The sequence below is a fragment of the Salvelinus alpinus genome, chromosome 9 (assembly GCF_045679555.1).
Source record: "Salvelinus alpinus chromosome 9, SLU_Salpinus.1, whole genome shotgun sequence".
Classification (NCBI taxonomy): domain Eukaryota; kingdom Metazoa; phylum Chordata; class Actinopteri; order Salmoniformes; family Salmonidae; genus Salvelinus; species Salvelinus alpinus.
Genome location: NC_092094.1, coordinates 12,714,928 through 12,775,875, shown reverse-complemented (window position 1 = coordinate 12,775,875; position 60,948 = coordinate 12,714,928). Strand labels below are relative to the sequence as shown.

General features: G+C 42.5%; 2 protein-coding genes across 4 annotated transcripts; both read right to left on the bottom strand.

Moving 5' to 3' along the window:
- Positions 1-3,782: 3,782 nt before the first annotated feature.
- LOC139584481 (C-Jun-amino-terminal kinase-interacting protein 1-like) lies at positions 3,783-22,455 on the bottom strand. The gene is made up of 12 exons (XM_071416397.1): positions 22,376-22,455; positions 20,725-20,836; positions 19,338-19,715; positions 12,748-12,841; positions 11,103-12,128; positions 10,696-10,771; positions 8,038-8,204; positions 7,450-7,553; positions 7,166-7,276; positions 5,722-5,792; positions 5,397-5,495; positions 3,783-5,241 (listed from the first exon to the last, which is right to left on the bottom strand). Exons 1-12 carry the CDS (start codon positions 22,453-22,455, stop codon positions 5,169-5,171), a joined length of 2,391 nt encoding a protein of 796 aa, XP_071272498.1. The 3' UTR covers positions 3,783-5,168.
- A 1,962-nt stretch (positions 22,456-24,417) lies between these two features.
- Positions 24,418-58,392, bottom strand: cry2 (cryptochrome circadian regulator 2). 3 transcript variants are annotated; one of them, XM_071416025.1, is made up of 12 exons: positions 58,071-58,392; positions 45,336-45,444; positions 40,461-40,603; positions 38,474-38,521; positions 38,014-38,198; positions 34,605-34,834; positions 34,072-34,383; positions 32,873-33,024; positions 29,071-29,273; positions 27,892-27,975; positions 27,396-27,589; positions 24,418-26,294 (listed from the first exon to the last, which is right to left on the bottom strand). In XM_071416025.1, exons 1-11 carry the CDS (start codon positions 58,226-58,228, stop codon positions 27,402-27,404), a joined length of 1,812 nt encoding a protein of 603 aa, XP_071272126.1. In that variant the 5' UTR covers positions 58,229-58,392; the 3' UTR covers positions 24,418-26,294; positions 27,396-27,401. The 3 variants fall into 3 exon arrangements, with proteins under 3 accessions (XP_071272126.1, XP_071272129.1, XP_071272128.1); XM_071416028.1 differs by lacking the exon at positions 58,071-58,392 and adding an exon at positions 54,927-55,034; XM_071416027.1 differs by lacking the exon at positions 38,474-38,521 and having other exon boundaries at positions 58,071-58,391.
- Between the last annotated feature and the right edge of the window lie 2,556 nt (positions 58,393-60,948).

Genomic DNA, 60,948 nt, shown 5'->3' with positions numbered 1-60,948 from the left:
ATAGTGCATCTAAATCTTTTAAGGGGGGGGGGGGCAGAAGGATTGCTTTATCCTAGGTATTCCTTGAAGAGGTGGGGTTTCAGGTGTCTCCGGAAGGTGGTGATTGACTCCGCTGTCCTGGCGTCGTGAGGGAGTTTGTTCCACCATTGGGGTGCCAGAGCAGCGAACAGTTTTGACTGGGCTGAGCGGGAACTGTACTTCCTCAGTGGTAGGGAGGCGAGCAGGCCAGAGGTGGATGAACGCAGAGCCCTTGTTTGGGTGTAGGGCCTGATCAGAGCCTGAAGGTACTGAGGTGCCGTTCCCCTCACAGCTCCGTAGGCAAGCACCATGGTCTTGTAGCGGATGCGAGCTTCAACTGGAAGCCAGTGGAGAGAGCGGAGGAGCGGGGTGACGTGAGAGAACTTGGGAAGGTTGAACACCAGACGGGCTGCGGCGTTCTGGATGAGTTGTAGGGGTTTGATGGCACAGGCAGGGAGCCCAGCCAACAGCGAGTTGCAGTAATCCAGACGGGAGATGACAAGTGCCTGGATTAGGACCTGCGCCGCTTCCTGTGTGAGGCAGGGTCGTACTCTGCGGATGTTGTAGAGCATGAACCTACAGGAACGGGCCACCGCCTTGATGTTAGTTGAGAACGACAGGGTGTTGTCCAGGATCACGCCAAGGTTCTTAGCGCTCTGGGAGGAGGACACAATGGAGTTGTCAACCGTGATGGCGAGATCATGGAACGGGCAGTCCTTCCCCGGGAGGAAGAGCAGCTCCGTCTTGCCGAGGTTCAGCTTGAGGTGGTGATCCGTCATCCACACTGATATGTCTGCCAGACATGCAGAGATGCGATTCGCCACCTGGTTCGCTACTTATCTAATAACATAAATTATTTTAAATTTATCATAAATTCCTTACAAAGCCATAAACCCAGCCTACTTCTACAAATTATCTTCTTAAAAAGTTAACCACACTGCTAACTTTATGCCTAAACTTAAATTAAGACCAAAAATCTAATTTTGCTTTTCATGAATGTTTACGATATATAGCCAATTTTTACTTTGTGGCTGGGGTAACTAATGGAAACCTATATTTGGTCCTCACTCATGTTGTATTTGATTTCCTTTGTGATTGGTTGACAGCTTCAGCAGTGTGAAGAATGGCAACCATGTCCTGTTCAGAGAGTTTAGCTACATCAAGGTCAGAGCTCATAACAGGGCCTCCTTTATCCACATTCTCTGGAGGTGCTTCAGACATATTGGAAAGAACTTAGGTAGGCCTAATGCGTCTGTGTGATATGGTAACACTGTCTTTGACCATATGAGAAATGTGAATATAATTTAGTTAAAAAGTTATGAAATTCTACTGTATTATAACAAGGACCTCCTGTGTGTGCCGTTGAGTTATATACAGTAGATAGAATGAATATCCCTGGTGTTTGCCACTGTTATAGGTTATGTGCTCTGCTTGGTACAGACTTCCTGGCCATGTTGGAGTACAACTCTCTTCTGCAGCTCCTCGGTCCAGACAGTTTAGTGGAGTTGGTACAACATGCAGCAAGGTGTGTGACTTGGCATTATTCATTGATATTGTACAGTATTACATTACACTAAGTAACATTAAGTTCAGGGTGTTTGTCGTCTCTGAAATGGATTCAAGACATGATTGTGAACATTTCAAGTACACACTATGACCATATCCAACTCAAATCTCTTTCAACATAGGATAGTGCTGATGAACGATGCCATGGACTGCCTCGGGTCCTCTCACAACGACCAGAGAACTTGATTTATTACTGCATACCTGACATGATCCAGGTCTCTATTGAAAACGTATCTGGTTTAAATATCCCAGCCTCTGACTGGGGTGACTCTAGACTGCACAGTGTCACCTGAAATCCTGTTTCCTTTTACTTTCCACTCACAGAGAGTTCCTGGATATCATTGCTGTGATGTGATCTACTAGGACCTGCTGTCAGGGAAGAGTCCCAACACTGTAATCATCCCCACCTCTGCTGAGGCTCAGGAAGGAGTGGGTTCATCAGTGTTTGGAGAATGCTTTGAGGGGCTTTGTGAGAGGTTCAAATGCAAGTAGGGAACAGTTTCATTACAATACATTGCTCTAAATAAATCTGAAGATTACAATGATTACAATTACAATTACAATACAAATAATGAATGATTTTTCAGTCAACAGTAGTACTCACAAGATGATACTTCTTTGTGAGGCTCTTCCTGGGATTAGTAATTGCCTTAAGGGGACAAATAATTGAATTGTACTAAGATGCATAATGCTTGATTAAGTTAGAGTGATTTATTGATATTGAGTGACTCTCCATAGCCATCCTTCTGCACCTGCCATAACCTATGGCTTTGCGATGGCTCTGGTTAGACACGAGGACATCAACCAGGACAGTGGTAAGAACACAAGTGTTGTTTTCTGTTCATAACAAAGACTATTGTTCCCATAATGCAATACAAATGCAAGCCATACATTACTACAATTAACCTTGGCAGGCTTTTCATTTGAACATATTACCATTGCAATGGGTGTGGGCTGCTCATCTAGTGTTAATAACCGAGTGTTGTCGCTGCTAGGTGGCCTGCCAAACAAGTCCGAGCTGCTCATTGACCCTGAGATATGGACCAGGAGGTGGATAAACTAGGTAAACTGAGGCACAGAACCTACTTCATTTAGTTTCATTCTGACCAATATTGAAACCTTACATTCACCCATGTTTCTAATGCTGTTGAAAATATTTATAGCTAGAATCTTTAATTGGTGAAACTGTCACGTCCGGTTTGGATATTACAACAAAGAAGTTACTTCAAACAACTAACACTGCCCCCCCCCCCCTCCTGTTAACACACATCCTTCCAATGACAGACAAAACCTCTTATTGACCCTGTTATGTCCATCTATAACCCCCCTCCTGTTAACACACATCCTCCCACTGACAGACTAAACCTCTTATTGACCCCATCTATAACCCCCCTCCTGTTAACACACATCCTCCCAATGACAGACTAAACCTCTTATTGACCCTGTTATGTCCATCTATAACCCCCCTCCTGTTAACACACATCCTCCCAATGACAGACTAAACCTCTTATTGACCCCATCTATAACCCCCCTCCTGTTAACACACATCCTCCCAATGACAGACTAAACCTCTTATTGACCCTGTCATGTCCATCTATAACCACCCTCCTGTTAACACACATCCTCCCAATGACAGACTAAATCTATTATTGACCTTGTAATATCTATCTATAACCCCCCTCCTGTTAACACACATCCTCCCAATGACAGACTAAATCTATTATTGACCTTGTAATATCTATCTATAACCCCCCTCCTGTTAACACACATCCTCCCAATGACAGACTAAATCTATTATTGACCTTGTAATATCTATCTATAACCCCCACCCCTTGATAGCGAAGAAAAAAGTTTGAGCTATATTCCTGCATTTCTACTCATTTGTCCATGGGGCGGAGAGAAATGTTTGCAGTTTTTAATATGATATCCGAGTGACAGTGACTAAGAAAATCAATGGGGGCACCCCGGTCGGTAATTCGACCATGATTACTACAAGTTTAGATAGTTGGTCGCTAGATTATTATTTACCAATCAAACCTTTTTTAGCTGACATGAGCTAATTGAGTGACTGACATAGCAAGAGGAAAACTGCTGATGTGCAACCAAATTTCAAAACGGCACCTTGTGTATTCTACTAGTCTAACTCTCAACAGTAAGTTGAGACCCCGACTGAGTTTCAGAGAAGTTCAGAGAGGATGTAAACACCTTCAGATTTAATGACAAGAATTGACCTCCTGTGTCTTTCTCTACATTGTTTTGTTTGACATTGATATCATGCAATACACACTGGGTTTGATCAAACCTACTGTAGGACATTTCATTGACAAACAGCATATTTCTATTGTACAGGTAAATACATCTGTCCCACAGTGCCAGGAGAACCATCTCAAATAAAAAGGAAATACATACTGTAAACAGTAATCACAATCATTAGAAAATAGGCACTACTTGTGGTTTTGATTTAAGAACAAGTGCCTTCTGGATGACTTTTAAAGTGGTAATACCACAGTGATGCCAAGATCATACTTGTTGAAATATTTTCCTTATACAGTAATTCCACCTTACAATTTTGGCCAAACATTGTTTCCAAGTTACATTCGGAGTAAGTATTAATACGTAGGGCTTTTTTTGTCTATAGATTGTCATTTTCAAGGGTCACCCGGATAGATTTCCACAAATATAATGTGATAGAGCATGATTGAATTATGTAGGAAACAATGTTATTAGGATACCATCCTTACCTTACACCTGCTTACCCACCAATATACATTGATTCTTCAATAACAGACTACTATTTTATATTTCTTAATTGAAATTACATTCCTTTCAATACAGTAAAAAAAACAAGAGTTAATTGACCTTTTTGGTATTGGCAGATAGATGACAAGCCCTAGTCAGAGGTCATTTTCACATAGATAATTGGTGAGAATGCACTGACGGACTGCATTTAATTTAAAGCCTGTTATGATGTGATGGACAATTAATCCATAAATAAACTTTCCAACATACATACTAACTGAATCTGAAATCAAACAGTGTGACACTAAAAACAGTCCAGGGACACGTAGACAGATTGAAATCACTGCCACTGTCTTCCTCCGTACAGAGACGAGGTTTCCAGGTGACTTGATAGTGATCTCATATAATTTGGAATAGCTCATAAAGCCACATAAACATATTCTATCTTGATATTGAGTGTGATCTGTAACTACTTGTTGGTTTCTCTGTACTGTAGTACCCGTCCTCACATTTGGCTGCACACTTTACAGTTAACAGTACTGTACTTTTGGCCAATAACCTTTGTGAGGAAGATACATGTAGGCTCTTTTGGATGGGACTGGTAATGCTTTAGCTTGGGTATTTCTGTAGACATGTTTGTTCTGTAGAAACATGGCAGTGAGTAGAAAGCTGCACCAAGTAGATTGTGTTGCAGATCAGTATTACTAAATGGTTATTTACTGGCATATTGTAAAGATTTATTTTAGGAGGCGGCCAAAGCGTTACCATTCAATGCAGTTTAAAATCCACCATGCAAGTTGTTTCATCATGACACGATATTGGAGAAATATACTATTGAGAGAACGCTATTCAATGAAGATGTCCTCTGTTGGGCAGGAGTAGCCCACAGTTTCCTTGTAGTACAGTTGGAAGGCTTTCCTATATGTACAGGAACAACAAAGAGGAGTTAGGTACAAATACTCAGTAGTAATTTTTTTATAGAAAAATGTGTTATATAAACAGTGTGATGTACATGTTCATTAGCATATGTGGATAGTAAGAAGGGGTGGCAGAGAGAAAGGACGAGAGATTACCCAACAGACTCAGCTAGTGGCATCATGGAGTCATCTGACATGAAGACATGACAAGCAAACCGCTGATGATCAGGATGTTTAGTGATGAATCCAAAATACCTGGATGGGAGAGAGCAATGGGAGAGACATGATGCAATATGCTCCAGATACAGTGTCTAGAGTTGAGAAGCAACTCTCAGTTGCTAGTCTTTGTATCCTTGAGTTACAGCTTTTTAAACACCCATATTTCTTTATGCAATGAATCTGCTTTCATTCAGTATTCGTAAAGCTTTAAGTTGAATTACTTCCTTAGTTTAGCATGTGTCATGATAGTTAATTTACTCACTTGTTATGTTTTGGGTGACAGCCGCAAAAGGAGATGTTCTTAAGCTGAAAAAAGTGAAAGCACTTATCCCCCTGTGAAAATATACATCGAGATTAGAGATAGTCACGGTCAGTTCCTGCACTAGCGTGTGATGTCAGAGACAGTACAGTTCTAGAATTAGAACAAGTACTCATAGAATGTAGCCTACTCATTCTATTTCTATGGGTACAGTGGCTATGGGCCTGAGTGAATGCATCATACTAGCATGGAAGCCCATCTGTTTCTGCTCATGTTTGGCATGGCAATTCAATCATCAGAAACAGACTGACACGCAGGCCATACCAGTAAAAACATAACCTAATATTAGGCTGAGACTCTATGGTCTGTGTCTGAGAGCTTGTTCATACAGTAAGCCAGTCCAAAAGGGCACACTGCTGGTGCACCACGAGTGAGGAGGATTAAAAAGTCTTAAAACTGAGTGGTCATTATGCAAGAGTGTGGTTATGTCACCAGCTACCACAGTATCCCAAACATCCTCACGAGGGCAGTGTCCACCCTGCTAACAGACTGCTGCTTCCACTAAAGACTGAAAGTGTCCATCCTGCTAACAGACTGGAAGTCTCCACCATGCTAACAGACTGGCAGTGTCCACCCTGCTAACAGACTGGAAGTCTCCACCATGCTAACAGACTGGCAGTGTCCACCCTGCTAACAGACTGCTGCTTCCACTAAAGACTGAAAGTGTCCATCCTGCTAACAGACTGGAAGTCTCCACCATGCTAACAGACTGGCAGTGTCCACCCTGCTAACAGACTGCTGCTTCCACTAAAGACTGAAAGTGTCCATCCTGCTAACAGACTGGAAGTCTCCACCATGCTAACAGACTGGCAGTGTCCACCCTTCTAACAGACTGCTGCTTCCACTAAAGACTGAAAGTGTCCATCCTGCTAACAGACTGGAAGTCTCCACCATGCTAACAGACTGGCAGTGTCCACCCTTCTAACAGACTGCTGCTTCCACTAAAGACTGTTTTGAAAAGGTCTAGTTACACCGTAGCTTCCACAGCTACAGAAACACTCCAGAATTGTATTTTGCAATATGACTAATATATGTATGACTCGTGGGATTGATTAACTATGGTCTGACTACAACATTCCATACCACAACATGTAGGGGTGGCAGGTAGCCTAGTGGTTAGAGCGTTGGGTCAGTAACCGAAAGGTTGCAAGATCGAATCCCCGAGCTGAACCCACTGTTCCTAGGCGGTCATTGTAAATAAAAATGTGTTCTTAACTCACTTGCCTAGTTAAATAAAAGTGAAATAAAAATGTTTATCTAGCTAATCCAAATGAAACTTGGGTCTTGAACACTGTTGCATAAACTAATAACAGTGAAGCATTGTGAACACATATTGTTGTTAGCAGTCATGGAATAAGGGCATTTTAGGGTATAAGAGAAGACATACTCTTTCCGAGGTCCTGCATTCATCTTGCACTATGATTTTCACCCCCTTCATGTTGATCTCCAGAACACATGTAGAGGGAGGCTGCATGGTCATCCGCCGGTTGGTAGCAATCTGTTGACAGAAACAGGACCAACATAGTCAGATTCAAATACCGTGTTTACTTGGCTGTAAATACACTTAGCTTCCAGATCACATTCCTTCTGTATTATTCCAAATAAGGACTGTGAAAGGATGGGTTTAGATTAGAAACTCCAGCCCACCACTAGGGGGGGCTAATACTCTACCTTTTGCATAGCAGCACAAAGCACATCGTTGCCTTTGTGGTACGGTACGTTAACAGAGCCTAGGAACTTTACACGGAATCTGTCAACCCAGTCATCTTTGTCATCTAATTGATATAAGAGGAGAGAACGGTTTGATTTACAGTTAGGAGCATTACATACTGCTATTAATAGCAGTGAAAAGCTGAATTATTTGGGTAAGACGAGGGCAAAGACAAAGTTCAATAACATTCAATGCTGGTCTACACAGATTTAATTTCATCAGCACAGTACACAGTAGAGGTTCATTCAAAGCCAAGTAATGCTATTTAAAGATCCTATCCTGTTCGTGCACTCGTGCCAAAACTCCAACTGGCAAACATGTTTGGCATGACAGTGAGTGGCAAGGAGTTGGCAAGAGAGCATGAACAGACTGGCACTCAGGCTAATTAATTTCAGGCATTTCTTAGAATAACCTTATTGATCCTATAACCAAACATTGATGCCCAAAGTGTATCGATGGCATTACCTTTGCTATGTTCAGAGCCCTTTTAATGGATTAAATAAACAATAATAAACCGTGTAATGGATGAAATAAACCATTTTTGATACCTTTGCTGTGTTCCTGTGTGACCTTGGCAGCGTAGTAGGCAGGGAAGATGCCGCAGGCCCCAGTCCTCATGTTGTAGGCCTTACACCACAGGTCATCAGCCTGAGCCTCCATCAGCAGGGGGTCATCCACCTCTAGCTCCAGCTCATCGTCATGGCGAGGGACAAACCTGTCAATCGCACAGACAGCATGGTTAATCAATAAATCAATCAAATGTATTTAGAAAGTCATTTTTACCAGTTGTCACAAAGTGCTTTACAGTAACCCAGCCTACACCCAAAGAGCAAGCAGGAGCACAGTGGGAAGGAAAACCACTCCAAAGTGGAGGCAAATGAAACACTGCGAGAATGGAATATCTTACTAACGAGGTGGTGATTACATGAGGACACTAACTAAATGTGAGACCATTATGATGTTGTGTTTGATGTTTATCCACGTAATGAATCTTTAATGCGTTTGTCAGCTCCTGAAGGAGGACCCTGTGTAAGATTGCTTTATGCATTCATATATATGTAGAACCCATGTACAGAGCATTTGGAAAGTATTCAGACCCCTTCCTTTTTCCCCACATTTTGTTACGTTACAATCTTATTCTAAAATGGATTAAAGAAAACATGTTCCTCATCAATCTACACACAATAACCCATAATGCCAAAGCGAAAACAGGTTTATAGAAATAAAATAAAAAATACTTTATTTGCATATGTATCAGGACCTCAGACTGTGCCAAGCTTGTAGCACAAGACTCAAGGCTGTAATCGCTGCCAAAGGTGCTGCAACAAAGTACTGAGTAAAGGGTCTGAATACTTACACTACCGTTCAAAAGTTTGGGGTCACTTAGAAATTTCCTTGTTTTTGAAAGAAAAGCAAAAAATGTTGTCCATTAAAATAACATCAAACTGATCAGAAATACAGTGTAGACATTGTTAATGTTGTAAATGACTATTGTAGCTGGAAACGGCTGATTTTTAATGGAATATCTACACACGTTTACAGAGGCCATAATCAGCAACCATCACTCCTGTGTTCCAATGGCATGTTGTGTTAGCTAATCCAAGTTTAGCATTTTAAAAGGCTAATTGATCATTATAAAACCCTTTTGCAATTATGTTAGCACAGCTGAAAACTGTTGTCCTGATTAAAGAAGCAATAAAACTGGCCTTTAGACTAGTTGAGTATCTGGAGCATCAGCATTTATGGGTTCGATTAGACTCAAAATGGACAGAAACAAAGAACTTTCTTCTGAAACTCATCAGTCTATTCTTGTTCTGAGAAATGAAGGCTATTCCATGCGAGAAATTGCCAAGAAACTGAATATCTCGTACAACGCTGTGTACTACTCCCTTCAGAGAACAGCGCAAACTGTCTCTAACCAGAATAGAAAGAGGAGTGGGAGGCCCCGGTGCACAACTGAGCAAGAGGACAAGTACATTAGTGTCTAGTTTGAGAAACAGACGCCTCACAAGTCCTCAACTGGCAGCTTCATTAAATAGTACCCGCAAAACACCAGTCTCAACGTCAGCAGCGAAGAGGCGACTCCGGGATGCTGACCTTCTAGGCAGAGTTGCAAAGAAAAATACATATCTCAGACTGGCCAATAAAAATAAAAGATTAAGATGGACAAAAGAACACAGACACTGGACAGAGGAAGATTGGAAAAAAGTGTTATGGACAGATAAATAAAAGTTTGAGGTGTTTGGATCACAAAGAAGAATATTCGTGAGACGCAGAAAAATTAAAAGATGATGGAGGAGTGCTTGACGCCATCTGTCAGCATGGTGGTGGAGGCAATGTGATGGTCTGGGGGTGCTTTGGTGGTGGTAAAGTGGTAGATTTGTACAGGGTAAAAGGGATCTTGAAGAAGGAAGGCTGTCACTCCATTTTGCAACACCGTGCCATACCCTGTGGACAGCGCTTAATTGGAGCCAATTTCCTCCTACAACAGAACAATGACCCAAAGCACAGCTCCAAACTATGCAAGAACTATTTAGGGAAGAAGCAGTCAGCTGGTATTCTGTCTATAATGGAGTGGCCAGCACAGTCACCGGATCTCAACCCTATTGAGCTGTTGTGGGAGCAGCTTGACCGTATGGTACGTAAGAAGTGCCCATTAAGCCAATCCAACTTCAGGAAGCATGAGGTGAAATCTCTTCAGAATACCTCAACAAACTGACAACTAGAATACCAAAGGTCTGGAAGGCTGTAATTACTGCACATGGAGGATTCTTTGATGAAAGCAAAGTTTGAAGGACACAATTATTATTTCAATTAAAAATCAGTATTTCTAACATTGTCAACGTCTTGACTATATTTCCTATTCATTTTGCAACTCATTTCATGTATGTCTTCATGAAAAACAAGGACATTTCTAAGTGACCCAAAACTTTTGAACGGTAGTGTATGTAAATATGATATTAATTTTTTTTTATTTTTATTTTTTACATTTGTAAAAATGTTTGAAACCTGTTTTTGCTTTGTCATTATGGGGTATTGTGTGTAGATTGATGAGGGGGGGAAAACTATTTCATCCATTTTAGAATAAGGCTGTAACGTAACTAAATGTGGAAAAAGTCAAGGGGTCTGAATAGTTTCCAGAATGCACTGTATAATGGCATATTCATGAAGGTTATTGTACAGAGTAACCCCAAACAATGTCTCACCTGAACACAGCTCTGTGGCTCTGCTCTTGCTCTACCCCGTCTAACACACAGGAGAACAGGCCAAAGGACTCTGCACCTGGAGGACACAAGGCAGGAGAGGAGCTTCACGGCACTATCACATTAATAGTGTCCAAAAATCCTGATACAGGAGTGACTTTGGTCTTTGAATCATGTTGAATCTGGTCATTCTTTAACCTTTATAGTTCCTTTGTGGTAAGTGGTAATCTTAGCTCTCTTCCTTCACAAATATGGTTTCAATGAAATTGCAATACAACTGAGAAACAGCATAACCTTAAGCAAGGTCTCCTTCGAAAAAAGGTTATTGATCCCAAGAGACTTCCTGGTTCAATAAAGGTTTAAAAATAAAATGTTAAAAAAGGATGGCAGCAGCCGGTCACAGAACTCACCAGAGGAGTGTAAACGTCCGTTCACAAACACATTGAGGAATTTGCGTGTTCGAGGTCCCCCGCCAACACCTGCCTCAGAGGATGAAGAAGCCCTGGACAGGCGTGATGACTTTCTCCTTTCTCTTTTCAGCTCGCTGTGATCCACCTCATAGTCCTCCTCGTTGGCTGACTCATACACCGTCTCTGTGTCGCTGTCCTCAATGTAGCTATGGTAGCACTGCTTCAAGCTCACCAGTTCTAGCTGGGCGTGCTCATCCACCACTAGGGTGTACTTGACAGAGTCATAAGACAGGCCATCAGCCTCGGCGCTCTGAGTGTGTGCAGTCCGCAGAGCCCCCGACCCCCCCTTAGACTTAGAGCCCCTGTCCCACATCCCCCTGTCCCGGTCCCCTCCCTCCCTGACGGATGGCTTAAGGCACGAGGAGGAGGAGCGTGGAGGAGGTGCAGAGGGGTGCAGGTAGACCTCATCCTCCTCGCTGATGGAGGGGTTTGTTCGGTCAGGGAGGGTGGTGTTTGGGTATGCTGGGGGTCCCTCTGCATCGGAGCTGATAGACATGCGATTGCCCTCGCTGCTCTGAGACAGGAAGGGACGGTCAGTGTCACGGTCAGTGTCAGGGTTCTTCTGGTGTACCGGGGTCAGGTAGATCTCCTCGGTGGCCTCTGGCTGGTGCTCCTCCTCCTGGCAGCACCCCCGAACCTGACCTCGCCCCGGTCCTCCTCCTCGCCCCCTGCTACTATCCCTATTCCTATCCCCCTCCACAGCCGTGTCTCTCATGCTGCCTGCTCTGGGTTTTGCTGCTGTAACCTGGTTGTGTGGAGCAGCAGAGGGCTTCTTATTCCGCTGTTTGGCGTCTCGCTGTCGGCCCCGTGTTTCTGTAACTCCGTGTGAGATGAACGTGGAGTAGTCCTTGCTGTGTGCCTTGACTGCCTGCTCTTTCCCTCTGTTTGGTGTTGGTTTGACCACAGAGCCGTCACCGTTGTGCTGCTGGACAGCCTCGTCATTCACCTGCTCATTAGTGGGATCCCCTTTAACACAAACAAGGCACACAACAACAACAACACAAACAAAAGATTATTCATTAGTCACCAAACTTTACAGTGAAGGATTATTAAGGGCTACAGTAATAATAAGATCCATTCTGCATACTGTATAGAGTTTCATAATGAGAGCCATTCTGCATACTGTATAGAGTTTCATAATGAGAGCCATTCTGCATACTGTATAGAGTTTCATAATGAGAGCCATTGGTGGGTTTCGAATCCAACATGTTCTGTCATATAGAAATAGGAGAATATTGAGAAGCCGCTTACATGTTCTATTTCTTGCGCATTTTAAGCATTATGACTGTGATGAGTGTTCAAGTCGTAGTCTAGGCCTAGTCATTTTATGAAGGAATGAGCGGATTAGAGTATAATGAAATACTGTCGCATTGGCTACAATATGTGCAATTACTCTGTGCTCATTGACATGAAATAAAACATGTCTAGACAAATTTCATCAAAGTATTCATTTCCTTAATACTTTCACTTCTGCAAAATCAAACTTTGTTGCTTTGTTTAAAGTTGATGTTGGTATTATTCTAAAAACAGTTACTGTCTACCAGTACATGTTTATGGTATAAACCAGTGGGTATCCCCTTCTCACCTGTTATGTGGGGGGAGGAGGAGTTGGAGTTTGATACATTCTCCTTCCACGTGTCCTTCTTTCCAAACGAATTGTTGTTAATAGTGTCCTTGTCCTACAATAATATTACAGACAGAGAGAGAGAGAGAGAGAGAGAAGAGGGAGAGAGAGAGAGAGAAAGAGAGAAGGGGGTATATAGATAGAGACAAGGGGGGAGAGAGAGAGAGAGACGGGGGAGAGAGACATTTTAATTTGATAAACATTACATCAAATCAAACATTATTTGCCACATGCGCCGAATATAACAAGTGCAGACTTTACCGTGAAATTCTTACTTACTAGCCCTTAACCAACAGTGCAGTTCAAGAAGAAGAAAATATTTACAAAGTAGGCAAAAAAAAAAGTTCTATTAAAAAGTAACACAATAAGAATAACAATAACGACGCTATATACAGGGGGCACCGGTAACGAGTCAGGCTAGTTGAGGTAATCCGTACATGTAGGTGGGGGCGAAGTGAATATGCATTGGTAAAAAACAAACAGCGAGTAGCAGCAGTGTACAAGAGGGGGGGGGGGGGGGGTCAATGTAAATTGTCCAGTGGTGATTTTGAATTAATTGTTCAACAGTCTAATGGTTTGGGGGTAGAAGCTGTCGAGGAGCCTTTTGGTCCTAGACTTGGCGCACCGGTACCGCTTGCCGTGCGGTAACAGAGAAAACAGTCTATAACTTGGGTGACTCGAGTCTCTGACAATTTTATGGGCTTTCCTCTGACACCGCCTATTATATAGGTTCTGGATGGCGGGAAGCTTGGCCCCAGTGATGTACTGGGCCGTTTGCACTACCCTCTGTAGCGCCTTATGGTCAGATGCCGAGCAGTTGCCATACCAGGCGATGATGCAACCGGTCAGGATGCTCTCGATGGTGCAGCTGTAGAATCTTTTGAGGATCTGGGGGCCCATGCCAAATCTTCAGTCTCCTGAGGGGGAAAAGGTTTTGTCGTGCCCTCTTTACGACTGTCTTGGTATGTTTGGACCATGATAGTTCATTGGTGATGTGGACATCAAGGAACTTGAAACTCTCGACCCACTCCACTACAGCCCCGTCGATGTTAATGGGGGCCTGTTCGGCCCGCCTTTTCCTGTAGTCCACAATCAGTTCCTTTGTCTTGATCACATTGAGACAGAGGGTGTTGTCCTGGCACCACACTGCCAGTTTCTGACCTCCTCCCTATAGGCCATCTCATCATTGTCGGTGATCAGGCCTACCACTGTTGTGTAGTCAGCAAACTTAATGATGGTGTTGGAGTCGTGTTTGGTCACGCAGTCGTGGGTGAACAGGGAATACAGGAGGGGACTAAGTATACACCCCTGAGGGGCCCCAGTGTTAAGGATCAGTGTGGCAGATGTGTTGTTGCCTACTCTTACCACCTGGGGGTGGCCTGTCAGGAAGTCCAGGATCTAGTTGCAGAGGGAGGTGTTTAGTCTCAGAGTCCTTAGCTTAGTGATGAGCTTCATGGGCACTTTGGTGTCGAATGCTGAGCTGTAGTCGATGAACAGCATTCTCACATAGCTAGAGCTTTTGTCCAGGTGAGAAAGGGCGGTGTGGAGTGCGATTGAGATTGCGTCATCTGTGGATCTGTTGGGGCGGTATGCAAATTGGAGGGGGTCTAGGGTGTCTGGGAGGATGCTGTTGATGTGAGCCATGATCAGCCTTTCAAAGCACTTCATGGCTACCGACGTGAGTGCCACGGGGCGGTAATAATTTAGGCAGGTTACCGTCACTTCCTTTGGCACAGGGACTATGGTGGTCTGCTTGAAACATGTAGGTATTACAGACTCGGTCAGGGAGAGGTTGAAAATGTCAGTGAAGACACTTGACAGTTGGTCCGCACATGCTTTGAGTACACGTCCTGGTAATCCGTCTGGCCCAGCGGCTTTGTGAATGTTGACCTGTTTAAAGGTTTTGTTCATATCGGCTACCGAGAGCGTTATCACACAGTCATCCAGAACAGCTGGTGCTCTCGTGCATGCTCCAGTGTTGCTTGCCTCGAAGCGAGCATAAAAGGCATTTAGCTCGTCTGGCAGGCTCGCGTCACTGGGCAGCTCGTCTGGGTTTCCCTTTGTAGTCCATAATAGTTTTCAAGCTCTGCCACATCCGACGAGCGTCAGAGCTGGTGTAGTAGGATTCAACCTTAATCCTGTATTAATGCTTTGCTTGTTTGATGGTTAGTCTGAGGGCATAGCGGGATTTCTTATAAGCATCCGGATTAGTCTCCCGCTCCTGGAAAGCGTCAGCTCTAGCCTTTAGCTCGATACGGATGTTGCCTGTAATCCATGGCTTCTGGTTGGGATATGTACGTACAGTCACTGTGGGGACGACATCATCGATGCACTTATTGATGAAGCCGATGACCGAGGTGGTGTATTCCTCAATGCCATTGCATGAATCCCGGGACATATTCCAGTGATAGAATTGTGGTCAGATTTGCGAAATGGAGGACAGGTGAGAGCTTTGTATTCATCTCTGTGTGTGGAGTAAAGGTGGTCTCTGATTTTTTCCCCCTGGTTGCACATTTGGCAGAAATTTGGTAAAACTGATTTAAGTTTGCCTGCATTAAAGTCCCCGGCCACTAGGAGCGCCGCTTCTGGGTGAGCATTTTCTTCTTTGCTTATGGCCTTATAGAGTTGGTTGAGAGAGGTCTTAGTGCCAGCTTCGCTTTGTGATGGTAAATAGACAGCTACGAAAAATACATATGAGAACTCTCTTGGTAGATAGTGTGGTCGACAGCTTATCATAAGGTACTCTACCTCAGGCGAGCAATACCTTGAGACTTCTTTAATATTAGATATCGCGCACCAGCTGTTATTGACAAAAAGACACACACCCCCACCCCTCGTCTTACTAGAGGTAGCGTCTCTGTTCTGCCGATGCATGGAAAATCCCGCCAACTCTATATTGTCCATTTATTCGTTCAGCCACGTCTCGGTGAAACATAAGATGTTACAGTTTTGGTAGGATAATCTTAATAGTAGGCCATCAATTTTATTTTCTAACAATTGCACGTTAGCAAGGGGAATGTGTGTACAGTGAACGCACACACACACATACACACACTCACAAAGGAGTGGCTGTTAGAAAGCCTCAGTGTTGTTTTGTATTATTACCAGAGAGCCAGCCCCCCCCATCCCAGCCCAGTCCCACCCAGCCCAGATAACAGCTATTTTAGCCAAGCAGCACTACGATCAATGACTGTCTGTTTCCAATCACATATACCCAGCCCTAGCCTCAGTTCCAGGCTTCCTGCAGCCGAATGAAGAACCAGATCCACCTAAATCTAAACCCATCTAAATATATGGCTCTGCGCGAGACTAACCAAGCCCTGATGACATCACACACACCACCACAATCAGATCCGTCTGCCAGGAAGATGAATCAGGAATGAGCCAGTGAAGAGGAGGAAGTCAAGGCTCCTACACTAACACAGCTCACTCTCTGTCATAGAGACCATTCACAGTGATGGTGCTGACTCACTGTGGTGATACAGCTGCTGCTGCCGGGCACTGGCACGGTTACCATGGTTACCCTGCCCCAGAACCAGAGGAAAGAGAGAGTGTGTATGTGTTTCTTTGGTGTGTGTGTGTGCTGATAGAACAGTTTGATGTTGAAATGTTCATCGTGAAGAATTGGTTCTATTTATGAAATAAAGGAGAGGCATTTTGGAGTTTATGAAATCCACCAGGTATCAAACTCAATACTTACTGTGTGGGCCCTCTGGTAGCTAACAAGTCTTCACGTCTCCGGTAAGGTTACTCATCATTTGAGCCTAGCTTTACAAACCCCCTCCGGAAGACTTCACCCTCCTTCCTCCTGTCCACAGCAACCCCAGCAGCTGATAACCATTGACTGTGTAATCTGAGTCATGGCACCGACCTAACCAGGTTAGCCCACGCTACAGCCTAGACATATTTCCTCTGAGAGATACAGGTCTTTTGAGATCTTGAACAAATCACTTGGCACAGTTAAGAGTGGAATCTCTATAGTTTCAAGTTTAATTAGTCGTATGTACGGGATACACGTGCTATACAATGTCCAACAAAATGCTTATTTGCAGGTTCCTTCTCGACAATGCAAAATAAATAATACAAGATAAGAATACGAACATAAAGTAAATGTCTCAGTAGAATAGAATACATATTTTAGCATCAGCATAAAACAGAAAGGCACAATTTATAGCCCAATATTTACACATGTTTTAGGGAAGGGGGGGGTGTTTAAATTGTGCAGTATTTAGCATAATAAGAGTCTGGTAGCAGCAGTCTATACAGTCTGTGTAGGTGCCATGTCAAATATCCATGATCACATAAGTGGCTTGGCTTATGAAAGCACAGCTGAAATAAACAACTATGGCTGTAATGATAATTGAACTGCCTTGAGCTCCATTGGCAACACACACACACCTCAACCCATCCATCACAACAGCCTGATGTAACCAGGTGGGACACGTAGTGACGGCAACAGCCATGGTGACATATTGGTTGGGAGTCCCTCTCTCTAGTCTAAACAAACGCTAAATCCTCCAATGTACTTGAACACATTATAAACCTGACTGGGTGTGGTATATAGACACTTAATCTCGAGGGGGATCTGAAAATAGGCAGTGCCAACATTCAGATAACAGATCTGGGACCAGGCTAAGTGCTGCCTTGCTACAGCACAAGTTTGTGGGGTCTTGCTACAGCAGAAACAGATCTGGTACCAGAGCAGGCAGTCTGAATCAAGCTTCCACAGTTCTTGAGATTAGCTCCTTATGAATGAAGTGTCTCTGTCTGTACCAGGCTACCACTCTGACAGAGTAGGAGTGAAACATAAAACATGGTAAGCCTAATCCTCTCCAACCCCAACACAGGGTGAGATCACAACTCACCAGCAGCAGCAGGGCTCAGGAGCAGAGTTCAGGCCGTGCCACACAGAGACGTGACCAGGACTGACAGGGACAGAATTAGGGATTACACTGCCTGAGGAACAGCATCCACACAGGCATCCCTCTATCATCCTCATGGACCATGTTGCCATGGGTTCAAATACTATTTGAAATCTTTCAAATATGTTTAGCATTTGCTTTAGTCTGCCTAGAGTGCCAGAGGAGCGGTGTTTGATGTTTTGGGACTATGCTATTGGTCCATTAAATCAGGCAAGCGTAAACAAGCACAGCTGAAGTATTTTAAGGATTTCAAGTGCTATTTGAACCCAGTTCAGTCAGTCAGTCAGTCAGTCAGTCAGTCACACACACACACACACACACACACACACACACACACACACACACACACACACACACACACACACACACACACACACACACACACACACACACACACACACACACACACACACACACACACACACACACACACACACACACACACACACACGTCCTCTCCCCAGACGTGGAAGTGATGTTAGGTTATCTGAAGGAACCCTGACAGTGAATACTGGAGCTGTAGCAGGTTATTATCCTACATCTGGTCATACTACCTTATCCTGATCTTCTGTGAATTTCAACACATACTCAGAAAGACATTGTGCTCATCATGGTTGTCCTTGTGAAATAGATTTTCTGGACTTTTTCTTTTTACCATCTTAACAACGGGTGATAACTGATTATAACTGGTTTCAACTGATTATAGCTGGAAAGGGTGAGTTCATATCATTCTTAGGCTCCATACTGGACACACATGACAAGAATTGTACTAATAGCCTAGGTGAAAGATGAAACAGTCGAACTTCAATAACTACAGATCAACAAGATGCAAGGGGTGAAAGATGATCCTCATTCCTTTACCCATTCTACATAGGACTATCATTGTAAACAGCCCTATCCTTGGACTGACACTGATGGACTCTGACCTGTCCTTTTCTATCGTTATCACTGGTGAGCACACCCTTACTTCCCTGTCTGTTGCCATTCAGCTGACAGGGAAGCTGACAGACTCACAGAAGGACAGTTCTATTTTCAGACAGCAAAGACCAAGGACAGGAGCGTATGCTACATACACAGTGGTAAACCCTGGCTCCGTCAAATGGAGGGAGAAAAAGCCCATTCAGTATCACATGATTGAACGTTCCCTCTACTACAACGCCTTGATTGAGAACCACAAGAGTTCCAGCATTATGATATCCAAATACACGGTAGCAAAGCATGAGAACTGATCATCCTTTTCATTCAAGGACATTAAGTTGTACTGCAGACATTTACATGACAAGTCTGTATATCGGTGCCTGGGGAACTGCCTCCGATACAGATCCCATTCTATCTGATCTCCCATGAATGATTTAAACCAAACAGATGATCTGGAATCATAGAGGAGAACATTAGCAGAATCCCTACTGTATATTGGTGCTCAGATGCTGCTAGCTTCTACAATTCCCCTATACAGATCCTATCCTGTCAAATCTCATCATTCAAACAGACATAATATGATCTATGATCTGACCTCTACTGCCTAGATACACATTTCTAACATATTCTGTATCTAATCCAACATTATTTGAACCAAACGGATGATCTGATGATCCGTGTCCTCACAGGGTAGAAACAAACAGCCCCCACCTGAGTGCTGGGAGGCTGAGGCTGCACCTGTGGAAACAGTGCTAGGGTGGTTGGTCTCTTGGGCCTGTACGTATCCATAGTGACCCGATGTTCCGCAGATTCTGATTCTATCACATTAGGCTGTTTCTGTCTGACAGGCGTTAAAACAATGGCCCTTCTCTCTTCCTGGTTGAGCCTGTGGTCGTCTTGGGAACCATGGATCAGGCCCCAGTGCTCCTGTTCCTCTTGGATATCCTCCTCAGCATCGATCAGCTCCAAGTGGATCATCTCCGCCTGCAATTCCCTAAACCCCCGCCCGTCTGCCTTCCCCGCCTCGCTACTGGCTGCCCACGTCACATGGTCCTGGGAAGATCCAGACAGCAGCAGCGTTGCAGCAGAGAGAGAGAGAATGATTCAGTGAGGAGGAGAGCAGAGGGAGGGAGGGGGAGAGAGCAGAGACGGAGCCAGCCAATCAGCGCTCAGCAATGACATCAGCAGAGTCTGTGGCTCTTTCTCTCTCATGCTCACTGTAATGTTATTCTAATCCAATCATACTGTAGCAGGATAAACCTCCCTGAAAACAAACACAGGCAGGGCAGGGCTATTGTTTTGTTCTGTGAGGAATACAACAGCACTGTGTAACACCCTGACTGTCTTTAAACTGATGTCAAATCTAATGATAATGTTAATACTGAATCATTTCATTAACCACACAATATTAAGATGTACACAAACCTAATGGAGGCTACATCAATGGCATCCTAAAACTCCTACAACCTTCCCCTAAGCGAATGCCTGGTCTGAAGTCTCCATTTGACTGATATTAAAATGAGAGTTCTCCCTAGCAGCTAGTGTTGTAGGTCTCTGCATGGCTAAAGGTTGAAGGCCAGGCTGTAATGACGTGTCATATGTTAGATCGACTTAGCTCTGGACTACATGCGTTTCAGGACTATCCCCGTCTGCAATCATTCATCTGATAAGTGACTTTGGCCTACTCCGGACTTTGCTCTGTTTCTTCTATCGCTGCAGCTACTCTCATTCTCAGTCACAAAATAAAATCACACGATGGGAGCAACATTTATCTCAACGTCTCAACGCTCTGTAACGAATATTCATATTATGAAAAGTAGACTGCAGCAGAGTCAAGTCAAACAGAGTGCATTGTGGTAGAATGGAGGTCGGGGGGAGTTAGTGGAGGGGAGCAGGTGCAGAGGAGCTTGAGGCTGCATGTCCCAGAACTGGGTTCAAATATTACTTGAAATAATTGCAAAGACTTGATCTGTGTTTGATTGAGCTTGCCTGGCATAACGGACCAATATAAGTCGCAAAACTGCAAACCCAGCCCAATTGACAACTTGAAACAGTATTTGAACCCAGGTCTGGTGTGTGTACATGTAGTTTATCTTACTTGTGAGTCAAGGTTGTCGTAGTTGAGGCTTGCTCCAGCCTCGTCAGTGATCTCTGTGGCCTGGGAGAGATCCTCGTCTTCAAACTCCTCCAGGCTGATGTCATGAGTCAGCCTGGACACACACACACACATTGTGTCACACATCAATGAGAGGGGTGAAAACACAACACGTCACACACATCAATGAGAGGGGTGAAAACACAACACGTCACACACATCAATCAAAGGGTAAACACAGGCGTGTCTGTCTGCAGACTAGTCATACTTTCATTAATGGCAGTCATAGTAAGGTACCGCCAGATTATACTTCTAGTCTACATGCCAGGTGGACTACCAGGAGAACTACCATCTGTGACGATATCAAAATGCTCTAATACACCCTAAAACACATTAAAATTGTGAGAGAGAGAGAGGAGAGAAGAGAGAGAGAAGAGAGAGAGAGACTAGTATGACCTCCATGTATATTAGCATAGAGCATTACTGCCAAGCAGTCTGGATTTATGGCAAAGGTGCTGGTTTGCTAATCCAGTAAACACAAGGCAGCTGCAAGTCCTGCTTAGGCGGTTCTTCAATTACTACACCAGTCAGAGTTTCACTACACACCTCTGCTTACCAGGTGTGTATTCATTACGCTGATTCTGTTGCATAACATTTCTTATGGTGCAAACGGAAAACGAGAGTTTCTACTGGACAAATTCAGATAGGGTACCTCCCCGTTTTGTTTGCTTCCGTTTGGTTTTTAAACAGTAAACGGTTTCTGTTGCAAGATGTAATGAATACACCCCAGATTAAATACTGATGTTCAAAAAGAGCTGCACAGCATAAACATAGTTTACCTTCATTTCTCATAGGCATTGTGCAGAAAAGCAAGACAACAAATATGAAACCGACTTTGTAAAACTAGCAGCACAGTTATCTGTAATTCTATACTTAGGAAATACATGAATCGGTATGTTATGCAAAGCTAATAATGTTATACACTGAATTCATGTTAATTCTATGCCTTTGACTTCCGGCCTTGTAATTAATTACCTTAGGTGAGAAGCTGCTAGCATTTACGGCACATACTTTGTTTACGTAGTGTGGACATTTCCTAGTACAACTTTTTAAAGCTTCCTACTTATAGCATAGTAGAGGTTTTCCAGGAAGCAGTTGGACATAATATCCTACAACCGCTAATATCTCTCAGATTTCACACCATAATGCTTTATATTTAACTAGGAAAGTCAGTTAAGAAGAAATTATTATTATTATTTACAATGACAACGCTGGGCCAATTGTGCGCCGCCCTACGGGACTCCCAATCACGGCCGGATGCAGTGACGCATCTTGCACTGAGATGCAGTGTCTTAGACCACTGCACCACTCGGGAGCCCCCAAATAAGGCATCCTGGGTTGTGTTGTTACCCTGTTCGAAAATAACCATCTGATGATACTATGCACAGTATCTTTACCACAGGTAAAGGTCTATATCTCTGCCTGAGACATTAATTAGGCACCAAACGGAAAATACGGACTGAAACTAGGATGGAACCACTTGAAGTTGTCCAAAAATAAAACACTTGTTTTTGTTTTCCCATTGCAAAACATTTTGTTACGTTTTGCCCTAATGAATACAACCCTGGTTTAACTCTAGAAGTGCAGCCTGTACCATTTCTCCCACTGGTCTTCCATCCACTTCTCTCTATCCTCCTCTCCCAACCACTGTACTCCATCCTCGTTGTACTCCATGGCCAGACTGAGCAGAGTAACATCAGCAGGGCAGGGCAGGCAGAGGGACAAGGAAGTGATCGATTCAACAGGCAATTAAAGCACTTTCTCCTTTCAACAGAGCATCATTCACAATCCTCCCAGACTCTTCACTCGCCATCCACTCTGGTCCACACTTCAACTACAGCATCAGCACCACAACACAGAAGACACGCACACATTTTATTTGTACTATTGTTTGTATAATTTGTATATCATTGTATTTAAAATGTGTTTGACTTTCCTTCTCTGTCAGTGTATCAGTGTTTTGTTAGTTGTCATGTTCTCTATTTTGTGTGGACCCCAGGAAGAAGGGGCATCCTAATAAACAAACAGAGGGATCCAGTCAAAAGATAGACCAGCTCATTTTCCACACAGCATAGATCTCGTCTTCACCACTGGCTCCACCGAGGCACTTGTCTCTGTATTTGTGTTCCCCCTCTGGTCCGGTATAATGACTGGGGGATGATGGGATGGGGGAGGTGCAGCCCTGCCTGATGGAGAGTAGTGAAACTGGGGAGGGGAAGAGACTCACCCTCTTAGCCCCAGTCCATCAACCCTGGCTGGGTAGGGTCTCCTCCTGTAAGGCCCTGCCTCCTGTATGATGGAGGGCTTGGATCGATGCAGCTCTACTCAGGTTGCCTGCCTCCTCCACAGGACAGCCAGCCATACACAGGCTAAAGGAAGGGAAGTGGTGACCGGGGCAGGCTAAAGGAAGGGAAGTGGTGACCGGGGCAGGCTAAAGGAAGGGAAGTGGTGACCGGGGCAGGCTAAAGGAAGGGAAGTGGTGACCGGGGCAGGCTAAAGGAAGAGAAGTGGTGACTGCCAGGATCAATGGAGCTGCTGCTGAAAGAGTCTTCTTCTCATCATCTTGATCTGAGGAGGGAGGACATGGAAGGTCCCTGGCCCTTAGAACATCATGGCTTCCACTGTGTTGTTGTGTAGTATGGTTCATGCCCTGAACAAACTGTGATATGTGTAACGGTGCAGCAGAGATCATTTTCAGCTTACATACGTCTAGTCTATCATGTTTAAAAGAATGTGATTTGCTGTCCCTATGGACAAGTCATGACATGTACACACACTACAACACTGGCTAGCCACTAACACATGCAGGGCTTGTAAAATACAGCTCCTATAAAGTGAATACACTTACACTAACTCCTATCAACTCAAGCATTGAACCTCACCAGAAACAGCGGGTAAAATCCCACTATGAAAGTGTGACATTTACTTTACTGTTGTACCATGTAAATTAAACTGGACCTGTGTTCATCCATCCTAACAATACCCTCGGTCTTTAGTTTATCAAGTTACAGATCAGGATAATTATACTGTACATGGAAGCTCAAATTTCAGTTTCACTGGGACAAGTCTTTACCAGATATCAAAATGGTACTTAAAAGACAGCCTTTAGCTCGTTTGTCCCGCATCCATGTCTCTTCTACTGTTCACTGTAAGAGGATGTTACACAACCATACAGGCATTTGTTTCTATCAGAGTGGATATCAGGAGACAAAGAAAGAGAGAGGACTCTGGCCATTAGATGTGATCTCTGAGGAGATCACGTCAGTGTTACTGCTGGTCAACAAAGCACTGTTAAACCTCCTCCTCCTCACAGACTACAACTGGCCTGCACAGTAAGACATCATTAACCTCTATAGCTATAACTGATAAAGTAATCCTTCTAACCCCCCCCCCCCTTAAAAGAGTTAGATGCACTATTGTAAAGTGGTTGTTCCACTGGATATCATAAGGTGAATGCACCAATTTGTAAGTCGCTCTGGATAAGAGCGTCTGCTAAATGACTTAAATGTAAATGTAACTGATCTGAGCCCTTAAATAAACAAACCTCAGGCCTTAAACGTGTTCATTGATTGTTGATTAATCAATATAAGTCATTACATATCGGTAAGTCAATCCTATTTTCACAAGACAATTAAAGGTTGTTGGAGTGAATTTTTATTTGTTGCATCAATTAATAGATATGATCAGCCGACAATAGTTCTCAGTCCTAGACCTTAGATTCAATACGATCCTGTCTACCAGATACCTAACCTCCAGTATATTCCTGTGTCAACCTACTGTATGTGGCCCTCCAGTGGCTAAATGACATAACCTCAAGAAAAAGGGCTGTATCCATCTATCAGTAAATATACAACGCAATGACATTTATTACAAACTATATCTTCTACAGTTATTGTCATCATTACAATAGTCAATTCCAGAATGTGATAGTAAGGTCCATAAAACAATGGGTCACAATTCTATCAGCGCTTTAATGAAAATAAACTCCTTTGTACAATTCAAAACAAATAAATAAAACTATTCAACAAAAGCTCATCATCATGGCAACTTAAATTATAGTGAACGTACACTTTTTCTTGGGATGTACAATATTTGGTGACTGACAAACGATTAGAAGACGGTGACTGTGTTAATGGAAAATATAAATGGAGTTTGACTCGGTTAGTATTTCCTACTCAACTCATTCCCCTTCTGCGTAGTTCCACAACACTGGGGAGAGTTTCCCAAAATGTGTGTAGCACCAAGATCATTGTTCCTCAAATTGCCTACCAAGGGACTTAAAATGATCTTAACGCTACCAAGGTTTTAGGGAAAGTCATGTTTGTTTTGACAAAGATATTTTTAACCATCATATATAAAAAAGAAAGAAAGAGATACACAAGGCTGATAAACACAGAATATAGCGGGAACTAATATACATCCTTTACACATATGGTATTTAATTGAAACAAGTCATTATTGTATTAGTAGACAGCATTATCATTAACTGTAGTGTTGTAGTGTTGAAGTCTGAAAATCTAAAACATATTGAGCCAAAAGGATTTTCTGTAGGTTGATGTGCTACAGAAATGAGAAATGTCTATGAGCAGTTTTGTCCGTACATTTTTTTTACATAAGCAACTTAGGTGAGAAGTTTAAATGAGGTGAACGGACAGTGACGAATGCATATGCATTTTTCATCCGTGTGTGGCCGCAGCCTCACTACCCATGATGGGTAGAAACAGCTGGGTGACGTTCAATTCCAGTAAGGTTTGATAGAATGTGATTCTCTATAGTTTTAATGAAGGGCACCAACAATTTTTTGGTTATTTCACTGATTGATAATATATATTCTCTGCCACAGGCAAAATATTAGTTTACAGACCAATCATGTCATTGTGATAGAAGTCAAAATAACATACAGCAAAATAGCAAACAGATATATGGACAGTGGAACCAGAGACACGAACATGTTGAGAATGGTGGTTGTTCACAACACATATCAACATCTTTGAAATGCACATAAAAATCCTATCAAATCTTTATAGACCACATGACCTGCGTATTTACATACATGTGTTTTGTTATTATGTGTTTAGTTTTTGGAGATTTAAAACATTTTCCCCAGGTTGAGATTGCCCGGTGAGTTCTTAACTCTAAGGTTAGTATCTTTGAGGGTCTATTGCAGTCTTACTAATAAAATGTTGGGGTAAATGTTTTGAATTTTTTAAATGCTAGATTAGGAAAGCTGAAAGGTGTAAGCACTAACCTTCTTATAACAAACTCATTGTAACCTTGCTGTATACACATACATTATTAGCCAGTATGGTACTGTTTTTAACACTGATCTGGAGTTGCTGTTATTCTTAGATTTTATAAAGTGGTTATGGTTTGTAAAACGCTGTGTGTGTGTGTGTATGTATGTATGCATATATGTAAGTGACTAGTCTTGCCACAAGGATAGGGGTGAGCGCAGGACATCAGAAGTCTTCTGCCATGTCCTTCTGTCATACACCATCCCACATGGCAAGATCCTAAAGACACAGGCAACAAACCAAAGCTTCAGTTAAAGACACACTCCAGTCTCCTTTCACCTCATTAATTCACCAGTGGACAGGATGCAGCTCATCTCAATAGGTGGTAGAGGTGTGACGTAGATGCAGAAAGTAAACAGCATAATGGGTAAATTTCCACAACAACTAAGAGTGTTGAAGCACGCAGCGAACCCGTGCAGATACTGTGTGTGACTGTGAGAGAGCAAAGTGTTGCATCTCACGCATCTCAATATCCTAGCCTATTCATTGATGACAGGCCCTGCTTTGCTGAAGTTGCGAGACATTGCAAGCCAAGACATTGTGGGATACTGCATTCAATTTCGAGATACAGCTTTAAACTGCCGATAGATGGGCCTAGTGCATGGTTCTGACTGTCTGCCTGATGGCCGACCTACCTATACCGTGCCCCTCCCCTCTCTGTCCCTCAATAGCACGCTATGAAAGATGCAAGTGTTTGTGTTCTCAGAAGTAAGGCAAAAAAAATCTGTCTCCTCCCTTCCAAAAAATATTATATATATTAGGAGTTGATTTATTGCAGAATCAAATCTTGACACTCAACGGGGAGTCAACACTGGGAGACTGCACCACGTCATCGTCGTTAACAGTAAAAATAAATCATTAAAAAGGTCAGTTTAAACAGTGCTATTTTTTCCATTTGTCACATCCCTAATAAGTGGTCCAGGTATCCTCATGACACAGCACAAGTGAGGGGTGGACCTTTCCTCTTTTGTTCACTATTGCACCTCTAGTGTTCCTGAAGCAAGCGGGGAGGCCGATGACCTCACATCAGATCAACTCCTTGAAGTTTTCAGTTATCTCCCAAAAATTATATTTTGCTCAAAATATTGTTGTTTTACCCTTAAGAGTGTGTACATTACCGTATAAAAAAACATTTTGTTTTCCAAAAGGAAAAGTTCCAAAATAGCTGGGGTGCGTCTAACTTTTTACAAACAGGACAAAAAAAGAGCATTGAATGATTTGATTTTACTTTATGAGATGACTTCTGAAAAAATAAATCTCATCATTTAAAAAAAGAATTACAAGAACAAGCCAGTGTCTTCAGATAGTTTAGCTAATTACCGTGTGTCACTGCAGATCCACTGGCTGATGCTCTGACTGTTCCTCCCATTGCTCCTGTTGCCGCTCCTGGTCTCCTTTGGCAGTGCTGGTGTGCTGGTGTTTTGTGTGGGTGCACGTCTGGGTGCTTTGTGGTTCGGAAGGCCTGCCTCTCTTCAGAGTGTTGGACTGGGCAGACGAAGTGTGCGGGGGTGACTCTGCATTCAGTAGAGTTTAGATTAGTAATGTCTATTCCTGTACATTTAATCATTCACTTTCTGTTATATACATTTCCTTGTCTAGCTGATGCATTCAAACTTTCAGAAACGAAAAGCCAATGTGTTGGAAGCTTCAAGTGATTCAATTCCAAAATCATTTGCTTGTTTTTTTATTGACCCAACTAAGCAGCAACTAAAACGTGAAAAATGCTGCTTTCTTGACCAGGACTTCCCTGGTTAATTAAAGGATGAATAAACATTTTAAAAAGACTACAAAACAAGAACTACACCTCCAAACATACCACAGGTGCTGCTACTGGCCTGAGAGTCGTCTGTCGGGGGAGGCTCCGCCTCTTCCTGAATGGTGGGCACAGATGCCAGGAGACCTGACAGACACACACAGACCGACGTAACGGCAATGTTACCATGGCAACACTGACTGGAAAAAGCCTACATAAGGACCAACGCAGCATGAAAACACAAGGGAAAGTCATCCAATGTAAACTGAAAAACACATTTTTTTTTACCACTAGGAGGCTCTCTAGAGCCATAGAATAAACCAGGAGCTGTGCTTCATGAAACAGGATGCTATTCTGTGCTGTTAGAACTCAGACAGCCCCATCCATAAGACAGCAGTCAACAACATCAGTCATCTACTGCAGTACAATACCTACATCTGTGGTAGACGACCCTGTTCCTCGAGTGACGCAGGGATTGCAGGATATTGTCCCAGCAAGGCACCACACTGACCTACTAAGCTAATTGATCAGTTCAATGATTGGCTCAATTTAGCACACCTTGTCTTCCAGGTTGGTTAAAACATGAAGTGCCTGCCCCTGACCTGCATACATACAGCTATCTAGTCCCTGCAACGGGGATAACATGGATGTACGGTACTTCCGTTGTAACCATAATGCTTCTATTACATGATCAGTGAGATGACAGAATGGACAGACAACAGCAGCTCGACAGGAGTGCGTTGTTGGCAATAGGAACCATTCAGATTGTCCATCAGAGTCCAACATAACAGCTCTTAGAGAAATGACACAAGGAGTTTGGTGGAGCTGGGGGCCATGAAACGACGACCCATAAGAGGCAAATTGCTGCAGTTCTCAGCAGGAACTGTGAGAGAACCAGAATGTGGTTTCAGACGAGAGAGCCCCTTTCAGACTATATGAAAAGAAACCAAACCATGGTTGTGACTCGTGTTCAATAGGGAAAACCACAGCGAAACGGTCCGCAACGGAGAACAAAAATCTGTGGCGTTATTGGACAAAAACTCTCCCCACTGAACACGACTACTGTAACCAACATCAGATGTCTCGGCCACATGGGGCCTTTAATGAGGACGGGTGAGGTGGACTTTTTCTATCGCTGCTGTCTTCAGATCTTGATCCTAGGTTTTTGTTGTAAATAACTATGTTCTTAACTTATTCCCCTGTATAAATCAAGGTTAAATAATATAAAAGTTAAAGACTCACTGAGGCCTCTGTAGTGGGAGAGTTGCTGGTAGACCTGCTTCATTCTCTCTATGTTGAGCCTGCTGCCCTCTGTGTGGTTGATCATGGGCTTGGGGTAGTCTACTCCCACGATGCAGTTGGCTGCCTTCTGGACAGACTCTGGGGCTCTCCACGGCTCATAGATGTATCGGTTGGGATAGTCCTTCAACTTAGGAATGTAGCGCCTAGAAGGTAGACAATCACAGATGTTTGAGACATTCATTGTTATTATTTATGCCATTGAATTACATATAGAACTGATTCATATGATCTCTATGTAGTTTATTCAATTGATTCCATTGGTTGTTTATTCTATTGATTGATGTATTTTGTACTTGAAAAAGAGCACCACAAACTGGTCTTTCGAGCCGGATGGGTGCAATTGGCTGGGACATGACCAGTAGAAACAGGATGCAGTTCATGCAGCATGCCATGCTACAGACGAGGCACACACGCTGGCAAGAGGAGGACTGGGAAGTCCAGCAGACTGGGGCCATGGAGAGGTTTTACCTGTTCCCCAACAGGAAGGAGCGGGTCAGACGCCAGTTGGTAGAATACCAGAACTACTTCAGGGAGACAATGGCACTACACAGGCTCTGAAGACCTGCAGCAACAGTCCTGAGTCCGGTTCGTGCCCAGCAGTCGGAACCAACCCAGCCTCCACGGCTCCAGCTCTAGAGCCAGCCGAGCATTTGCCAGAGCTGCACCCAGTCTTGCAGTCCAACGCGCTCCGGCCAGCCAACCCGACGCCAGTGGTGCAGCCAGACCAGCGACTGCCACAGAGGCTCAAGCCGTTTCAGCATCCGGCCAAGCTCCATTCCACACTCCAGCCGGTGACACCACGAGCAGCACCGGAGCCCGACGAGCTGTTGCCAGTGCTGAAGCCTGACCAGCAGCTGCCAGCACTCTGGCATGCTCCACCTCCGCCTGCCACCGGTGCCTGAGCTGGCACCCCAACAGAAACCCCAGCCAGAGTGTCACCTGGACCAGCTATCACCGGACTCAACTCCGGTTCAGGTCTCTACTGTTAACACAAAATGACCAGTGTAACAACATTTACTTCCCCGTATTTCCACAGTACACAGTCGCCATCACACTCAGGCCAGGTCCATCTGCAGTGAGACTCCTGCACAGGCGTACTAATAACAGAGTGATAGCACAGCAATAACAGAAATATAGGAATACTTAAAACATGAACTTAATAATCTCCCACTATTCTTTAAAGACCAATAAAACATCAACAAAATAATTAAATGTCCCAAGTTATTATATAAGTTCTCCATTACAGAATGGGTTGTGTGACAAAGTCGCGCCTTACTGGCGCAGCGGTCTAAGGCACTGCATCTCAGTGCTAGAGGAGTCACTGCAGACTCTGGTTTGATCCCGGGCTGTATCACACCTGGACGTGATCTGGAGTCCCACAGGGCGATGCACAAGTGGCCCAGTGTTTTCTGGGTTAGGGGAGGCCGGGGTAGGCCGTCATTGTAAATAAACATGTGTTCTTAACTGATTTGCCTAGATAAATAAATGTAAAAAATTGTTTGGTAGGTTTGTGTCTGTTAATGTGCCCTTTGCCATTTTCAGTAGGAGGCGGCCGATTCTCAGCAACAGCCCCTCCATCTTGTTGATAATTTACTGTCTGCCGTCCTGAGTGACGGACCCTGACAATGGTGCCTCTGTGCCTCACAAATATCACCACACCATCTTGGCCAATGACTACTCCCGGTCCTTTCCACTCTTGACAGTCAACTCGTTTGTATTACACTTTGTTTCCAGTCTCGTACATCTCATCGGTGGGTTGTTTACGCAGAGCCCTGAGAATTCTCTCTGAACACTGCTTCAGTGAACGCTTTTCTCGCTGCATGTCGTGCTGAAAGGTGCTGTCCCACCCATGCACTCACACTGGTCCCTTCTAGTGCTGGTGACTTGTCAACCAGTACAGAGGGAAGATTAGGGTTCTGCCCCAACAATAGTTGCTATGGGCTGTAACTATGAACATTGTGCATTGAGTTTTTTGCCATCAAAGCCCAATCTAGGGCTGTTTCAGTCACATCCATTGTCTTGCTTCACTTTCAGTGTTTGATTGTGTCTCTCCAGAAGTCCATTGCTCCATGGACTGTATGAAGCAGTTGTCTTTACGTCCATGTTGAATTTCTCTGCCATTTCTCTTATTTCATTATTATTGAATTATTTTCCATCGTCACTGTACAATTTCTGGGGCGGGCCATTCACACTTAACCAGGAAGGAATGAAGTGCTTGACGATGTCACTGGGTTTCTTTGTATTCACAGTGCTTCCAGCGCTGAAGCGTGTGAAGTGGTGGATTATGTGAAGGTACCACACACTTAGTCCTAACTCATGTAGATCTACAGCCACTGTTTCATTGTACTTGTACGCCAGTGGCAAACCAACAGCTGGTCTGGGCTTAGGTTTGCTGTATTTCTGACATGTCTCACAACTATTAACCATCTGCCGTAGAATGGAAATACTCATCGTCATTATTCCCAGAACTGCTGAGTCATTTCTGAAGTCTGTCAACTGTAGCATGACCAAACTGTTTGTGAAGTTAACAATACTTTGAGTTTTTCCTCTCTTCCTCTCGCTGTGTTCAGAATCTTAATGTGCTCTGTGTCAGTCAGAATCAAATTTTTACATGGACTGTGTGATGTCTTTGTCTAAAATGTTTAAACAATAGTGGCCTGAGGTAGTAAGTTCAAGGGTCACTGGTTGTTTAAAACATCACTGCCATGGATTTTTTTTGTTGTCTAGTACAGCCCCTGCCTTCTTGAGGGAAGCTTTGCTTAATAGTAAGGGGATATCTGTAGGGACCACCTCTGTTTCAATGTGACTCTTAGTCTGACCAATGTTTGCTGGTATCTTAACTCTCTTGGTAGAATGGACGACTCTCCCATCTCCAAATGTGAAATATCTGTTGCTTGTTGTGTCAATCATATGTTGTACTTATTTTATATTTAATTCACTGACATAACTATCAAGACATGTTGCACCACACACTGTGCGTGTACATGCAGTATCAATCACAGCAGATCCTAAGGATTCAACTAGAAAGATCTCAGTATCAGATTGGCTCTCTCTCTGTGTTTACATGTTCCTCTGTTAGTTTAACTTGTTCATGTTTTACGAGGACAGTCTTTAACCCAAAGGTAAGTGCTTACACAAATACTGCATTCTGATCTCCTTCCACGCCTGTCCAGTGGATTTGTGATGGGCAAATGCTTAGATCAAAGTTCCCATTCCGTTTTCCTTGTTCAAATCCTCAACGTATATTTCCAGTGCTGTATCTCTCGCTCTTCCCTTGAGCGATAATACCACCGCAAGAGTTCGCTTTTTCTTATATAATATACACTTAAAACATTAACACCTACTACATCTGCTGCCCTTGCAGATATGCTTGACCTGGGCCCATCGCCAGACCCAGCCCTGAATCCAATGCCCGGCACTGTCCAGGAACCACCGGCTGACCAGGTTCCAGTCCTGGGTGCACAGCCAGACCCACAACCAGCACTGGTTCTGACGCTCAATCCTGCCGTCAGCCATTAGTGCTCATATCAATGTGTTCCGATATATGCCATGTCTTTATTGTGCCTGTATGAGCCTCTATGGATCAATAGAGTTTAATTATTCAGCCAAAGCACAAACAACGTGGTAATCACGGACCAATCACTGTCCTCTGTCCAAAGCCCACAGGTTAGTGTGTGTACCTGATGTAATGTGTGTGTGTGTGAGACGTAGTGTGTGTGTGAGATGTAGTGTGTGTGTGTACCTGATGTAGTCTCCGCTGGGGTCTGTCCTCCTTCCGAAGCCCACAGGGCAGTAACAGTGGAAGAACTGCTGGAAGAAGGCACTGCAGGAGAGCCACATCCAGCTGCCTGCGTTCACACTCCAGTCTGCATCCAGGAGCAGCTCCTCAAACACCTGACAGGCAGAACCAACCAGCACAGAATACAGTTAGATACCAGTGAAGCGGCACCACTACTGTCTCACGTACGTCTTGATGCTTTGTATATACAGTAAATACCCACGCTTTCCTTGTCAATGTAAACCCCCAATGCTTTTGTGTGTGTAAATGTCCATGTATTTCTGTTATTGGCCTGCTTTATGGAAGTACTAAGGTAAAGTAAACACTGTGTGTGTGTTGACATTCTGTATTCAGTAAAAGCTCTAACACCTTGATAAAGGACTAGAGAAAAGCCCCAGCGTTACATGATAAGACACTGACAGGCTGTGGCTTATCCACAGCCTGGCAGATTGCCTAGTGGTTAGAGAGTTGGACTAGTAATCGAAAGGTTGCAAGATTGAATCCCCGAGCTGACAAGGTAAATATTGTTCTGCCCCTGAACAAGGCAATTAACCCACTGTTCCTAGGCCGTCATTGAAAATAAGAATTTGTTCTTAACTTACTTGCCTAGTTAAATTACGGTTAAAATACATAAAAAAATGAATCCCAGAACTACCTACGCCAGGGCTCTCCAACCCTGTTCCTGGAGAGCTACCATCCTGTAGGTTCACTCCAATCCTAATCTAGCACACCTGATTCTAATAATTAGCTGGTTGATAAGCTGAACCAGGTTAGTTACAACTGGGGTTGGAGCGAAAACATACAGGAAGGTAGCTCTCCAGGAACAGGGTTGGACACCCCTGCCCAGATCTACCAACGCTGATGACAAGCTCTATAGGTTACTACTGCTACATGTCCTCCTAAAATACTAAAGCTTCTCCACAACCCTTGTTGTGGTATGGTCGTGCATGTTGGGCGACACTGGTTCTTTCTCAATTACTTTCTTTGATTCCTTGCATGCCCTCTCAAAGCCCATTGCAGGAGAAGGTCAGAGTGGAGACCTTTGATCTTATCCTCCAATGCATTTGAGAAGGAAAGGGACTGAAGACGCGAGCAAATGAGGAAAGATTAATCGAGAAAAAGTTAACGTAAAACGACTGGAGAGGGAAGGGAATCTAACCTACCCTCATGCCACTCTCCCAGCTTATCCACAGGTCTCCCCGAGTCAGGAAGCAGGCCACAGCGTGTCTGGCCAGGTGGTGGATCCAGCCCTCCTGCCTCAGCTGGGTCATGATAGCGTCTATCCAGGGGAAGCCTGTGCTCCCCTCTGCCCACTTGGCCAGGGCCTCAGGGTTATGGTCCCAGGGGATCTGAACACAGATGGGGTTGCCCTCCATCCGGTCGAAGTTAGGGTTGTTGGTTCCCGCTGCATAGAAGAATTCTCTCCACAGGAGCTGGCCGAATAAAGAGAGCGGGGGACTGCAATTCTTCCGCAACTGAGTGGGAGGGATGGATAGAGAAATACCTATCAAAATCACTTCTTACATCAGCAGTTGTGCTTTACTGTAACCCAGCCTATACCACAGAGCACGCAGAAACAAAATGTTATTTTACAATTACATGATCAAACAGCTTCTTTATCCCATTCCAAACAGCAACAAGTATTTTTGTTAAAAAAAAGAAAGATCTCTATTGTGGTGATCAAAGGTCTCGGTACCTTCATGTAGAGTTCCCTCAGGTTGTAGTAGAAGACTCGACATGATAAGCATCCAAAGCGTAGATAGGGGCTGAGGCCCGTGGGACTGGCGATGAGCGAACACATGTTGATCCTGGCTCGCTCAAAGCTAGCTACCCAGGCTTTTCTGTCTAAGTGTTTGTTGAGTCTCTCTAGTGCTTCAGACTCCCCTCCCTTCCACACCGCAGGGTCCAGGCCTTGAGTCTTGAATCCTGGAGAACAGAACAGTCAGTTACCATGTGCATTGTGACGACATTTAGCCTCACACACAGTACATGGTGATTAACAGGATGTTACAGTTCTGGAGAACCCAATGGTGTAAATACATTAGCAACAAGAACTATTATACTGTACAAACACACAATTGTTTTAACATGTGAAAAAATATATATACACTACCGGTCAAAAGTTTTAGAACACCTACTCATTCAAGGGTTTTTCTTTATTTTGACTATTTTCTACATTGTACAATAATAGCGAAGACATCAACACTATGAAATAACACATATGGAATCACGTAACAATAGAAAAAATGCTTTAAAAAACCCAATTCAAATACATTTTATATTTGAGATTCTTCAAGGTAGCCACCCTTTGCCTTGATGACAACTTTGCACACTCTTGGCATTCTCTCAACCAGCTTCACCTGGAATGCTTTTCCAACAGTCTTGAAGGAGTTCCCACATATGCTGAGTTGGCTGCTTTTCTTTCACTCTGCGATCCGACTCATCCCAAACCATCTCAATTTGGTTGAGGTCAGGGAATTGTGGAGGCCAGGTCATCTGATGCAGGCCTCCACTCTCCTTCTTGGTCAAATAGCCCTTACAAAGCCTGGGAGGTGTGTTGGGTCATTGTCCACTTGAAAAACAAATGATAGTCCCACTAAGCGCAAACCACATGGGATGGCGTATCATTGCAGAATGCTGTGGTTGCCATGCTGGTTAAGTGTGCCTTGAATTCTAAATAAAATCACAGATCGTGTCACCAGCAAAGCACCGCCACACCATAACACCTCCTCCTCCTCCATGCTTTACGGTGGGAAAATACACATGCAGAGATCATTCGTTCACCCACACTCAGTCTCACAAAGGTAAGGCGGTTGGAATCTCACATTTGGTCTCCAGATCAAAAGGACAAATTTCCACCGGTCTAATGTTCATTGCTCTTGTTTCTTGGCCTAAGCAAGTCTCTTCTTCTTATTGGTGTCCTTTAGTAGTTGCTTCCTTGCAGCAATTCGACCATGAAGGCCTGATTCACGCAGTCTCCTCTGAACAGTTGATGTTGAGATGTGTCTGTTACTTGAACTCTGTGAAGCATTTATTTGGGCTGCAATTTCTGAGGCTGTTAACTCTAATGAACTTATGCTCTGCAGCAGAGGTAACTCTGGGTCGTCCATTCCTGTGGCAGTACTCTTCAGAGCCAGTTTCATCATAGTGCTTGATGGTTTTTGCGACTGCACTTGAAGAAACTTTCAAAGTACTTTAAATGTTCCGTATTGACTGACCTTTATGTCTTAAAGTAATGATGGACTGTTGTTTCTCTTTGCTTATTTTAGCTGTTCTTTCAATAATATGGACGTGGTCTTTTACCAAATAGGGCTATCTTCTGAGAGAACAGTCTATGACGTGGGTGACTGGAGTTTTTGACAATGTTTTATGCTTTCCTCTGACACCTGCTAGGATATAGGTCCTGGCTGGCAGGAAGCTTGGCCCTAGTGATGTACTGGGCCATACACACTACCCTCTGTTGCGGCTTACGTGCAGATGCCGAGTAGTTACCATACCAGGCGATGATGCAACCGGTCAGGATTCTCTCGATGGTGCAGCTGTAGAACTTTGAGGATCTGGGGACCCATGCTAAATCTTTTCAGTCTCCGGAGGGGGAAAAGGTGTTGTCGTGCCCTCTTCACAACTGTCCTGGTGTGTTTGGACCATGACAGTTCATTGGTGATGTGGACACCAAGGAACTTGACTCTCGACCGGCTCCACTACAACCCCATCGATGTTAATGGGGGTCTGTTCGGCGCGCCTTTTCCGATAGTCCACGATCAGCTCCTTTATCTTGATCACATTGAGGGAGAGGTTGTTGTCCTGGTACCACACTGCCAGGTCTCTGACCACCTCCCTATAGGCCATCTCATCATTGTCGGTGATCAGGCCTACCACTGTTGTGTTGTCAGCAAACTTAATGATGGTGTTGGAGACGTGTTTGGTAATGCAGTCGTGGGTGAACAGGGAATACAGGAGGGGACTAAGTATACACCCCTGAGGGGCCCCAGTGTTAAGGATCAGTGTGGCAGATGTGTTGTTGCCTACTCTTACCACCTGGGGGTGGCCTGTCAAGAAGTCCAGGATCCAGTTGCAAAGGGAGGTGTTTAGTCCCAGGGTCCTTAGCTTGGTGATAAGCTTTGTGGGCACTATGGTGTTGAATGCTGAGCTGTAGTCAATGAATAGCATTCTCACATAGGTGTTCCTTTGGTCCAGGTGGGAAAGGGCAGTGTGGAGTACAATTGAGATTGCGTCATCTGTGGATCTGTTGGGGCGGTATGCGAATTGGTGTGGGTCTAGGGTATCTGGGAGGATGCTGTAGATGTGAGCCATGACCAGCCTTTCAAAGCACTTCATGGCTACCGACGTGAATGCTATGGGGCGGTAATTATTTAGGCAGGTTACCTTCGCTTCCTTCGACACAGGGACTATGGTGGTCTGCTTGAAACATGTAGGTATTACAGACTCGGTCAGGGTGAGGTTGAAAATGTCAGTGAAGACACTTGACAGTTGGTCTGCACATGCTTTGAGTACACGTCCTGGTAATCTGTTTGGCCCCGCGGCTTTGTGAATGTTGACCTGTTTAAAAGGCCTTGCTCACATCGGCTACCGAGAGCGTAATCACACAGTCACCCAGAACAGCTGGTGCTCTCATGCATGCTTCAGTGTTGCTTGCCTCGAAGCGAGCATAAAAGGCATTTAGCTCGTCTGGTAGGCTCGCGTCACTGGGCAGCACGCTGCTGGGTTTCCCTTTGTTGTCCGAAATAATTTTCAAGCCCTGCCACATCCGACGAGCGTCAGAGTCGGTGTAGTAGGATTCAATCCTAATCCTATATTGACGCTTTGCTTGTTTGATGGTTTGTCCTTGAAAGTGGCAGCTCTAGCCTTTAGCTCGATGCGGATGTAGTAAAAAATAAAGAAAAACCCTTGAATTAGTATGTGTTCTAAAACTTTTGACCGGTAGTGTATATGGTACACCCAAGTCAAAATGACAATCCATAATTGAATGTCATTCTCTTACAAGGTCTGGATGGAGTCTATGCTGGGTTACTGTAAATGCAGTGATTGCTGATATCAAAGGAGTATTAAAATACATCTGATTGATTGACTGATTAATTGATTACCAAGCTCTTCCAGAGAGGGGACACTGTAGTGTTCGTCGTGGTTATCAGCGATCTTCGTCCGACAACTGCCCATCTGTTCTTGTGTGATGGTGGGCAGGGGTTTCATAGGCAGCTCTAGCCTGTTCACTAAGGCCTGGAACCTCTTGAAGGTCAGCGGAGGACTGCCGTTGTTCATCTCAACGATCCTGATAACAGTAGAAACATGAAGGATAGTGAGATTAAAACATATTGAGATACGGGACCGTATTCATAAAGCATCTCAGAGTAGGAATGCTGATCTAGGATTAGGTCCTCACCCTGCCCCTGTTATCTTATTCATTATGATATAAAAAGGCAAAACTGATCGTAGATCAGCACTTCTAAAATCAGACGTTTTGTGAATACCAGGCCCGAGGTAACTTTGTTGAAATGTCCATTATAATACTGCTGTGGTGAAGTGATGCTGTTGAGGAAAACGCACGGGTGATTCTTGACCGCGAGTGGAGGGCAGTTGTTCATCTCAATGATCCTGAAGATGATGGTGTAAATGCAGAGGTAGAAATTATGAAAATGTCATTTCAGGATTAAAACAGAGCATTATTTGTTGAAAGGCCAATTGATACTGATGTGGTGATCTTTGCACGTCAGCAAACTGGTTGTGTAAATTAACTGGCCGGTACATAATTTCTCAGCACAATTCAAAACAATCAATACAGTTGTACTTTTCAGTCGACATGATGTAGTTTTGAAACCTATACAGTATAAATTATTGATAGTCAACATAATAATGGTACTGGATTGGATCATAGTTATCAAGTTGTTATTAATCTTTTCCATTACCTCATATACCCCTGATATACATAAAGTACTTAAACAATAAATAATCTGGCAACATCTTGACTCATAACAGAGCAAAGCATTGTTGGTGAGATTGGCTCAAACACATCAAGGAAAGAAATTCCACAAATACATTTTTAACAAGGCACACCTGTTAATTGAAATGTATTTCAGGTGACTTCCTCATGAAGCTGGTTGCGAGAATGCCAAGAGTGTGCAAAGCTGTCATCAAGGCAAAGGGTGACTACTTTCAAGAATCTCAAATATAAAATATATTTTGATTTGTTTTACACTTTTTTGGTTACTACATGATTCTATATGTGTTATTTCATAGTTGAGGTCTTCACTATTATTCTACAATGTAGAAAACAGTAAACATAAAGAAAAATCCTTGATTGAGTAGGTGTGTCCAAACTTTTGACTGGTACTGTAGTTATCCCCCAACCATGGCCTGATTATGTTACAGCGTGAATCTTATAAAATAGGTCCCATCTTACGCAACGCTCATATATATTGGCGCCGTTTGGTCCCTTTTAGGTATTCTTATTGGATCAACTCATATTGTGGGCTGGGCCGAGCAGGCGTCAGGAGCCCACGTGTCTCCGGCAGCAATGTGGTTGCGATGGCTGAGCACTGCCACCCCACCTGTCCGCCACGCACATGTCTGCCACAGTGACTGCCTCCCTGCTCAGACATTTCCTCCTCCCACTGACTTGAGCCTGCACATGTTGTGTGGTGTGACAGTCAGTTACATTAACCCACCACTAGGAAGCATCACTAAGCTATGGGATTCTATGGGACTGTGTGTTTGTGGGAAGTAGAACATCAAAACTCTTTCAGCTCATTCTACGGCAGTGCTTTTCCCCTTTGAGCTCTGCTTGCAGCATGTGTCTTTACAGCATGAAATCACAATTATGTTACCCACTGCATTGCTCTCTAGTTTGACTTCCGGTGGTATACTGACATCACTTAGCCTACTGGATAGACACAATACACTGCCAAAATCTTATGGACTTCTCTCTGGTCAAATAATCTGTTAATTCAGCATTTTACAGTATTGCTGGGGTAAGTTTATTTCCCACACTGTTCTGTTGTGATGACAAGACTGTCAGCTGGCTGTCCCCATGGCATAACACGTAGCATCATCTCAGATGTGTTACAGCACCACAGTAGTAAGGTTTCCCCTGGGACACACTTTGCTCTGGTTTATCCAATAAGGTGTTGAATAGGGAAAGGGGGATACCTAGTCAGTTGTACAATTGAATTCCTTCAACTGAAATATGTCTTCCGCATTTAACCCAACCTCTCTGAATTAGAGGTGCAGAGGGCTGCCTTAATCGACATCCATGTCTTCAGCATCCGGGGAACAGTAGGTTAACTGCCTTGCTCAGGGGCAGGATGACAGATTTTTAATAGCACTGGGAACAGAGTGAGCTCAACATTCAAATGACTAGGTAAGCACTAGCCTGATCCCAGATCTGTTTGTGACGTCTTGCCAACTCCTATGGTCATTGTCCTGCGGCTATACAGGACAAAACGATTTGGGACTAGGTTAGATAAGCAGTATAATGGGGAAATAAACATTTGACTTATTGGACCCTTCCTACTGAGTGTGACAGTCAGTGACTAACCTGTCCAAGTTGTAGAGTGTGTGAGAATTCCTCACGATGGTCTCCACTCCAAACTCCTGGGCCATTTTAATGATGGCTCCATCTCTCTCCTTCCCATAGGGCTCAGAGTCATACTCAAAGGTCAACCGGGTGACGTTCCACTCCTACAGACAGGAGCAGAGAAAGAGATGGGGAGAGGGAGGGAGAGAGAGGGGGATAGAGGTGGAAATGAGAGAGGATGAAAGATAAGATAATACATGTTAAGTCACAATGGAACGCTAACTGGGGTTGAGATCATTTCTCTGATGTTATTGGGACAACACCTTATCTCCCAGACATGGGCCTAAAGATCAGTGAACAGTACACATTATCATTACAATCAATTCTACATGGCAGGTGGCTAGAGTCTAGGCTACACAAAGGGGAAAGGTCAAAAAACAGGATTCTCCCTCAGTGCTTGCTGAAACAAGTGGTCAGCGTAGGTCACAGAACCTTCTAAAACATCCTACTTGTTGAAGCAGCGGCTGAAGAAATGCAGCAATGCATGCTGCTTCAGTGCACCGTTCCTATAGTGATCTGCACAACAATTTGATCACTATAACCACATTCACTAGGTCTATAGACACCAGAGGGCACTGTATCTGCAATTCAGTTATTGGAGTTTATCGACATCTGACCTCTATAGCGTTTCCTCCATCTACAGTAGGCCTTGCTACTGAACCCATGATAATGAGAGCTTAGTGCTGAAAGTGAAATGTCCCGAGTGTCCTCTCCCCCTCTCCTCAGACCTGATGGACTCTTTCATGAACAACTCTTTCTCCAACCTGCTGGTCCGTGCGTCACTCACTACACGTATTCTAGGACTGTAAACTGGACATCTGAAAAACTAAAGTGTGGCGAAGTGGTATTTCAGAAGCAAATACCTTCCGAATTACCGTATTATGACAAGCAGCCTTGACGACAGAGGCAACGAGGTGATGTGTATGGCTCTCCTCTTAGTCATCAACCTTCATAGAGGTGAATTGATACCTGCAAAATAAGTCCCATTTCTCAGAAGTGAGAACAGGTGCGTGGATATGCAGAGTGCTTGGTCCTGGCAGAAGATCATTTGTTCTTTACAGTTTGTTCAGTGTTCCTTGATTTACTTACCAACCGTACCATTGGCTGTATTTCCTAAATGTTCCCGCAAGACAAAATGGTGATCCATCAGCTTGTCTCATGCATGACCAAACTTCATTGTCAGATTAAAATGAGTATGTATGGTAGAAGATGTGGGTAATTAATAGGGATGTAAGGATTAACAGAGAAACATTTGAACTGGGGACCGATGCGTAAGATACGAGTGCATCGGTCTGCGCGACCCCAAACAGATCCAAATGTATCATGCGTCAGTCAGGAAATCGATTCAAACATTACGAATTGTCAGTTCACAATATTCTTTTCTCAAATGACTATGCCTTCCCGAAAATACCTAATCTTTTGTGACAACTGTGTCCTCTCCTTCAGTGTTGAACTAAGCATGTTATTATGTTGACAGTCACTGATCTACAAGTCATTTTGCAACCCCAGGGAATATCAGTAGTCTAGTCAAACTGGGTGCTTTGTGCAACTTTGCGCGCTGACCAACAACACATAGGCCTTTTCCCTGATCTGCCACATCTGCGCAGCACCTTCAGCAGTCAAATGTTTGTTCAATGGCTTGCACAACAGTATACTTACTTAGTTGAGTGGCAACCAGTGAAATTTTCTAGGTATTTTTATTAAAATCAAATGCACTGTAGAAAATAGTGTTTTACCAGAATAAAAGTAGCATAAGCTACTGCCGGAGAAAACTAATTTGGCTATACATGTCGATTTAGGAAGCAAACATTTATTCTTATTCAAATCATATTTTCCCTAACCCAAAAGTACTATTAAGTAGTTTTTTGGAGCATTTTTATTTTTACAACTTATACTTTTCACTCCATACATTTTCCCTGACACCCAAAAGTACTTGTTACATTTTGAATGCTTAGCAGGGGAGAAAAATGGTTCAATTCACACACTTATCAAGAGAATATCCCTGGTAATCCTACTGCCTCTGATCTGGCGAACTCACTAAACACACGCTTCATTTGTAAATTATGTCTGAGTGTTGGAGTGTGTCCCTGGCTATCCGTAAATTTAAAAAAAGAAAAATGGTGCCTCTGGGTTTGCTGAATATAAGGAACTTGAAATGATTTATACCTTTACTTTTGATACTTAAGAATATTTAAAACCAAATAGTTTTAGACTAACACAAGTAGTATTTTAATGGGTGACTTTCACTAGAGTCATTTTCTTTTATGTTAACTTCCACTGCCTAACCCTTAAGCCTAAAATTGCATTTGAACAAATTCAGCACATTAAAAATGTACTATTGTTTTACTACCTTGTCAGGATATACACACACGGCAGGAGTCAGCTCAGACAAATCCAGCCCATGAGCTCCATCAGCAGCAGATTGTGAATTTAGAATGGAAAATTAATGTGTTTAATGCATCGAATTGATTCGTTCATTTTTCTTTTTTTTTTCTTCGAATTGTTCCGCCCACAACCGTAAGGCTCTCCAGAGGGTAGTGAGGTCTGCAGAACGCATCACCGGGGGCAAACTACCTGCCCTCCAGGACACCTACACCACCCGATGTCACAGGAAGGCCATAAAGATCATCAAGGACAACAACCACCCAAGCCACTGCGTGTTCACCCCGCTATCATCCAGAAGGCGAGGTCAGTACAGGTGCATCAAAGCAGGGACCGAGAGACTGAAAAACAGCTTCTATCTCAAGGCCATCAGACTGTTAAACAGCCACCACTAACATTTAGCGGCCGCTGCCAACATACTGACTCAACTCCAGCCACTTTAAAAATGGGAATTGATGGAAATTATGTAAAAATGTACCACTAGCCACTTTAAACAATGCCACTTAATATAATGTTTACATACCCTACATTACCCATCTCATATGTATATACTGTACTCTATATCATCTACTGCATCTTGCCATCTTTATGTAATACATGTACCACTAGCCACTTTAAACTATGCCACTTAATATAATGTTTACATACCCTACATTACCCATCTCATATGTATATACTGTACTCTATACCATCTACTGATCTTGCCTATGCCGTTCTGTACCACCACTCATTCATATATCTTTATGTACATATTCTTTATCCCTTTACACTTGTGTGTGTATAAGGTAGTAGTTGTGGAATTGTTAGGTTAGATTACTTGTTGGTTATTACTGCATTGTCGGAACTAGAAGCACAAGCATTTCGCTACACTCGCATTAACATCTGCTAACCATGTGTATGTGACTAATAAAATTTGATTTGATTTGATTTCATCTAACCAAACCAAATAGTTTCAAACACCTGCATTGCTTGCTGTTTGGGGTTTTAGGCTGGGTTTCTGTACAGCACATCGAGATATTAGCTGATGTACGAAGGGCTATATAAAATAAATTTGATTTGAAACTAAAACGTATCGCTACTGTATCGTACCACAGATCTTAATCGAATTGTCTTGAAAGGGAAAGATGCACATCCATAGTAAGTAAGCAGGTTTATATTCTCTGTAAGAATGCATATTCTCAGAACCCATTTTTATTTCTTTGGGAAGAAAATTGAGGTGGGTGGTAGGCTGTGTAGTATTAGGGCTATAGTTGTCTTCTGAGAAACTAAACCTATTGATGGACCCAAATAGGCCTATAAATGCCCAAATTCATGTGACATCACTATTAAAAACAAAACAGGGATTGAGTTTCACAATTTGGGTTATGGAACGTCTAGTAGGTGCCGGGACGTACCAGTATCGCGATACTCACTAGTATTAAAAAATAAACCTGCAGCTTAACTATACAATAATGAGGATAATATTATGTTACTCATGGTCATATCTTTTGTGAGTGGAGCTCAAAGGTGACCCTTCCAAAACAATGCAGACCTTTTGTCAGAGACACATTAGTTAGGGTCGCATTAGTAAAGCTGTCGTCAGAGACACATTAGTTAGGGTCGCACTAGTACAGCTGTCGTCAGAGACACATTAGTTAGGGTCGCACTAGTACAGCTGTCGTCAGAGACACATTAGTTAGGGTCGCACTAGTACAGCTGTCGTCAGAGACACATTAGTTAGGGTCGCACTAGTACAGCTGTCGTCAGAGACACAGTTAGGGTCGCACTAGTACAGCTGTCGTCAGAGACACATTAGTTAGGGTCGCACTAGTAAAGCTGTCGTCAGAGACACATTAGTTAGGGTCGCACTAGTACAGCTGTCGTCAGAGACACATTAGTTAGGGTCGCATTAGTAAAGCTGTCGTCAGAGACACATTAGTTAGGGTCGCACTAGTACAGCTGTCGTCAGAGACACATTAGTTAGGGTCGCACTAGTACAGCTGTCGTCAGAGACACATTAGTTAGGGTCGCATTAGTAAAGGAGACAATTCTCACATTGCAGTATTACTCAAATGCATGGTTCTGTAGAATACTATTATGATAATCCGAATGAAGCCATACCACGGAAGATGTTCACTGCATTGACCCATGATTCAAGGTGTAGTGTACCATCACAACTCAATACACCCACTGATTCCAGTCATTACAGAGTAGTAGCCCAGTCTACATCACATCCAGGTAGGAAAATACTTGTATATTGACAAAGCTGGAAATGTGAGAATGAGATAGCTCAATTGTCTTGTGCTAAAGTACAGTAAGTGCATACGTTTTGGCATATATGTTTTTTGAAGTAACTGCTCGCAAATGTAGGCTTATGAGCTTTTGCTGTACCTAATTCAATGAAAACGCTCATTACATAAAGTAGTATAACCCAAAATCAAAGCTGTAGGGCAAACCGTGACTTGACTACAGTACCTTAAAGAGACTGGGGAACACGTTAGCAGGTTGGCCTCGCACCACAAACAGCCTAGACTCCAGCTTCCTCAAACTGCTGTCCAGGTCCTCTAAAGACTCCAGCAGAAACCTGTGAAAAGAATATCTCAACCAATCAATAAATGTGAACATTTCTTTTAACAAGGAAATTTGTCATTGTCACAGAGCTCTTAAAAAAAAAACTAAATGGAAACTTAGATAGGGCTGGGTCTATACCAGTACTGCGATACTCGTTAGTATCGTGGCAAGGAAACACAACATAAATTGGATTTCACTTCTTTAGGAAAAAAACCCTAATGTTGAAAAGAAAAATCATTATGTTGTCATCCAGAGTCACATGTATTTATTTTCCAAGCTAAATCAAACAAACACAATATTTTAAAGGAACAAGGAGTTTAATCTGCTTCGTGTTTCCATTTTTGCCATGGGAAAAAATATTAGCGATACTGGTATGGTCCTGACCCTAAACTTACACCCTTTTTTAGACTAACACAATTTGTGTTGCCAGCGCGGTCTTTCCTTAACATCAGATTTGGCCTTGGATGTGGTGACTTTGTGGACAGCGGTTGACAGTGGCAACCATATTTATTTTATTTTATTTTATTTAACCTTTATTTAACCAGGAAGGGCTCATTGAGATTTAAAATCTCTTTTTCAAGAGCGTCCTGGCCAAGATAGGCAGCACCAAGTCATTACAAAAAATTACAGACAGACAACATGAAAAACTACAAGTAATCTAGTAAAAACCATTGAGTTCACAAGAGTATAACAATATCAAAAACAGCAAATTAAAAACATTGACAGGTCAAGGAATCAGCCTCAAAATCCTTCATCAGTGATTTAAAAACACCAAATCGGGACAAGTTCTTCCAGTTTAAAATTATTTTGTAAGGTGTTCCAAGACGATGGCGCAGAGTACATAAAAGACCTTTTACCAAATTCAGTTCGGACATTTGGAACAGTTAGCAGGATAAAGTCTAGCGAACGAAGAGAGTACCCACCACATTTCTGAACAATAAAAATGCCCAAATAAAAAGGTAGTAAACCCAAAATGGCTTTGTAAATAAAAGTATACCAGTGACTGAGCCTACGAGTGACTAGAGAAGGCCAGCCAACCCTGGTATACAAAGTGCAGTGGTGCGTAAGGGTTTTGCAGTTTAAAATAAATCTCAAAGTGCCATGGTAAAGAGTGTCAATTGATCTCAAACACTGAGCGGAAGCATTCATATATAAAATATCCCCATAGTCTAGTAAAGGCATAAATGTAGCTGATACTAGCCTCCTTCTGGCTTCAAAAGAAAAACAGGCCTTATTCCTAAAATAAAATCCCAATTTCAGCTTCAATTTTTTTGTAAGTTGTTGAATATGCAATTTAAAAGAGAGGCCGTCATCAATTAGAATTCCAAGATATTTATATGTGGTTACAACCTCAATCTCCTTGCCCTGACAGGTAGTAATAGGTGAAAGGTTCAGAGGTCTATTTCTTGCATTAGAAAACACCATTAGTTTAGTTTTGTCAGTATTGAGGATAAGCTTCAATTGACACAAGGTATGTTGAACAGTATAAAAAGCAGTTTGCAAGTTCTGGAAAGCTTTTGTAAGAGATGAGGCACAACAGTAAATAACAGTATCATCAGCATAAAAATGAAGTTGTGCATTTTGGACATTTTTGTCTAAATCATTTATATAAATAGTGAATAAGAGAGGACCAAGTACAGAGCCTTGGGGCACACCATTCAGGACAGACAATTTAACAGACATAAGCCCATCAAATTGAGTGCACTGAGTTCTATCAGACAGATAGTTAGCAAACCATGCAACTGCATGCTCCGAAAGACCTACACTCAACAATCTCTGCCTTAGTATAGCATGATCAACTGTATCAAAAGCCTTAGAGAGATCAATAAAAAGTGAGACACAGTGCTGTTTTTTGTCAAGGGCTTCAGTGATATCATTTAAAACCTTCATGGCTGCTGTAATTGTGCTATGCTTTTTCCTGAAGCCCGATTGGTACATTGATAAAATAGAGTTAGTAAATAAAAACTATTTTAGCTGTTCACTTACAAGGGTTTCAAGTATTTTCACCAGGGGTGACAGCTTTGAGATTGGCCTATAATTATTTAAAAGAGTTGGATCTCCCCCTTTTAAAAGTGGTAGGACAAATGCTGATTTCCAGATCTTTGGAATTTCATTACATTCCAGGGTTAGATTGAACAGATATGCAAGTGGTTCAGCTATGAAATCAGCTGCCAGATTTAAAAAGCAGGGATCCAAAAGATCAGGACCTGCAGGCTTTCTTTGATCTAAGGATTTCAGGGCTTTATGTACCACCTGCACTGAGAATGGCAGAAAGCTAAAAGTTTGACCAGCTCTCACTGGTTCATCCACACAGGGTTGTACAGAGACAGAGGACACTGGTTCATCCACACAGGGTTGTACAGAGACAGAGGACACTGAATCAAACAGCCTACCAGATGATACAAAGTGCTCATTGAAACAATTCAGCATTTCAGTTTTGTCATATATAGCAACAGAGTCCTTCAAAACACATGACGGTAATTCATTAACATTACTGTTACCAGACATAGACTTAATAGCCTTCCAAAACTTTCTAGGGTCATTCAGGTTATCAGTGGTAACAGACATAAAATATTCAGACTTGTCCTTCCTGAGAAGAAAAGAACACTTGTTTCTTAACTGCCTAAAAATAAGCCAATCAGCATCAGAACAAGATTTCCTTGCTTTAGCCCAGGCTAGATTACGGTCGTGAATAATACAAGACAGCTCAGAAGAAAACCATGGATTATCCCGCCCTTTAACCCTGAACCTGCGGAATGGTGCATGTTTGTTTACTATTTGGAAAAACCATCATGAAAGAATATCCAGGCAGTTTCCACATCAGGGATAAACTCAATCTTGCTCCAGTCAAAATAAAACAAATCATGAAAGAAAGCCTGCTCATTAAAACACTTCAAATTTATTTTACGAATAAAACGTGGATTTGTCTTTGGAACCTTAGTATTTCTAACAGCAACAACAGCACAATGGTCACTTAAATCATTACAAAAAACACCAACCGCAGAATATTTATGTGGAACATTTGTCAATATCAAATCAATCAGGGTAGATTTATCTGGGCATTTAAGATTTTGGCGAGTGGGTGAATTAATCAACTGGGTAAGATTCATAGAATTACAAAACATTTTTAAATCATCTGACACCGGCTTTAACCAACACCAGTTGAGATCACCAATCAAGATCATTTCACTGTAAAGAAGTTTAGACATAAGGTGCATCAAAGAAGAAAATGCATCACCGAGAGCAGAGGGGGGTCTATAACAGCCAATCACAGTTATAGAGAGACCCTTTGAAACCTCAATATTCAAAGCAAGAAATTCCAACTGTTTACAAATAGTTTCAGACTTTGCCACACTTACATGGAATTTAGATTTTACAAATATAGCCACACCCCCACCTTTCTTAACCCGATCAGTGCGATAAACATTGTAACCACTTATACAAATATCCTTATCAAAAATAGACTTGCTGAGCCAGGTTTCAGAAAACACAATTACGTCAGCATCAGTTGATTTAGCCCAAATCCTAACCCCATCAATTTTTGACAACAGGCTGCGTACATTTAGATGAAAAATACCAAAACCAGATCTTGATTTAAAATCAGAGGGGGTTTGGAGACATTGCATATCAGGGCCAGGGTTAGGTTGCACGTTACCTGATATCAACAAAAGAAGAATAACTAGGCACCTCTGTTTAATAACCTTGCAAGGCTTCTCTTTTTTAAGAGACCTACTGCAAGCGAATTCTACAAGTGAGTTTCCAGACAATACAAAACAGTCATTTAAAACCATTAGACTTTGGTAGTGACACAAATTCGTACTGTTCACATCATGCCACAAATGCATCGGCACTTGGACGAGTGGACCGAGTGAAAAAGCGCGAGTTCCTGCAGACAAAATGTCTAATGGACGGGAGAGCACATTGTCAGATGTACTCACCCAGCGACAATGTTCGTTTTCTCCAGAGTTCAGTAAAGTCAGTGCACAAAGCAATACCACGTAAATTGTCATTTTCTCTGACAAAAAAATAAGAGGCCAACGAAGGTAAGTGGAGAGAGGGACAGCGTGTATGTGAGACAATGTGAGTGTTTGCGCGTGTAGGTAGATTGGGTGTTGAGGGGGATAGAGAGAACGGGTTGAGCTGCCACTGACAGCCAGGCGAAGAGCAAAAAGGAGCAGCTTGGACAAGACACTCCGCGGACGAAGGAGGAACTCAGGGCAGCCAGAGTTAGTTACTTTGGTAAACTTCAAATAATGAAGTGCCGAGTTGAGGAGGACCCGTGATCTTTACACCAGCAAAAATAAAATAGTTTGCACTACACAACAACGAAGTTACGCAACCATAAATAAATAGATTATTAGTAGGTTAAAATGTACTAGTCACAAACAAACGACTTGACATGCTGCCATCTTGGATTTCAGTGGTTGTTCCCCTAATTGACGTTTCACCTAGGAAGAAACCCAGAGGAACCAGGCTCTGAGGGGTGGCCAGTCCTCTTCTGGCTGTGCCGGGTGGAGATTTAGTACATGGGCATTACGGCCAAATTGTTCTTCAAGATGTTCAAACTTTCATACATGGCGAATAAAGAATATAGAATAAAGAAACCTTACGAGGAACTCGCTGAGCCCATATAGAAGGATCCCCATCATCATCTGGTAGTCAGCCACAGCAGGATACATAGATGGGAGAATAGGAGCCATAACAGCTTGGCCCAGCCACATACAGTTCAACTTCAGTGTTTCCACAGTGCCTTCGGAAAGTATTCAGACCCCTTCACTTTTCCCACATTTTGTTCCATTACAGCCTTATTCTAAAATGACTTAATAAAAACATTTCCTCTGCCATCTACACACAATACCACATACTGACAAACCCCATACTGAAATTTTAGCAAATGTATTCAAAATAGAAATACCTTATTTAGATAAGTATTCAGCCCCTTCGCTATGACACTCGAATTTCAGCTCTGGTGCATCGCGTTTCCACTGATTATCCTTGAGCTGTTTCTACAACTTGATTGGAGTCCACCCGTGGTAGATTCCATTGATTGGACATGATTTGGAAAAGGCACACACACTGGTCTATACGAGGTCCCACAGTTGACATGTCTGAGCAAAAACCAAGCCATGAGGATGCAGGAATTCTCCGTAGAGCTCTGAGACATGATTTTGTCAAGGCACACATGTGGCTGAAGAGTACCAAAGAATTTCTCCAAGAACACTGTGGTCTCCATCATTCTTAAATAGAATAAGTATGGAACCACCAATACTTTTTCTAGAGCTGGCCGCCCAGCCAAACTGAGCAATCAGGGGAGAAGGGCCTTGGTCAGGGAGGTGACCAAGAACCTGATGGTCACTCTGACAGAGCTCTAGAGAATTCCTCTGTGGAGATGGGAGAACCTTCCAGAAGGTCCACCATCTCTTCAGCACTCCACATATTAGGACTTTATGGTAGTTGCCAGACTGAAGCCACTCCTCAGTAAAAAAGGCACATGACAGCCCGCATGGAGTTTGCTAAAAGGCACCTAAAGACACCCAGATCATAAGAAACAAGATTCTCTGGTCTGATGAAACCAAGATTGAACTCTATGGCCTGAATGCCAAGCGTCACCTCTGGAGGAAACCTGGCTCCATCCCTACGGTGTAGCAAGCATCATGCTGTGGGGATGTTTTTCAGCGGCAGGATCGAGGGAAAGATGAACGGAGCAAAGTAGAGATCTTTAAAGAAAACCTGCTCCAGAGCGCTCAGGACCTCAGACTGGGGCGAAGGTTCACCTTCCAACAGGACAACGACCCTAAGCACACAGCCAAGAAAACGCAGGACTGGTTTCGGGACAAGTCTCAATGTCCAGCCAGAGCCTGGACGAACATGATCGAACAGGAAATAGCTGTGCAGCAACGCTCCCCATCCAACCTGACAGAGCTTGAGAGGATCTGCAGAGAAGAATGGAACTCCAAATACAGGTGTGCCAAGCTTGTAGTGCCATACCCAAACAGACTCGATTCCGTAATTGCTTCCAAGCAAAGTACTGATTAAAGGGTCTAAATACTTATGTAAATGTAATACTTAAGTTCATTATTTTTAAGGAATTAGAAACAATTTAAAATAAATGTTTTTTGCTTTGTCATTATGGGATATTGTGTGAAGATTGATGAGGAATAAAAACCATTTAATCAGTTCTAGAATAAGGCTGTAACGTAACAAAATGTGGAAAAGGGGTCTGAATACTTTCCAAAGGCACTGTATATACAGTACCAGTTAAAAGTTGACACACCTACTCATTCAAAGTTTTTCATTACTATTTTCTACATTTTAGAATAGTGAGGGCATCAAAACTATGAAATAACACATATGAAATCATGTAGTAACCAAAAAAGTAATATATTTGAGATTCTTCAAAGTAGCCACCCTTTGCCTTGACAGCTGAACCGCTTGGCATTCTCTCAACCAGCTTCATGAGGTAGTCACCTGGAATGCATTTCAACTAACAGGTGTGCCTTGTCAAAAGTTAATTTGTGGAATTTCTTTCCTTCCTAATGCGTTTGAGCCAAACAGTTGTGTTGTGACAAACTAGGGGTGGCATTTAGAAGATAGCCCTATTTGGTAAAAGACCAAGTTCATATTACGGCAAGAACAGCTCAAATAAGCAAAGAGAAGCAGTCCATCATTACTTCAAAACAAAAAAGTCAAGAACTTTGAACGTTTCTTCAAGTGCCGTCGCTAAAACCATCAAGCGCTATGATGAAACTGGCTCTCATTAGAGTTACCAGCCTAAGAAATTGCAACCCAAATAAATGCTTCAGGGTTCAAGTAAGAGATACATCTCAACATCAACTGTTCAGAGGAATCAGGCCTTCATGGTTGAAAAGCTGCAAAGAAACCACCACTAAAGGACACCAATAATAATAAGAGACTTGCTTGGGCCAAGAAACATGGAAATCTGTCCTTTGGTCTGAGCAATGTGGTGGCTTATTTCTGTATTTACCAAATGAGGAGAGTTACAAACTTCACACAACAGTCAGAGTTATACTTAAACTACATCTTTAATAATAATAAGAGCTTTGCAATAGCATTTGACTTTCAAAGATGCACCATCTCTAATGAACCATTGAAAGTGACAACATAAAAGTACAAAGATCTTTTATAGCCAAGATACACCCCTCTCAACCTACATGACAAACCACAGATCTTAGGAACAGTTCACAAAGAAAGACTTTTACTTGAGAGAGAGAGAGGAGTATCCCATAGCCAGATAGCATTTGCCATAAAATTATCGTTCAGTTTGGTCCCTAAGACAAGGTTCTAATTGTGTTCCTGGTACTTCATAGCACAGAACCATTACCTCATCCAATGGCATAACTCAATTGTCAACTCTAGATACGCCCATCTCAAGTAAACCCCCTCTTGACCCCACACCTGGACAAGCTCACTGAGGGGAGTGAGCCTCTAGGTCATACACTATCCCAGGATAAGTGCAACATCAGAGAGGACATACAATGGTTCCAGACACTGCCATACACCTCCCCCCCAAGCCAAAGGAGGGAGTGACTTGCATTTAATGTCTGAAAAGTGTCTTTAATGTCTTTAATGTCTTTAATGTCTGAAAAGACAAAGTCAGTCTGCCTGGCGGACCTGTAGATCTGAGGCTAAATCGAGTTTGCCTACTGCGCTGACCAATCGGATAGCTCAAATCACCGTTCCTACAGCTTCCACGACCCCGGCCACAGCAAAGTTTGAAACTAGCCTACGTGAGATTTTATAACTTTTAAAACCATGACCAGAGAGAGACTGACAAAGAATACAGCAAAGAGCTGCTGTTTTTATGAGTGAGTTCTTATCTACATTTTTATTCAGCAATGTCACTGGTTTATTGAACACTATTATGAAACATAAAATGTGCTTCTCCCTACTTCCACTTGCGCTGCAGCTGCAATAAATGAGTAGCCAAGTGTATCGATAGCCTTACGTTTTTACTATTAATAGCAGCTCGTCACGTCTATTTTAATATTGAGGAATAGTTATTTCCCTGGTCATAGGAGCAACATGGAATTTGTGCAGATGTGGTGCGACTCGGATTTCACCATCAGGTGGAAGACTGTCCACTCTCTGGTCAGTCTCAACAGAGGAAAGGAGGGAGAGAGCAGGGACCGTGAGAGGCGGACCGTCTGCTGCTTTCTCCATTCCTCCACTGAGATCCGACTGGGAAAAAGAGTTTTGAATGGTCAAACTCGGAATTCCAATTTAAAAAACTGGCATCTTTCTAGAGCTCCGACTTTCAGACCTGAAGTTCACTGATGTCACAATTTGACCTCTTTTCCCCCTGAGTTCCCAGTTGTCCTGAAAGCACCATGCCCATCAGATGCAGGTACCATCAGTCCAGTAAAATAAAAATGCAAATTTGCAAATTATTTCAATTTATGCTCAGCTGTGCCTCGCAAGTGCTACACCAGCTGAGCAATTTTGTTATCAAAGCTCAAGTGTTTAAATATAATATGGTCTGAGAAACACTATATTGGCAGGCCAGGCATATAGCCAATATGCTGTGATAATGTTAGGCCTACTGCACAAACCTAATTTATGCAGAACTGTTCTTATTACGCTAATATATATATATATATATATATATATATATATATATAATAAATCGGAGCGGTAGTTCACGGCTTGTTTTTTTACTGCGAAAGTGATCTTTACTTAGAAAAGGTTGGTGGCCCCTGCTATAGATAATCTGTCCGGCAGAGAGAGCAAACTGTCAAACAGCTGGTTGTTGCTTGAAGCAGAAAGTAGTTCAAAGTGTTGGTTAAAACTTCTCTAGGATATGTGGGACGCTAACGTCCCACTTGGCCAAAAGCCAGTAAAAATGCAGAGTGCCAAATTCAAACAAATTACTATAAAAATCAAACTTCCATGAAATCACACATGAAAGACACCAAATTAAAGCTACACTTGTTGTGAATCCAGCCAACATGTCTGATTTCAAAAAGGATTTACGGCGAAAGCACACCAAATGATTATGTTAGGTCAGTACATAGCCACAGAAAAACACAGCCATTTTTCCAGCCAAAGAGAGGAGTAACAAAAAGCAGAAATAGAGATAAAATGAATCACTAACCTTTGATGATCTTCATCAGATGACACTCATAGGACTTCATGTATGTTTTGTTCGGTAAAGTTCATATTTATATCCAAAAATCTGAGTTTAGGCGAGACGCTACTGTCTCACTTGGCAAAAAAACAGAGAAACTGCAGAGCGCCATATTCAAATAAATTATTATAAAAATCTAACTTTCATTAAATCACACATGAAAGAAACCAAATTAAAGCTACACTGGTTGTGAATCCAGCCAACATGTCAGAATTCAAATAGGCTTTTCGGCGAAAGCAAACGACGCTATTATCTGAGTTAGCACCATAGTAAACAAAGAGAGATAAGCATATTTCAACCCTGCAGGCGCGACACAAAACGCAGAAATAAAAATATAATTCATGCCTTACCTTTGATGAGCTTCTGTTGTTGGCACTCCAATATGTCCCATAAACATCACAAATGGTCCTTTTGTTCGATTAATTCCGTCGATATATATCCAAAATGTCCATTTATTTGGCGCGTTTAATCCAGAAAAACACTGGTTCCAACTCGTGAAACGTGACTACAAAATATCTCAAAAGTTACCTGTAAACTTGGCCCAAAACATTTCAAACTACTTTTGTAATACAACTTTAGGTATTTTTTAACGTAAATAATCGATAAAATTGAAGACGGGATGATCTGTGTTCAATACAGGATTAAAACAATCTGTAGCTAGCTTTCTGGTCATGCGCCTCTAACAAACAGTACACAACAAGTGACCCTGATTCAAAGTGGCCGTACTTCTTCATTACACAAAGGAAAAACCCTCAACCAATTTCTAAAGACTGTTGACATCCAGTGGAAGCGGTAGGAACTGCAAGAAGGTCAATTAGAAATCTGTATTTCCAATGAAAATCTATTGAAAAGAGAGTGAACTCAAAAAAAAAATCTGAATGGTTTGTCCTCGGGGTTTCGCCTGCTAAATAAGTTCTGTTATACTCAGACATGATTCAAACAGTTTTAGAAACTTCAGAGTGTTTTCTATCCAAATCTACTAATAATATGCATATCTTATCTTCTGGAGATGAGTAGCTGGCAGTTGAATTTGGGTATGCTTTTCATCCAAACGTGAAAATGCTGCCCCCTATCCTAGAGAAGTTAAATATTTGCTACATTTACATTTACATTTAAGTCATTTAGCAGACGCTCTTATCCAGAGCGACTTACAAATTGCTATGTGCAATTCATTCATGGAATAGTCTACCTTGAAAATCTGACATTTTCTCTAGGCTATTTTGTCCTTGAAAAGTCACTGAAGTTATGGATGCCGATTTTTAAATTCCACTGCTCCAATATAATAATTCTGTCATTTCATTTCTGATCAGTTTTTTTTGAGAGATGTAGGCTCTTTCGTTTGTTTACGCCATTTCAATTGAAGGAATTTGCGCTAGTCTGCTGCGCAGTCTGTTGCGCTAGTCTGTTGCGCTAGTTGAGGTTATCATAAGCAAGACAACATTGAATAATGGCTTCAACTTGGTTTTCCATACAGTGTTCCATTACAAAGGGAACCCGGTTAATGGTTGCTTTCTCATTTTAAAACAGGATACAATAACCCCTCAATAACTCTTTAACATCTCAAATGGCGAGACTGACTACTAGCTACCACATGGACTTAATGTGTTTGTGTCGGTAGCTGTGTCTTTCTCCAATAGCACGCACTGGCCCTCACCAAGTCGTGCATATTAATTGTGTGAATTGTTTTCCCGTTGTTGATCAATGTATTACCAACTGAAACAATGTGTTTCTCCTGTCTTGAATGAAGGTCATATTTGCCATCGCCCAAAATAAATGTGACTTCTGACTAGAGATTAGGCTCTCAAACTTTTGTGTTGTGAAACCCTCCCTATGTTCTCCATCCAGCCAGAAACAGTAGGAGGGATATGCTTAAACGGCTTCTCCAGCAGAAATCCCCGATCACACTTGTAGGCGATGTTGGCTAGCTAAACTCATGCGTAGGAACACGTTGTCGGGTCTAATGGTCATCTCGCGCCGAACTGCACATGTGCAGGCCGTCAAATCTTTATACACATTTGGGTGTATAAGGTAGTCCTCGTGAATTTGTTAGATTACTTGTTAGATATTACTGCAGTCGGAACTAGAAGCACAAGCATTTCACAGGCATTAATACACTGCTAACCATGTGTATGTGACGAATAAAATTTGAAATCAAAGAGGACACCTTTAATATAAAGTTGTTCTTGAAAAAAAATATGAAAATGTGTCAGTGTCACTTCCACAATGTTGGAGTAATAACATGTTCAACTACTTAAGTCATTGGCACGATTCTAGCTTGGGCCTTTACATTTTTCTTCTCAAACCCAAAACCCTGGCCTGGTCAGTTTGGTCTGTTTCGCAAGCATTCCTGGAAGTCTCTGGATTTAGCTTCAAACACACCGACAGCGCTATTGCATTTCGGTACACCAGAATTACATTAATTTCCAATGAAACACTGCGTTTGCCTTTTAAATGTAACCTTTATTTAACTAGACAATTCAGTTAAGAACAAATTCTTATTTACAATGACGGCCTACACCGGCCAAACCCAGACGACACTAAACCAACTGTGCCCTGTCCTATGGGACTCAGTGCGTTCGGTGTGGTGCTTATGTTAGATTTATCAAACGAACGTAAACGTCAAACTATATGGTAGATGGCTTGACAGAAATGGTAGCAGAAGGTGAATGTTATACTTGTGTTACATACAGATCCAGATGATACTGCGTAATATTTTGCGCAATGACGCTGTCGGTGTTCGAAGCGTTAGAAATGATGTGGTCCAGTAGCGGAACGAGATTGCATGAAGATGACCTATAACGTAATGACGGAATTGCATGAAGAAGATTTATAGTGTAATGAAATTTGTTCACCATGTAAACGGGCTTCGTGCACACCGGTTGCTTTACACTGTATGTGTTCCGGAAGAAGTCCATTCTTTAATTGGGAGGCAATCTACACCGCTGCAACTCTTCTGCTGGACTAGGGTTGCAGTGTTGGATTTTTTCTTTCAATTTGTGCGTTTTGCAGTACTCATGCGTAGGAACACGTTGTCGGGTCTAACGGTCATCTCGCGCCGAACTGCACATGTGCAGGCCGTCAAATCTTTATACACATTTGGGTGTATAAGGTAAACTACCGAAGAAGTTGCTAATTTGTAGCGTGATTATTTTTGTTGTGATGGGGAGCAAGACTATGCCCGATGTCTTTCCAGCATTTTCAGTGATGCAGATGTGCTTCGCAATTCCACTAGCTAGTTAGTCAGTGTATACTTCCTCAAATTGTTCTTTATACTGACGGCCTACCCCGGCCAAATCTGTACAACTGGGACTCCCAATCACGGCCGGATGTGATACAGCCTGGAATCGAACCAGGGACTGTAGTGTGACGCCTCTTGCACTGAGATGCAGTGCCTTAGACCGCTGCGCCACTCGGGGGCCACACTATGATTATACAGCTATTAATTTCATAAAGTTAGAGTTAGTCGTTTTAGTAATGTGTGCATTGACACTGACCTCCATCTGTTGATGCCGACGTTGGCGGAACCAGCAAACCACGGATCCAAAATATAAACACATCGCACAGTGTCCGCACCATTTAGAGCTTCCTGTAAAGCCGGATTATCGTGTAACCGCAGTCCCTTACGAAACCAATGCACTGAATTCACAACCATGATTCCAAGCTAGTCCATAGTAATACCAAAAATAACAAATTGAATCAAGATAAATCCGAAAATGTCTTAATTTTACGATGTAACAGACACGCTTTGAGCCATGTCAACAACAACAAGAAATGTGGAACGGACGGATCCAAAGCACGACTACGTAACCACTTTCTTCTTCTCTCTTCCCCCATTGGTCAAAGAGTGAGCGTTTAGCTCAGCGTCAATTGGTTGCTTCGCACGTGTTATATCAGAACGCCACGTTTTCTGAAAGTGGAACCGTTCTTATTAAAGCTCAATGCGTGGAACACAGATAGACGGATCGTTAGATATAAATGTTCAATTCTAATTGTTTTTTGTTGATGTTGTTTTTGGTCTTCTTACTTTTGTTTATTTCACTTGCTTTGGCAATGTAAACACATGTTTCCCATGGCAATAAAGTCAATTTGAATGGAATATAACATAGAGGAAGATGTGAAGCGAGAGAGATAACTGGGCCCAACACCTGTCTTCTCCAGCAGGTGGCGTTATTTTTACTCACAAAGCGATTAGTTTTTGTATAGAGGTCAATGAGCGTGTCGAATTTGGTTAACAAAAACAATGATGGCTTATTTGTTCAATGCAATGCTTACGTTGTTACGATTGTACTGATATAAGTAGGACACGTGACATCCCGGCAACTTTGAAAAAACAACAACTTTATATCGGACTTGTTCCTGTTGTTCAAACTCGCATCTGCCCTCTAATTGTCTAGAATGGTCCCACCTGATCTTGCCTCCTCCGACTGCCTTCAATATTTTAAGACATTTATTTTCATGGTTAGAGAGGCCACTTGAGTATCTATCTGATCAATAATGGATAATCTGTGGTTATAACAAAGAGGGTTAGTTATACAAAATATTTGAGTGGAAGCTATGCTGTAATGTAGTTAGTAGATTGATTGACTGTTTTCCCTTAAACTGATTTAGGATCAGCGCCCTCTGTCTCATGTCTCATATGTTAGAAGTGAGGGTAAGCCATCATCTAGCTGCTCTTGGACCAGTTATTATGAAAACAATTTACGGTACTCATATTTCGTCAATTGATCACAGTCCCGTGGTAAAGTTGCAGGGTTATAGATCAACAATAAGCAATGGAAGCAACTGAAGGTATCCACCGATGTACTCTTAAAGGTTACGATTCATGTGTCTGCTTAGTGATCTATGCATTGACCATTGACCTTGAGTATTTAGACCAAAAATGAACTGAACCAGAGAAGGACGGCCTGAACCTAGCGGATAGTCTGAACCTGTCCTCCATGAACACAGCACAAAAGTTTTCAATATGAAGTCAATACTACCTTCTAGTGGTGGGTTTTATTAATTGCAGAACGTTTCAATACAGAAAGATTTAATCTCAGATGTACTAGTGCATTCGTTTTTTATTTCTGACCTCACAAACTAATGGGAGTTTTCTTTTCAGCCTTGGGAAAATATAATTTTTTAAATATCAGTCTATCCTCTTATAAGGCACAAAGTATGTAATCATGTGGAGAATGGAACCCCACAAAATAACCACCCTCATCTATGACCAAAATGAGAAAATACAATGTTGAGGTGTTATTCAGATCACATCAAGAGAGAGTATGATGGAGACATTTACAAATACAGTATTTTGATTTCAGGTGTGAGATGCTTTAACCACCAGGTGGTGTGTGTATCCAAGTTATGGAAGAGAACAGCTTGTTGATATGTTCTCAATTCAATTCAAGGGCTTTATTGGCACGGGAAACATGTTAACATTGCCAAAGCAAATTTTGTAGATCATAAACAGAAGTGAAATAAACAATAAAAATGAACAGTAAACATAACACTGACAGAAGTTCCAAAATAATTAAGACGTTTCAAATGTCATATTATGGGAATTTTCTCTCTCTCTCTCTCTCTCTCTCTCTCTCTCTCTCTCTCTCTCTCTCTCTCTCTCTCTCTCTCTCTCTCTCTCTCTCTCTCTCTCTCTCTCTCTCTCTCTCTCTCTCTCTCTGTGTGATGGTTGGGCAGAGCTTCACACAGAAAGATCTAACAGATGTAGCAGCATTGAGGTGCTGGTCTAACTTCAAATCCTATTTCTCTGCAGCATGCCAATGCAAGGGAAAGATATGGCTTATGATTTATCATCAGGATTGATAGAATGAAAAATACTGGCTTATTTTAGCCCCATAAGAAACGTGTGCATTCATGATCTACTGATGTACGAACACACACATCTATCACAAATAGGAATCTGTAGAAAAGTTGTTTTTTACTGGTCTGGAGATGAAATCGACCAGTCATTCTCCCCCACTGTAAATCACATTTATATTCAGTGAAGTACTGTAGGCCTAACACATCCTTTAGGTGGTGCTATAACCATTTATTATGATGGGCCCCCTAGGCCCCCTTATCGAGCCTCTGATGAGTATAGTCCCTGAGGAATACATTGTATTATGAACAATGAAACCAAAGCATGCTGGTTATCATCACTGTTTAAATCAGCAGCTTGATGTGAAAAGGATGCCTCAAACTATCAATCAAATGTATTAGGCATTGAGTTGAGTTTAGGTTTTCAATTTTAGTTTATCTTTGAAGTACATTGCATTTGTGTGTATTTTTATGAGTTGCAGGACGACCTCAGGGTTCTGTGCATGCAGGAAGATTTCAGATGACCTTGTCTTGTATTTAAAACTTTACCACTTTATTTTCTTCTTCTAACTATTT

Excerpts from the sequence above, each read along its gene's own strand:
- LOC139584481 (XM_071416397.1), bottom strand. The coding sequence starts at position 22,455 with ATGGAGTACAACGAGGATGGAGTACAGTGGTTGGGAGAGGAGGATAGA. Across the intron at positions 19,716-20,724 it reads ACGACAACCTTGACTCACAA|TCTGCTGCAACGCTGCTGCT; the intron begins GTAAGATAAACT and ends ATTCTCTCTCTC. Across the intron at positions 10,772-11,102 it reads CGGACGTTTACACTCCTCTG|GTGCAGAGTCCTTTGGCCTG; the intron begins GTGAGTTCTGTG and ends TGTGTCCTCCAG.
- cry2 (XM_071416025.1), bottom strand. The coding sequence starts at position 58,228 with ATGGTTGTGAATTCAGTGCATTGGTTTCGTAAGGGACTGCGGTTACAC. Across the intron at positions 40,604-45,335 it reads TGTTCCCCAGTCTCTTTAAG|GAGTGGAACGTCACCCGGTT; the intron begins GTACTGTAGTCA and ends TCCTGTCTGTAG. Across the intron at positions 27,976-29,070 it reads CTCCCACTACAGAGGCCTCA|GTCTCCTGGCATCTGTGCCC; the intron begins GTGAGTCTTTAA and ends TGTGTCTGTCAG.